Source organism: Gossypium raimondii, chromosome 13, assembly GCF_025698545.1.
Source record: "Gossypium raimondii isolate GPD5lz chromosome 13, ASM2569854v1, whole genome shotgun sequence".
Lineage (NCBI taxonomy): Eukaryota > Viridiplantae > Streptophyta > Magnoliopsida > Malvales > Malvaceae > Gossypium > Gossypium raimondii.
The window spans coordinates 37,244,998-37,317,086 of NC_068577.1; the positions used below are offsets into that span (position 1 = coordinate 37,244,998).

The following is a 72,089-nucleotide window of genomic DNA, read 5'->3' on the forward strand; positions in this document are numbered from 1 at the left end:
AGGAGCACTGGTCTTGAGTGAGATAGCTAATCCTATAAACTCGGATCCAGTCAAGAAATACTTCGTCCAAAGAAGAAGAAAGGACCAAGGTGAAAACCCGCAAAGGGCACTCTGAGTCAGAAAATATGAAAAATGAAAATGAAAACTGAAAAATGGAGAGGCTAAAGGGAAAACCTGCAAAGGGCACCTTAGGCCAAAGGGGATTTGAGTTGAAAACCCGAAAAGGGCGGGTCAAGTATTGATTAAAATGGGGCATGAGGTGATCAGAGCAACTTGAATCTTGATTATATTGGGGCATGTGGTGATCTTGCTATGCCTGAATCAACAGGAGAGGATAAGCGACATCTTGGGGCATCAACAAAGTACTGTAGATCTCCTAAACACATGTCCAACTCAAAACGGTCTTTAGAAAGTTCGTACAGAGAAGTTCAAGCTGGGATATCTGGGGCACCCAATTCTCATGTTATTTGTTGTTCTTGGAATACTTTTTTCTTTTCCAAGATATACATTTCTAATCAATTTCTTTGTCATCCTTCTTTACTATTTTCGATAACTTGTTCTTTCGAGCTATGCTCAAAACCAACTTTATTCTTATCCATTGTGATGACCTTTTTTGCAAACATGTTGCATTGGAATAATGATTAATGGACTAATAAAACTTTCACAAAAGAAGTTTTGCATATTACTCTGAAAAGTTTCTAAATAATATAGGAGCCTGAAATAGGACTATTATTTAGAACACACCAAGTTTAAAGATTGGAAATTTGAGAAGGAATAGTCTAAATTTAGACTTTCTCTTTGGATTTTTGTTGTCAAATGCGTTGATTGACAAGGCGCCATGTTGGTGACAAAGCTTACAAACAAGCAAGCAATGTTCATCAGGCAATAGGAAGAGGTTACCTCGGAGAAGAGAGCCTCCATTTGCGCATAAGTTTTTGGTACGACACCTTGGGAATGGTGTAAAGAAACCAGAACGATTCAGATCATATATCCTTGAATTATGATAAGAGAGGTTTGAGGAAAAGCCACCTATTTCTACCCTTGGATTACAGTGGAGAATGATGTTACGAATTTTGCGCCCCAATGGTTTAAACTTTGAGGTCTATAGAGGGGCGACCTGGCTAAGTGATTCTTTGAAGAAGCCGGTCAAGCGAGAAGGCGTTGTAGCACGTCAGTCACAAAGCCTTAATAAACTTCGAGTAATGACAACCTAAGCTGGATCATTCTCGAAAAAAAATAAAATTCTGCATTCATGCAAACACCATTCACACATGTCTAGTTAGGAGCATTTGATTCATTTTGATCATGCTATCCTAATCATTGGGCATAATTAGGTTCATTATACAGGTCATGTTCCCTAGAGAACAGATCAGTGAATATTGCGGATCTTATCTTCCCCAGGAGTAGGGAAACAGATCTAAGCGGCGAATCTTATTTTCCCCAGGAATAAGGAAATAGATCTAAGCGGCGAATCTTATCTTCCCCAAGAGTAGGGAAACAGATCTAAGCGGCGAATCTTATTTTCCCCAGGAGTAGGGAAACAGATCTAAGCGGGGAATCTTATCTTCCCTAGGAGTAGGGAAACAGATCTAAGCGGCGAATCTTATTTTCCCTAGGAGTAGGGAAATAGATCTAAGCGGCGAATCTTATCTTCCCCAAGAGTAGGGAAACAGATCTAAGCGACGAATCTTATCTTCCCCAGGAGTAGGTAAATAGATCTAAACGGCGAATCTTATTTTCCCCAGGAGTAGGGAAACAGATCTACGCGGCGAATCTTATTCTCCCCAGGAGTAGGGAAACAGATTTAAGCCACAAGTCCTATGTCCCTGACCAAGAGCAGAGTAGTTTGGAAATTACAGATCTCGTCTCCCTAAGCGGTAGCGGAGCAGATCGAAGATGGCAAATCTTATCTTCAAGTGTAAGGAAGCAGGCTTAAGCCACGAGTCTTATCCCCCTGAGGTCCCAGTGGGGCAGACTGAAGAAGCAAATCTTATCTCCCTGAGGTTGCAGTGGAGCAGATTGAAGCCGATAATCCTATCTCCCTGAAGTTGTAGTGGAGCGGATTAAAGTAATAGATCTTATCTCTCTGAAGTTGCAGTAGAGTGGATCACATCAGGTCTTATCTCCCTGAAGTTACAGTGGAGTAGACTAAGTAAGCAGGTCTTATCCCGACTGAAGTTGCAGTGGGGCAGATCGAAGATGACCAATCTTATCTCCCTGAAGTTACAGTGGAGCAGATTGAAGCCGATAATCCTATCTTCCTGAAGTTGTAGTGGAGCAGATTACAGTAATAGATCTTATCTCTCTGAAGTTGCAGTAGAGCATATCGCATCAAGTCTTGCCGACTAGAGATAGCAAATTTTGTTCTTTCAAAGTTACAAATCCTATCTCCCCAATGTTGCGATGGAGTGGATCGAAGCACCAGTTCCTATACCTCTGAAGATGAAGTAGGATGGAATGAGGACACTCGAAGAAGAACTGCAACAAGGTCCAAGCACGACCGGGCAAAATTGGTCATCTTTGGTCTTTGCTCTATTCTCGTTACACGACAATGAGCAAAGAGGGGCAGTTGTAATAGGCCCAATTTGCCCGGGCCCAATACAGATATTAAAAACCAATATAAAAGAAAAAAATGTCCAAAAGTCCAATTACAAAAAAACAAGCCCAAATTCCACTACCCTAATTACAAACCAGCTAACCCTAACCCAAAACCAAATCCAAATGGCCCAACACAGGCCCAAATCAGAAATTACAAGCCCAAAGCTAAGAAAACAAAAACCCTAGGGCATCTGCAAACTCTAGCCGCCGCACGTGGAAACCAATTTCATCTGTGCGCGTGTGCTAGCAGTCACAGTCCCTCCGCACGCACCAGGCGCATCCTCCCTCCAGGCTGGCTGAGCACCGTACACCTGCAACACACATACGAAAACGCAACAAAGAGGCAGAAATAGGGCATAAATTGAGAGAAAATCAGAGAAAAATAGAGAAAATAAGAGGAAAAAAAGAGGGATTCGAGGAGAGATTTTTCTTTTTATTTTCATTTTGTTTTCTGTAAAATCCGGCTGTATAAAAAGCCATTCATTTTGTATTCGAGAGGGGAGAGGCATATTGTATCAAAAAATCAATACACAGAAAAAAAATTTTGAGTTTCGAAAAGGTGATTCTTTGATTTGGTCTGATCTTTGATTTTTATTTTATTTTATTTTTCTATTTCGGTTTCCTTTAATTGGTTCTTACTTTAGAAACGAAAAATAAAAGAATGGAGGAAGAGAAACGAACCTGTTAGCCGGACCTGGCCTTCTCCGTCGTCATCGGAGTATAGGCTGGCTTGAGGAACCATTCGTATGCCTTCGGTGGAATGGCGCAGCCTTCATCTGATTCGCTTTAGGTTTTTAGAAAATGAAAGTATTTAAGGTTTGGCTTCTTAATGCGGAATCACACGACGACGTTTGGAGTCAGTGCAATGACTTCGAAACGACGCCGTTTAAAGTTCCAGACCCGCGTGTGTGACCCGACCAGGGGAGGATCCGCGCATTTTGACTTATGGGTTTATTTGCGCTAGGGGTCCCTTTATGTTTTGTTTAATTTCGATCCAATTTCCTTGTTTCTTTCTTAATCTGCACCACATATTTGTTTTTGTTTACACTTGGATCCCGCTTTAAAACTGCGTTGTTTTATGTGTTAGGTTCTGCCTATTTATTTTTGCGATTAATTGCTAATTTAGTCCCGCAATATTAGGTCAGATTTCAATTTGGTGTATGTTGGTTTTATTTTTATTTTTATTTATTTTTAATATTAGATTTTAAATATATTAAATCCTATTTTGACATATATATATATATATATATATATATAAATTTAGTATTATTTTAACGTTTAGCTTTTGATGTTTTTAAATTTTACTATTATTATTGTTTAAAATAACAAGTTATTATTTTATATCATTGGTTATACTGTTTTAATACATCATGCAATAGCATTTTTTTATATATACGTTTTAGGAAATGTTAATATATTATTATTTAATTTATTATTCATTAATATACATTTTGATAATTTGATATAATTTACATGTATATTTTGATGTTTTATCTTTGTTTTTTAATTTTATCCTTTTAATATATTATATATCAAATATTTACATAATAATATTTTTTTATATACCATTCTTCATATACGCATATATTATTAATCATTTTAAAATATGTGTTAGTACTAAGATATTAGATATTATTAAGATTATGGATTTCAAGAGTTTTAATATGTTTATGTATGTATTTTAAATCGATTTTACTTATATGTAATTCATTTTTCTTTAAAAAGAAAAGAATTTACTTATTTATGAAATATATATACGTATGTGTATGGTATATTTTATGGTTATGTTGTATACTATTTTTGTGAAATTAATAAATGTATATTAGTTGTTACTTAATTGTTTTAAAATATTGTTCTATAATGCTATTATCATTTTTATGTCAAGTTTATTTTAAGTTCATGTATAATATAGGTTTGTTGCCCTTATGTATGTTGCATTGTTTATTTGTATTTTATTGATTCTTTGTATCTCATTAGTATTGATTTTAGTTTGTAAATTAGCTTTTCCCGATGTACAATGTTATTTCGCTATCCATTCAAAAGACTACAAGTGTCAAAGTTATTTCATTCAAAAACTTTCAAAAATGATTGAAGTTTGGAATCCTCGAGAGAATTGAGCCTTAACGTATTGGGTTCTAATTTTCCTCGTCGAATCTAGATAATCTAAATTTTCCAAACATACAAATTTCCAATAAAAACCCATTCTCGAGAATTCGACACGTTGTGTCCTAACGCATTGGATATTACACGTTATTTTCTCGAGACGAGGATTTTAAAATAAAAGGCAATGTTCGATATTTAGGAATTTTGTGAAAACAAACTCTAACTTACTGGGTTTTGATTTTCTCATTTGACCCAGATAATCAAATATCCTTCTCAAAATGCATAGATTTTAAAGACGAGAGATGAATATAATTTTGAGGATTTAAAATGTAGCACTCTAACTTACTGAATGTGACAATTTATTTCTTCGAAATGAATGACCCTTACCATCCAATTCATTTTACTTAAATTTTAACAATCAATTCGGCACCAATTTTGGGCGTCACGAGGGTGCTAATCCTTCCTCGTGTGTAATCGACTCCCAAACCTATTTTCTCAGATTTCGCAGACCAAAATTATTTTCAAGGTGAGTCGATCACACCTCAATAAAGGATCGGTGGCGACTCCCGTTTTCATTTTAAAAGTCGATCCCCGTTTTTTTTAAATTTAAAAATGGTTTCGATAATCTTCGTATATTTCCCCAAAGCAGTCTTCCATATCATTTGAAGACTCCCATTCAAGATAATGAATCTGGCATGTGAAAGAACCAACTTATTTAATTAAATGCACCAACATATACACTTCACACAGTACTTTGCACAAACACGAGTAAAACCAACATTGTCTCTTGCCGCTGCAAACTCAGTAAAACCACAAAATATAAGAAAAAGAAAAATAGCCCAAAATCCAGATACGATCACAAAGAAACATTTCAATAATCTCTTGCCCAAACAGTTGCCGAATATACAAAACCAACATTGTCAGCAAGTCAAAATCTATGACCCAAATATAGACAAGACGCCAACAAGACACATAAAGAACAGAGGGAATCGATTTAACAGATAACTATGGATTAGATATGAAATCATTAATAGTACCTGTCGTTTCTTAGAGCAACCAAACTTGCAACAACATCAGCTGAAAGAGCATATATTGGACCGTAGCTGTGAAGAAAGTACTCCTTGCCTAAGAGAAAGGATAATGGCTCATACCTGCACGTATTTAGTCAAATAATGCAATAAGATAAATCTTGTAAAACATAGTTCACAAAAGAAATCTACGATAAACTTTTCAAAACCTTCAAATTATATCCTCGTCACCCTTTATGTGCGCATACAAGAGACAAAACATAAATGAAAAATCCTACAGATGAATTAGAACATTCTATGCAACACATTTGCTCGCCAACAAAAGAAAACTACGGTTTTGTATGATCCTTACAAATGATCATGCAATTATAACCAATAGACGTTAATGATTTCCTGAGTTTTTCTTAAAATTTGGTGATGTCAGTAGATGTCATTAAACTCTTTCCATTCACCTCCTAAATCAAATTGCCAATATCAACAAAAGACCAAAAAAAGAGAAAAAGAACACTATATTTCTTCCATCAATTTACAGCAGAAGCACTCCTATCAACAAACCAAAAATGCTCACCAAAAATATGAACAGAAAAGGCAGTTAAAACAAATTTCGAAACCATAGATTAATATAGTAAATACTACAACAATACTAACCATGCTTGCCTGCCTTACATCAACTACAACTTAGCTGACATCAAATGACTCGACCAATCTCACAACCCATGCTTGCCTGCCTGCCTGCCTCTTCAAAACATATGGATTTTTTTTCCTTTTTCCCTTTTCCAATTTAGCTTCTTTACTGGTGGCTTGTATTTAAAGCCTATATACTTACAGGTAAGAAGGTTTTTGGATGTTCCTCACCCTCAAAATTCTACTTTTGTTTGGTCAAAAATTGCTGAGCTGATGTATGGTTCATGTAATTACAAAGATGCAAACAAACCATCAACAAAAAAGAAGACCATTTTTTTTATCATCCATCTTCATGAAATGCAAACATTCTTATCTTATATAACCATAACCGTAACCATACTTTGTGCTTAAGTTTTGATTTCTTTACAATAATTAAACATAAAAGAAAAAGAAGCAGTAATTTAATAGTATTACCTTAAAGTCTTGGGCAATTTCACGAACGAGCCTTTAGAAAGGCAGTTTCCTGATGAGGAGTTCTCAGAACTTTGCTGGTACTTCTGGATTTCACTGCATCAATTCGTGTAAACAAGAATAAGAAAACGTGACAGAAAGGGGAAAAGAAAAGTTGAGCAGAAAATGTCTCAACCGAACTTACAATATTTGGGGAGATGAAGATGAAAGAACTTTAACTAAAACGAATCGGGAAAAAAGAGAAAAAGAAAACGTAGGAGATGAAGATGAAGGGCGAATGGATGCTTGATTTGGGGAGGAAAATAAATCTGGAGTGAATTTTGGGAAGAAGAGAGGCAGGCTATTTTGGTCTAAAAACTTAAACGGTAGGGTGGTGAATAGGTATTCAGACCCCAACCCCTGTAGCAATTCCGTGAGCTGAGGGAATGCCCCTGTAATAGCAATTCCGTGGAATCACCTAAACGGTGAACCAAACGGCTGCTTTACTGTAGCGCGCAGAATTAGGGTGGAATGTAATAGCAATTCCATCCAACCAAACGTGGTGTTAGTCCATTGTTAAACATAATGATAAAATATAAGGCTAAACAGATAACAAACTGGAAGCAAAACTACAAAAGTTCTAAAAAGATCATTACTTTTGAGTACTATAATGTTAGAAAAATCCTTCCTTAGAATTTTTGCCCACTTGAATGCTGAGCTAATCTAACATGATGTTTACAACTAGTAATGAATTCCATGCCACTTTAAAGTTCATAAGCAATGAAGAAAAAGGGAGAAAAGAGGAACCTGAGAGGAGTAGAACAAGTAAGGGAGGGAGATGACCAGATTAGGGCAGAAGGGTTAAGTGAGGGAAGATGAATGTCATCTAACAAACCATAATCATAAAAAATCCAAGCATTGGTATTGTTCGAGGAGACTAGGTCCTTCGCACTCGGTTGCCGTCAGGATATCTTTTTTCCCGGCAAGGATTTAGTTATGCCAGACAGAGGAAGATGTTTGATGCAGAAAGTGAAGAAAACAAAACAAAAGAGGAGAGAGAGAGAGAGAGAGAGAGAGAGAGAGAGATTGGAGATATGGAACGAGTAATTTTCGTTTATTTAGGGGAATTTGTGTGGGAAGAATGTCATAGTGAGGAGAGGTGGGGAATACTAATTTGTGAGAAAGTCACTCCTTATTTTTTTCCAAATTTATTTAATTAAAAATTTATTCTCATCTCAGTTTGAATATTTAAGGTGTTATTTAAAACTCATTTGAACTATTATGTAGGATTATCATTAGGAAAGTAACAGAATTCAACGGCAGAGTGACACTTTGTAAGAAAATAAAAAAATAAGTAACTAAAACATAATATTTCAAACATAAATAACTAAAATTTATTATGAAGCAAACAAAATAACTATTTTTATAATTTATTTTATAAAATAAGTTATTATTTATGAATAAATAAATAAGTTAAGTGATAAGCCCATTGGATTAAGCTTAGTTAACGGGCTTTTATATATTAGATGTCAAACGATGGACACTAAGGTTTGATATTTTTAGTGAGACTATTTTATTTAGATTAATATTTTATTTATATTTTTCAGAATATATATTTTTATATTAAAAATTATGTTGAAATGACACATCTTAAATAGTAGTGTCATGTAAAGACTTAACAGGTATTATAATTCCAACACAACCTTTGAAAATACCGCCTTGTTTGGTTAAAAGATAAAAGAATTAGCACAACACCTGATATTTTATCTATCATATGATTGATTTGTAAAAACACGAGTATTAAAAGTTAAGCTCAGTCGAAGTCAGCTAACCTAGATGTTTTACTTTTGATTTTTTTCCCAAGATATTGACTCATTGAGTCTGATCGAAAAGAAATTAGAGAAGTGGATTCCATCCATACTAATACCAAGTTTGTTTTGAATTGCTTTGTAGATGGACTTCGTTAAAATGGGGCTTTCTCATGATCTTGCTTGGCTCTTTAATGTTCATTTTTTTTGCTCCTTTCATGGATGTGTGATGTATTTTTTTAGCTCACTGATCTTTCTAGCTCACTGCCTTCGTGTATTCTTTTCTTGAGCATGTGTGGTGTTGTGACTCATCTACGGTGTTCACATTTCTTGCTCGTTGGTTTGTGTTTTTATTTGAACTTTTGTTTTTAATTTATAATAAAATCATTTGATTGAGCTAGAGGTGATCATGGGCCGGGTTGGGCCAGGCACAGACAAATTTTAGGCCCATTTTCTAGGCCCAGACCCGGCCCGAAATATGGGCCTAAAATTTTATTCAAGCCCGATCCGAAAGAAAATTGCTAAGCCTGAGCCCGACCCGGTCCGGCCCATATTAAATTTTACAACACCAAAATAGCATATTTTAAAAAGAAAATAGCATATTAAATTTTAAAAAAGTATATTTGATTAAAAATAAAAAATATATTTATTTAATAAATAATTCGGGTCGGGCCTGGCCGGGCCGGGCCAAAAAGATTTACTTGAGGCCCGAGACGTTTTTTAAATGGGCCTCGTTTTTTTGCCCAAACCCATATTTCGGGACTATATTTTTATCCGAATCCTCCTATTTTTCGGGCAGGGCCGGATAGCCCTACCCATGATCACCTCTAGATTGAGCAAAAACGAGACTTTTTTTTTTTCAGAATTTACTTTTATTACGGGTAAAATAGATATTTAATAAAATAATACTTACGTTTTATTTGTTTAATACTATAACAAACAAAGTAAAATATTTAATTACATGCCTTTTAATTTATCTACCAAACATTAGACTATTTATTAGTTGTGTTAGTACATTAATAAATATATATTAAAAAGTTTTTCTCGTGTTATTATACCATTAATTAAATGAGAATAATGTTATTTAATACAATTTATGTCAATAGTTATGCTCTAAAAAGACATGATATTTAATGAAAAATATCATGTAATGACGCAATTTGGGGCGATAGTTAACTATTTAAGAAACTTATCATTATAAATAAATTTACTACTTCGAGTGGATATTTTAAAACTTTATTATACCCTAAAAGCATAAAAAAAACTTTAAAATACATGTGTCACACCTCAAAAATTTATTATGAATATTTATCGTAGGTATATGTAATTTTATAACAAGAATCTCACCTAGTGTTCAAATGTGATGAACGGAGATGACAAGGATGAAAGAAACGGGAGAAAGGGGGAGTTTTTCTCTTCCAGATTGTTGCTTCTGATTTTTACAAGGGAAATGGGGAAACTTCTCCTATTTGCATCTCATAATATGATATATAAGCTCCCATTAAAGCCTCCACATCCAATAGCTCATATTTAGTCAATAGTCAAATTATTCAAGGCTATAAATAATTCTTCAAAATTGCAAGACTTCACCTAATTAAGGGTTAAGATTACAAATGAAATTTTAAATCCAATAATCTAGATTAGCTTTTACACCCACTTTCTTGTGAAATTACCACTTTGCCATTAATGAATTTCAAGGGTCGATATTAGAGGTGTTTATGGGCCAGGCAACCCGGCCCGGCCCAATGGCCTGCCCGAAATATGGGAGGGTTCGGGTAAAAATATAGGCCCAAAATATGGGTTTCGGCAAAAAACGAGGCCCGTTTTTAGGCCTCGAGCACCACTATTTTGGCCTGAGCCCGGCCCGAATATAATAAATATATATTTTTATTTTTTATTTTAAAATATTTTTAAAATACCTTTTTTGTTTTTAAAATAAATTTTTAGTGTTTATTAAAAAAATGGGCCGGGCTCAGGCTTAGGAATTTTCCCCGACCGGGCTTGGACAAAATTTCAGGCCCATATTTCGGGCCGGGCAGGTCCCGGGACTAGGACGCGGGCTGAAACTTTTTTTACGCCCGGCCCGGCCCGGCCCATGAACACCTCTAGTCGATATTAAATCACAAGATTTAATCCAAAAACTCTTATCAATTATTATTATCACTTCATAAATCCTTCTACCATCCTTTTCATGGCATAATTACACTTTTAATCCCTATAGTTTTCACTTCTATTCATCTTAACTCATTCCTTAATTTTGAAATTTCAAATACTAATATATCTACTCTATGTCTCGTTTATACAAAACAATAGTTATTAAACCAAAATTTTCTTCTTATAGTAATTTTGCATTCGAACCTCGTGTTTTCTCCAAATCTTAATTTAATTTTTTCGAAATTTTAAATTCATTTATCTTTCTGAACTTTCTTTCCCAAATATCTTATTAATTCCTTAAGAAAATTCATTTAACAAACTTGTTTTGTATTTTCTCAAAAACTCCACTATATACACTCTTAGAAAAAATGTATTGTACTAAAATTTTAGGGTGTTACAAGTATCGTGAATTCTTTTTATCATACAAATATTTGCACAAGCATAGATTGAGTCTATTCATGTTATTTTTTCCCATATCCTCACTAATATTTGGGATATTGTGTAACACCCTAAACCCGGCCTAGACATTATAACCAGATCTGGAGACGTTATCATGATTCTCTTTGAAAACCCAGAAATTATTTAGGCTTGTAGAAATAACGCCAGATTTTAACGAAAACTATTTTGGATTATTTTAAGTGAAAATATCCTTCTTATTTAATTTGTTAATTTTGTTGACTAAATTTATATTTACAAAATGCTCTTGTTTGCCGCGGAAGTCTTAGTTAAAATCAGTTTGAAAAACACGAGTCATATTTTGAAAATCCAATGTTTTGTTGATTGTGAAATTTTGATTTAAAAATGATAAATGGTTTAAAACATCAAATGAAAGTCCAAAACCAAATAGTCCCAAAATGTTCAAAACAGTCCAACAAAACAAAAACAAAGTAAACCAGATTTTAAAATAGCATAGTTAACAAAAGAAAATGTTTAACTGAGCTCTCATTGCACCGATCCGTCCTAAGTTTGGAGGTTACCTGAAAGTAAACAAACAGAGGTGAGCTTTTGAGCTCAGTGTGTAACTTATATAAACAAAAAAAAAAACATAACCACATATTTTAATTTCGAACATGCTTTCAAATATCATTATGACATATTTTATAATAAAGAAAAAATAGAACATATCATATGCAGAATCACAATCTTTCCCCCATTTGCTACACATCATCTCTGTCCATCCCTACACACCATATAGGGTATTAATTACCCATCTAGCCCTACACACCACTTAGTGATTGTATGTCACTTTTCAGAATATTTGCAGTCTAGCTGCCAGATCATTAGGTGTTAATCCACCAGAAATAGATATACGTGTGGTTGAGCCACCAGATATGGCAGATAGATTAAACTGCCCACACTTCCTCCATAACCATATTTCCCATCCCAATGCACATGCATAACTAACATATGTTAGAAATGTATATGACATACATGCATTTATAAAAGATGTAGATCAAACTTATCATAATACATGTCATACTTATCATAACACAGTTCATACTTATCATAATACAGATCATATTGAGCATATCAAATATTAGTCATGCATAAATAAATCGAATTCAACGCAAACAGAACATCAGAAATCATGCATTATCACCTAGTTTGTATCATATGGACACTGCAGGAGGCCCACATTCAATTCATACAACGAATGCAGCTCTAGGGAAAAATTTTAGAATTTGGGACTACACGGCCAAATTGACCTAGACCGTGTGGCATACAAAGACTGTCACACAATTGTGTGTCACATACGGCCTGTCACATAGTCGTCTGGCATCAACAATTCCAAAATTTGGCTTTCATCGTTTTCTTGGGTTTTCATTACACACCTGATCTGATTTTGATGTAAATGCAACCATGAGACTTCCAAAACCTAAAAACGTCATTCAAATGATCAATTTAGCAATGTAAAACTAATTTTCAAGAACTTATTTGGTCATAGATACTAAAATACACATGACTAAACCGAAAATTAACCTTTCGAGTGTTCAATCACTTACCCAAGCGATCTCAACAGTTCTCCAAAACACCCAAATCATTTGTAAGACATCGTTCACCTCAGCAACTTCTCCTACTAGAACACAAAACGATTAACCCAAAGACTCTACTTCGAAATAACCACAATAAGATTCACAAATAACACAAAATCTTACCGAACCACTATGCATATTGAGAATGGTACCCAACACAGGAGTAACCACAAAGAAACCAAAAGAAAGATTGAAGAAAGAACTTGAAAAAGAAAGAACAAAGAAGAAAAAGAACAAAACCTCCTAATTGAAAAAAACGTGAAAAAGCAAAAAGAAAATTTTTGGGGAAAATGAGATAATAGACGATTGAGCGGGTGAGTAATTTGGAGAGGGATTTTCTCAAAAAAATAAAAAAAATGAAAATAAAATAGATTTAAAATAAATAATCCTAACTTAATAGATTTCCTATTACTTATCAATTAACCAAAGTTTGACTTTAATCCAAACACCAACCACATGGGCGACACACAAAGGAACTAGCAAAAATAATTCTATTTTGCTCCTATAAAGGTTTGAACACAAAGCCATAGGGTAGGCTAACACCTTACCACTAAACCAGCAAGCTCATTTTGTCACAAGTTTAATGAAATTAATATTTAAGCCAAATAAATAGATATAGGGCTAGGAGCAAAAATAACAAAATTTTCCAAGAGTGAGATTTGAATCCATGACCTCAAACACCCAATCAAAGCATTTAACCACTAATGTAGATATTTAGTTATGGTAAAATTTAGCAAAACAAAATTTTAAAATTTTGAGGCATTACAACTCTCCACCTAAATGAAATTTCGGCCTCGAAATTTTACCTGATTTAAACAGATGCGAGTATTGTTGTCGAATTGAATCGAATCTCAGTTCCATGATTCTTCTACAGAACCTTAACCGAAGGAATGGAATTCCTCCTTAAGACCTTAACGTCTCAATCCATAATCTAAATCAGTTCCTCCTCGAAGGTAAATTCTGGTATTACCTCAATCTCCTCAACCGATACAATATGAGATAGGTTAGACTGATACCACATCAACATAAAGACATATAACACATCATGAATATAATTTAACTCTGAAGGTAGCTCTAACTGATAAGCGATCGATCCAACACATTTTAGAATCTGATATGGCCCAATGAACCTAGGGTTCAACTTGCCTTTATGTCTGAACCGAAGAACTTTCTTCAATGGAGATATCTTAAGAAAGACTTGGTCACCCACAGAAAAAACTCGATATCTTTCATCTTCATATCTGAATATGACTTATGTCTATCACAAGCTACCTTAAGACGATCCCGAATCAGTCTAAAATTGTCCTTAGTCTTATAACCCAACGCAGGACCCAAAATTTGCCTCCTACCCAACTCAGCCCAACTTAAAAGTGCACGACACTTACAACCATACAAAGCTTCGTAAGGTGCCATCTGAAAATTGGACTGAAAGTTGTTATTATAAGCGAACCTAGCCAGTGGCAAAAACTCTTCCCAGCTATCTCAGAAGTCAATTACACAACTCCGTAACATATCCTCTAGAATCTGAATCTCTTTCAGATTTCCCATCAATTTGAGGATGGAACTAAGTACTAAAGTCCAACCGAGTACCTAGAGCCTCATGAAGTTTCTTGCAAAATCGAGAAGTGAAACAAGGGTCCCTATTAGTGTAATCGAGACTGGAACCCCATGCAGTCAAACGATATCGAAAATGTATAGCTTAGCCAATTTCTGCAGAGAATAGTCAGTCCAAACCCAAAGGAAGTGAGCAGACTTGGTCAAACGATCCACGATGACCCAAACAGAATCCTTTTTAGTGGGTGTTAAGGGCAACCCACTAACGAAGTTCATAGTCACACATTTCTATTTCTAAATGGGAATCTTAACAGATTGAAGCAAACCCAAAGGCAGTTGGTGCTTAGCCTTAACTTGTTGGCACGTCAAACAATGAGAGATGAAGTCAGTTATCTCACGTTTCAAATTGGGCCACTAGTATAACTCATGAATATCCTGATACATCTTATTTTCGTCGGTGTGCATAACATAGGAGCTACTATGCGCTTCCTGCGGAATAGATTACCTCAACTTAGAATCGTTAGGCACACAAACCTGTCATTGGAAACATAGAACCCCATCATTATTCAGCCCAAAATCAGAAGTACTACCTTCCTCAACCTGACAAAATTGAAGAATAAGAGAACCATCCACTAACTGTTTAACCTAAATCTGATCAATCTAAGTCAGTTTAGCTTACAACTCGGCTAATAGGCTTCCGTCGTCAAACAGACTTAGGCGAGCAAATATCGCCCTCAAATCAAACATTGAGCTATGACTAAGAGCATTGGCCACAACATTGGCCTTACCAGGATGATACTCAATAGTGCAGGCATAGTCCTTAAACAACTCAACCCATCTATGTTGCCTAAGATTCAAATCCTTTTGAGTAATGAGGTACTTGAGGCTATTGTGATTAGTGTAAGTGATACACCTCTCACCACATAGATAGTACCTTCAGATTTTTAAAGTGAAGATAACTGCAACCAATTCAAAATCGTAACACAACCCAACTCGAAGTAAGAATCATCACTAGAAACCATAAATTCTTTACCAGATTCAGGCTATATCAGAACAACTACCTAATTCAAAACAGACTTGTGCTTCTCAAAGTATGATTTCTGCTCATTGGTCCACACAAACGGTGTATTTTTATGCAACTTAGTTAGAGGAGTGTGGTAAATGAGAACGCCTCAACAAATCTCTGATAATATCCTGCTAAACAGAGGAAGCTGCAGATCTTAACACATTCCTAAGTTGTTTTCACTCAAGCACAGCCTTAATCTTTTTAAGGTCGACTCGAATTCCCTTGGTAGAAACCACATGTCTTAGAAAAGTTACCTCCTTTAACCAGAACTCAAATTTGCTCAACTTAACATAGAGCTTTCTCTCACGGAGTATCTGCAGAACTACTCTAAGATGTTCATCATGACCATTCTCTGTCTTAGAGTATACCTGAATATCATTGGTGAAAACCACGACAAACTGAGCTAAATACAGTTGGAAAACCTGATTCATAAGGTTAATGAATACAACCAGAGCATTCATCAAACTGAATGGCATGATTAGGAACTTGTAGTGACCATAATGAGTCCTAAAGGTAGTATTATGTACATCAACCTCTTTAACCTATAGTTGATGGTACCAAGAACGAAGATCAATTTTTGAGAATACAGAAGCCCCATAAAATTGATCGAACATGTCGTCAGCCCTCGAAAGTGGGTACTTATTCTTTTCCGTCAATTTATTCAGCTGATGGTAATCTACACACATCCTTATAGTACCATCTTTCTTTTTCATGAACAAAACTGGTGCTCCCCACAGAGACACACTAAGTCTAATGAACCCTTGATCGAGAACTTCCTGAAGTTGTGCTTTCAATTTCATAAGCTCCTTCGGTGCCATGCGGTAGGGAGCAATAGGCATTAGAGATTTGCTCGGTAAAATCTCAATACTGAACTCAACCTCCTTATCCGGATGCAAACCTAACAATTCCTTAGGAAAGACATTCAAGAATTCTCTAACTGTTTGAATATCCCTAAAAAGTGATTCAATGGAACTCAAATTATGCACAAAAGCTAGAAATGCCTCACACCCTTTTCGAACTAACTTTTCAGCTATAAGAGCGGAGATCACAGTAGAGAAGTAATCTTGATGCTCGTCAATCATGATAATCTCCATATCATTCTCAGATCTTAGAGTTACCCTTTTAGTAGTACAGCCTAAGCTGACTCGATGCTCTACGAGCTAGTCAATTCCCAGTACCAAATCAAACTCTCCGAACAGTAACTCCATCAGATTAGCCAGAGGCACAACACCTTTTATCTCTAGCAGACACCTATAAATCTTATTAACTCGTATCGACTGACCCGATGGACTAATTACAAAAACCTTACTAGAAGTAGTCTCGACAACAATTCCAGGTTTTCAGAAATAAAACTAGCTATATATGAGTGTGTTGAGCAAATATTTATCAATGCAATATATGCATCATAATTAATAGATAACATACTGGCTATCACATTAGAAGTGTCTTTATCCTTATAGTGCCTTACTGCATAGACTAAAGCAAGCTGCCTAGCCTCAATCTAATTTGCACCTCTACTCAGTGCTTTCTGACTCTTACCCAAACCATTACCACCTCTGGCCTACCCACGACCTTTAGGAGGCTGTTGAACTCCCATTTAAGGCTAAACCAAACTCAAACCGAACAATCCTTATCACGGTGCTCTATAGACTCATATTGTAAACAAGCTCTCAACCTTTTCCAAGACTCGCTCGGATGGGACCTACCACAATCCTTAACCCGCAGAGGCTCATCAAAGTTGGCATATTTCTTAGCCCATTGAACAGAGCTAGAAGGGCCCGAATCACTCTTTTTCATACTCTGAACCCTCTCTTTCGCTCTCTTTTCACGCTTCACATGCTTTATATCGTTAGTGATGTTAGCATTTTCCACCAGAGTTTCGAAGACTTGCTCCCTCTTAGGAGCCATCAATACCTTAATGTAATAACGTAAGCCCTCCTCAAACCAAATACTCTTATTGTAGTTAGTCACCATCAACCCATGAGCATATCTTTCCAACCTAAAAAATTTGCCCTCATATTCGGCCACAGTCCTATCTCCCTAGGTTAGCCCTATAAACTCACATCTACAGACCTCAACATAACTCATCCCCACGTACTTGTTCTATAAGGTGTTCCAAAAGTAATCTCAAGTAATCCGCTCAAGCTGAATACCCTCCTCAATTGTCAACCACGGAATGATGGAAATGTGCAAGTGTACACAATCGCAATAAGTAATAAAGTGACAAGTAAATGTCGAGTTATCGTACCCACAGGGACTGTGAAAAGAATTATTTATGAATACTATTTAAAACGCTTTGGTGAAGAAATATTTTGTTTGAAGAGGGTGATTAAAAATTAAGATTTTAAACTAAGTAAACTAAATAAATAAATTTCAAATGCATGAATTCAAAATACGATTTTAATCAAGATGACATAATTGTGCTAGATTAATTACATTTCTTAACTTAGAATTATTAAACTCATGTTTATATTGTTGCAAATAAGTTCACGGCAACTCGATAATTTGCTAACTTATGAACATACTTACCTACCAAAATCTATTTATCTCTTGACTATATCCCTATTTCAATTCAACGGATTAAACAAATCTTAATAGGTAAATATGTTATTGCACATACATATTTATTAAATCTAAATAATCTCTTGTACATATCCCTATGTCAATTTAAACAATTAACTCGATTTAATAAGCACATAAAAGACTATGTGAGGTAACACAGTATCCTTACCTTGAAACATTTTAATCACAATAATCTTACAAGTTATGCAAGGCAAATGTATCGTCAGATACGTTGCTAATCTAACCCTCAGCTACCTTAGATGATTAAACATGCACTGATTAAGTACTGTGTCCATTAATTACAATTTCAATCCATTTAAATAATTAATTCATTAGTTACCTAACAATTGTAATGCAAGAATAACTTAGTCATGATTTTACTTAATCAAGCATCTAACCGAGGCCTATAACAACATAAACACAATTTTAATAATTTTAACAAACAAAATGCATCAACCTAACACAAATTAAATTCAAGCTAAATTGATTAAATTAACCATTCCAACAACATAAATATTCATAGATATGTTCAACATATCAACAACAAAAATTAAAAAAAATAGGGAACAAGAATCAAATCTGGTGTTTTTCCGTGGCTTGACTAGTTGTTCCATTCTTCCTTCTCTGTTGTCCTCGTTGACCAAGGCTACTATGAAAACTCAATTGCTGCTCCAAATAGCTGATTAATGCCCCTTTCCTAAAAGGAGAAATCGGCAAGAGAGCAAGGGAATTTTGGAATGGAAAAGAAGAGAGAAAGTGGAGAAAAGAGAGGAAAGATGTGAATGCTTAAGGTGTGTTTTTAAAATGACCAGCCTAAGGGGGTTTTTATAGCTGAGGAGGGCTGCTAAAAATAGCTAAAATTATCAGCCAAAGAGCCCTCCCTTGGCCGGCCACACATGTGGCAAGGTTGATAGTTTCAACTTTGCTAATTTAGGCTTGGGGTAAATCTATAAAGCCACCAACTGTGGAGGGGTTTGAATGCAAGTTGAACAAGTCTTCAAGGGCCTCTTTGTAAGCTTAAATAATCAGCTAATAAGCTGATTTGGGTAGGCTCTTGGGACTATTTTTGGGCTGTCCATTTATTGGTCGGTTCGGTTCACTCGGTTCAGTTCAAGTGGACCACATTTTCATAATTAATTAATAATAATTTATTAACCCAAATTAAATTGCATATAAATTAAAATTAATTATATGATGAATTAATACATATAATTTTGGACCGTCTTAGGCTAAAATTTAGTTTCCCTCGATACTTCAAATTGCTTCTCGATTTTGTGCTTCTAGCAGTGTCTGCCGAGCCATTTTTCGCCTTTTGTGCAAATCTGTCTAAAATAACCAAAATTCATCAAAATTAATTATAAAATTAACTAAAATTCAACATGTTCATATTTTTAGTGTACTTTAATTATTTTGTAAAAATTAATTATTTTTTGACAAGAATTTTAGCGAAACAGTATGATTTTAAGTTAAAAAAAAGGTATGTAAAAATGTGTAAATTTTCGTGCTTCCAAACCACCATTGGTAAACTTTATCGAGAAGTAAGGACAATACATCCTTTAATTTATACTAAAGAGTGCAGTTTATATAATTCATAATCCTTATTGTGGCCACCAACCAATATTCAGCCACGGTCAGGACGACCCCAATGATGCCCCTAAATACCTCTGCTTCATTGGATAATATTTGTTCAATTACCGACCTTCTGCTACCCGATCCAAAAGGGGTCCTAATGACCCTCTCAAGCACTCTCAACATGGCTTGGACAATGTGTCATCCCTAGCTATCTAAGTCTGAGCCATTGTCTCAGCAGTAGGAATACCCTAAGTCTCGCTCATATCCAGATTGCGCATATTGCCCACCGAGGATGAGTTAGTTGGAGCCCCTCTTTGGCACCCGCTGCACCCTCGAGTACCTCTTCTATATGTTCCACGTGTACTCATTGTATATTATCTGCATTACCAGAATATTTATATCAGTTTTGAAGTTTTGTTACTAGATATTTTATGTCCAGAATTTTATTAGAAAATTTCACAGAGTTATAATCTTTAACTATAGTAAAGTACTTCTAATATCATAGTGCTTTTCTAAACTAAAAGTTTAGCTAAGGTAAAAGTACTTACAAGATCAGCGTCGAAGACTCGACATTCTATAAACTTCTTTTTAGATTTTAAACAGAAATTAATTTTTGTTCGAAAAACACTTTTCATGTAACATCCCAGAATCTAAGGTTAGAAATTTTGAGGTTTGTGGTTAGGGTCAGTGAGTGGATTAAACGTTTGGGTTCAGTTTCGCATTTTAATGTCAGAATGGGCTTACTGGTCTGGTGGTTAGTTGTGTGTTAGTGTATCTCTGGGTCTCGTGTTCGAATCCCTACTAGTGTTTTTGATATTTATGTTTTTATGTTATTTCATTTTATTTTAAAAGGAGAAGTTATTTTTTTAAAATAGAAAAATAAAGCTCAAGTTCTTCTTCACTTTTTCTTTTTCTTCCCCATCATTCCTCTTTTTCTGTTCTTTCCAATTTTAATTTCATTTGTTCTTTCTTCTTCTGTTTTACGTAATTTTTTATTTATCGTTTCGCCTAAGGAGATTGCCCTTTGTGTTTCGTGTAATCAAATGTGAGTCAGAGTAGTTTTGTGGAGGTGAAGCTGTTAATCCTTATTGTTTGCAATTTTGATTTAAGGTATGTTTCCAATACTGTTGATTTTAAGTGTTAAGTTATTGATGGATTTCATGATATTCTGCATATTTCAGTATATTTCTGGATTTCCAATGTATGGGATCATTTTGGTGTCAAAAACACGAATTCTAGGTTGTTTCAGTGTGGTTTTGTGACCATACGGGTGGGTACATGAGCTTGTGCCGCACATGGGTGGTCCATGGGCATGTGTACCTACACGGACGTATGAGATCTCCATACGGCTGTGTCTCCTCTACTCTTTATTTTTTGCATTTCTGGACAATGAGTTCTGCAGGCTAGTCACACGATCGTGTAACTTGGTCACACGGGCGTGTGTCTCCTCCACATGGGCGTGTAGGCCTCCACACGGCCTAGACACTTCCACATGGTCGGGGCACACGACCATGTGGCCCTATTTTGTAGAATTTATGTTTTGAGTCATAAACTGTTTGTTTTATGTTTCTGTGTAATCTGACCCTCTAGCAGGCCTCGATAAGTGTGTTTGGGACTCAATTTAGTTTGGTTCGTGTATATATATGTGTTTATGGACTTTAATTTATTTACTCGTTTATGTGATGAATAAGTATGAGTTTGTTATTGTTGTCGTAACTAAATATTAGAATACAAGAGTAATCAAATTTGAATCTATTCAACTGGAAATGTTAGTCTGTTTCTGAATGTTGTCTGTATAATGTATGCATTGTTGCATAGCATAAAAATTTTGGGATCTGGCTATGAAGAGAAGGAAGACAAACTTAGCAGTTTTAACTATGATACTTTTGTATAGCGGTTTACCGCACTATCCTATAAGTATACTAGCTTAGCTATATACAGTTACTCAAATGGCATAGTTGCACGTTGTGGTGTGTAAGGTGGATGAACCTATTATTGTTCAATGTGGTGTGCATGGTGGACGGGCCTACCATATCCCTTAGGTGGTTTGTTGGATGGACAAAGTGGTGTTTGGTTGGCGGGATGGGATTTTGACTTGTGCATTCGTTCGCATCTAAATATACGTTTGTTTGTCAGAACATTCTGGCTGTTTGTGTGAACTTTTGGTTATTGACAATATAGTTAATGTCATGTAAAATGTTCTGATTATTGCGTATGGTTGGATCATCATTTCTGTGGTTCGATATTGTATTTGACATACCAATTGAGACTTTCGTAAGTGATATTTCTATACATATGCTTGTCTAAAGTATTTATGGTGTCATTCCACCTTTTACAATCTATTCCTGTTTTGGATTCACACTGAGCTCGTGTAGCTCATCTCTATAGCGTCTTTCCTTTCAGGTACTTTTCGTGTTTTGGAGTTGGACTCGGCATACCAGAGGTTTCAGAAAGATATGGTTTGCTTCGATTTAAGTAAAATCTCATAAGTTTTATACAGTTAATTTTAAGTGGGTTTGTAAAACGATTATATAAACAGTGGTAAAAGTTTTTATGCTGGACTTTTGTAAGGTGTTATTTGGACTGAACTTTAGAAATTGTAGATTTTATTTCCGAATGTTCGACGATGGTTTAATATTGTTTCAAACATAATAAACAAAAAGGTTTTCTTGGTTTGAATTAAAGTTTTTGTCTCTGCCACTTTTGGTGGCCAATGTAACCTCTAGGATTTTGTCTAAACTTCTAGGCCGAGTTTTAGGGTGTTACATTTCACAAAAATCTGAACAAAAAATCACAGCCTGAGTTTTGAACTTAGGCTCTGATAACACCAAATGTAACACTCCATACTTGGCCTATACGTTATGGCCAGATCTAGAGAAGTTATCATGATTCTCTTTGAAAATCCATAAATTATTTAGGCTTGTAGAAATAACGTTATATTTTATCGACAACTATTCCAGTTTTATTTTAAGTGAAAATATCCTTCTTACTTAATTTGTTAATTCTATCGACTAAATTAATATTTACAAAATGCTTTTGTTTGCAGTGGAACCCTTAATTAAAATCAGTTTGAAAAACACGATTCATATTTTGAAAATCTAATGTTTTGCTGATAGTGAAATTTTGATTTAAGAACGATAAATGGTTTAAAATAGCAAATAAAAGTCCAAAACGAAACAATCCCATTTTCAAAACAGTCAAACAAAATCGAAACAGAGTAAACTATATTTTAAAATAACATAATTAACAAAAAGAAAAGTTTAACCGAGCTCCTGTCACATCGACCCATCCTAAGTCTGGGAGTTACCTGAAAGTAAACAGACAGAGGTGAGCTTTCGAGTTCAGTATGTAACTTATATAAACAAAAAAGAGAACCACATATTTAATTTTAAACATGCTTTCAAATATCATTCATACATATTTAATAACAGAGCAAAAAGAACATTTGGATGCAGATTTACAATCTTACCTCAATACACTACACACTATCTTCAGCTATCCCTACACACCATATAGGGTATTAAATACCCATCCAACCATACACACCACTTAGTGGCTGTATGCCACTTTTCAGAATATTTTTAGTTTAGCTGCCAGATCATTAGGCATTAATCTGCTATAAACGGATAAACGTGTGGCTGAGCCACTAGATACGACAGATAGATTAAACTACCCAGACTTCCTACATAACCATATTTCTCATCCCAATGCACATGCAGAACTAACATGCATATTGAGAATAGTACCCAACAGAGTAGTAACCAAGAAGAAACCAAAAGAAAGATTGAAGAAAGAACTTGAAAAAGAAAGAACAAAGAAAAAACCTCCTAATTGAAATAAAACATGAAAAAGTAAAAAAAGAATTTTGGGGAAAATGGGATAATGGATGGTTGAGTGAGTGAGTAATTTGGGAAGGGAATTTCTCAAAAAAAGAAAATAAAAATCAAAATAATTTCAAATAATCATAACTTAACAGATTTCCTATTACTTATCAACTAACCAAAGTTTGACTTTAATCCAAACACCAACCACATGGGTGGCACACTAAGGAACTAGCAAAACTAATTCTATTTTGCTCACGCAAGGGTTCAAACAAAGAACGATAGGGTAAACTAATAGTTTACCACTGAACCAGCAGAATCATTCTGTTATAAGTTCAACGAAATTAATATTTAAGCCAAATAAAAAGAGATAGGGCTAGGAGAAAAAATAACAAAATTTTCCAAGAGTTAGATTTGAACCCATGACCTAAAACACCCAGTCAAAGCCCTTAATAAGTGAAGAAGATACTTAGTTATGGCAAAATTTAACAAATCAAAATTTTAAAATTTTAGGGTGTTTCGTATTGATATAACAAAAAAAATATCAAGAAGGGTTCAATTTTCATTGAAATTCTTTGTTGGTGTTTGAACTTGAAAAAAAGTCATATATTTTAGTTGTTGCATATGTATACATTGTTATTAGAAACTGTTAGAGTGGTGTGACCCAAATTCTTTTTAATAATAATAAAATACATTGGCAAAATAAGGAAATATGTAGGCGAATACATATAAAAGTACATTTCTTCTATTTAATATTGATTGTACAAGTAGAATACATATAGAACTTCTCTCCATCAATTCAACATTGATTAGAATAAGGTTTTTCAACCTATAAATAGAAGTATTCGAAACTCCTCTTGTATCATTCGAATTCGACATTAGTGAATTTTCTTCTCTTTTGCTTATGGTTTTTTTTCAAAAAGGTTTCCACGTAAAAATTTATGTGTTTTGTTTTGTTTTGTTTTCTTATTCTTTTGCTATCGTTCTATTGCCATTATCAATGTTTAGTTTTTACAAACTAGTATCAAAGCTTTTCGGGTTGCTTACTTCGATCATGGTAATGGCAACACTGAAGGATGATATTCTCCTATTGGATCGTAATACCATATTTGGAGGATGCACTGTTAGGGATAGATAAGATGCCTTCGACATTGAAGAAGGAAAAGAAGAAGTATAAAGATCGAAAGGATTTAACACGATTACATCTGCATCTATCGAATGAAATTCTACAGGATGTGATGAAGGAGAAGACCGTCATTACATTATGGAAAAAGTGGAGCAGTTATGCATGTTGAAAACCCTAACTAGCAAGCTCTATATGAAGCAGTGTCTTTATGCTTATCATTTGGAAGAAGGTGTGTCTCTGCACGAACACTTAATTGCATTTAAAGAAATTCTATTAAACCTAAAGGCCATGAAGTTTCAATATGATAAAGAAGATTTAGGGTTAATTCTACTTTGTTCATTGCCCCCGTCTTATTTAACCTTTAGAGATACAACTTTGTATAGCCACGAATGTCTCGCAGTTAATGAAGTCTATGCTTTCACAACCTCGTATAACAAGATGAAACATCTTTTGGTTGGATCCGACTCTTAGGGTGGGTCTCATGGTTCGTAGGAGACAAGAACAAAATACTGATGATAATCATGAGAGGACACATGGACGAAATCCTCGCAAATCTAAAGGTAGATCGAGATCTTCAAATAGAGGTAAAACCTGTAAATTGTACAAGAAGAAAGTGCAAATTAAGTTTAAGAGCTATAAGTTGTAGAACAAGATCAAAAGGGAGGTTGCAAGTCAGAAGGGAAAACAACCAAAACAAATCGATGAAGTTGATGTTGTAAAAGACAATAGTTATGGTCAAGTCCTAGTTGCTTCTATCGATAACTCTAAAATGAGTGAAAAGTGGATCCTCGATTCTGGTTGAACCTTCCATATGAGTCTCAATTGGGATTGGTTTACAACATATAAAGTAGTGTCTGAAGGTTTTTTTATGGGACATAATGATTCATGTAAAATCACAGGTATTGACACAATCAAAATTAAGATGTTCGATGGAGTCGTTAGAGCACTTAGTGGCGTACGACATGTACCAGGATTGAAGAGGAATTTTATTTTCTTATGTACCCTTGATTCAAAAGGACACAAGTACACAGCTAAAAGTGGGGTTCTAAATATTAGTAAGGGTTCCCTCGTTGTGATGAAAGGGTAGAGAAAGACTGCCAAGTTATATGTTTTGCAAGATTCTACTTTTACTGGTGATGCAGACATGATTTTCCCTTCCTTATCAGATAATGATTTTTACTAGAATTTGTTATATGCATCTAGGGCATATCAGCGAGAACGACATGGCAAAATTGAGCTAAAGAGGACTTCGTGATGGACAAGCTATTAGTAAACTAAAGTTTTGTAAGCATTGAGTTTTTGGGAAGCAAAAGAGCATTCATTTCACCAGAGGAATCCATAACTTGAAGGGAATGCTGGATTATATTCTTTCTAATCTTTGGGGACCATCCAAAATGCCTTCGAGGGGTGGCGCTAATTATATGTTGACGATCATTGATGATTTGTCCTAAAAAGTTTTGGCGTTCTTCCTGAACCAGAAAAGTGATGTGTTTCCCGCATTTAAGGCTTGGAAAACTATGATCGAAAAACAGACAGGAAAATAGGTAAAACACCTCTGCAAAGATAATGGCTTGAAATATTGTTCTGATAAGTTTAATAAATTGTGCAAATCAAAAGGGATTATGAGACACTTGATAGTTTGCCATACTACAAAGTAAAACGGCATTGTAGAATGGATGAATAGAACAATCATAGAAAGGGTTCAACGTATATTGTCAAATGCTTGTTTATCGAAGTCGTTTTACGCTGAAGCAGTCTCTACTGAATATTTTTCTATTAACCTGTCTCCGTCCATTGCCATTGAAAAAAAGGCTCCACAAGTGGTATGGTACTGTAATCCTGCTGATTATTCTTATTTGAAGATTTTTTGATGTCTTGTGTATGCTCATGTTGATAATGCGAAATTAGAACCTAGATCCATTAAATGTGTTTTTCTTGGTTATAAGGATGGTGTTGAAGGGTATACGTTACGGTGTCCTAAAAACTAAAGAAGTTGTGATTAGTAGAGATGTTATTTTTTATGAAACTAATATGCTACCTAACTTATCTCTTAAAGACTCTTCCAATAAAAACCAATAAAAGTAGGTGGGGCTTTAGATTAATCTAGGATCTACAACAGAGTCTACTTTTCAAGTTAGTAAAAAAATTCAGAGTAGAGTTGCTTCGTCATCATAATATTCTATTGCCAATAATAGACCTAAAAGAGAAATTAATCCTCCAAAGAGGTATCCGAGGCTGATCTAGTTGCTTATGCTTTAAATGTGGCTAAAGTTATAAATGCAAATCAAGAACCATTTACTTATTCCGAGGTAGTCAGCTGTGAAGATTCAAGAAACTGGATAATTACCATACAAGAAGAGATGAAATCATTCCATAAGAACAGAACATGGGATCTAGTGAACCTTTCTAAAGGTAGAAAGGTTGTTCTTTGTAAATAGGTGTGCAAAAAGAAAAAAATAGGCTTCCAAGAGTTGAAGAACCCAAATATAAAGTAAGGCTGGCTATAAAAGGTTATAGTCAGGTTCCAAGTGTAGACTTCATAAATGTGTTTTCTCTAGTCGTGAAGCATAGTTCTATTTGAGTCTTGCTTGGTATTGTTTCCATGTATGATTTGGAGCTTGAGTAGTTAGATACAAAAATAGTGTTCTTACATGGAGAACTTGAGGAAGATATTTACATGGAACAACTAGAGGGTTTTATAGTCTCAGAAAAGGAGGACTATGTTTACTTGCTGAAAAAGTCCCTTTATGGCTTGAAACAGTCATCAAGGTGGAGGTACAAGATGTTTGATTCTTTTATGACTACTCATGATTTCAAAAGAAGTAACTTTAACAGTTGTGTTTATTTTAAGAAAAATAGTGATGGTTCTTTTGTGTATCTACTCCTCTATGTTGATGGCATCTTGATAGCAGCCAAAGATAAAGGAGAGATAAGAAAGGTCAAAGCCTAGCTTAGTAAAGAATTTGAGATGCAAGATTTGGGAGCAACAAATAAGATAATTGGGATGGAGATTCTTAGAGATAGAAAAACATGTAAATTGTACCTAAGTTAGAAAAGGTACATTGAAAAAGTTCTTTGCACGTTCAATATGCAGAATGCCAAGTCTGTTAGTACTCCATTAGCAGCCCATTTCAGGCTTTCATCAGCTTTGTCTTCCTAATCAGATGATGAGATTGACTACATGTCACGTGTTCTATATTCTACTGCAGTGGGATATCTCATGTATGGTATGGTTTGCTTATGTCTAGATTTATCATACGTAATTACTACAGTTAGTAGATACAAGTCAAATCCTAGTAAAGAACACTGGAAAGCAATTCAATGGATTTTCAGATGTTTACGAGGTACTATTAATGTTTGCTTACAGTTAGGAAGAACTAGAGATAGAGTTATTGGGTATGTTGGTTCTGATTTTGCTGGAGACCTTAATAAAACAATATCTCTCACAGGGTATGTTTTTCATATTGGGGGTTGTGCAATTAGTTGGAATGTCACTCTGTAAACTACAGTTGCTTTGTCTACTACTAAAGCTGAGTACATGGCGATTACTGAGGATTGTAAAGAGCAATTTGGTTAATGGGACTCTTTGGTGAACCATGTAAAGACCTTCAGTTCAATACAGTGTTTTGTGACAGTCAAAGTGTCATCTTTCTTACAAAGGATTAAATGTTTCATGAGAGAATAAAGCACATTGATGTTCGATATCAGTTTGTGTGTGATATTATAGCTCGTGGTGATATTGTTGTGAGAAAAGTTAGTACTCATGATAATCCTCCAGATATGATGACTAAGTCACTTCTTATAACTAAGTTTGATCATTGCTTGGACTTGGTTGGTGTTTACTGTTAAAGAATACCTCTTAAGGGGTTTCGTGGAAGAGGTGGAGAACTTGTTCGTTTAGAGTTCATAGTGAAGAACCTGCTTGTTGAGAATTTGTGTCAATGTGGAGATTGTTAGAGTGGTGTGACCCAAATTATTGTTTAATAAATAAAATAAAATAAAATACAGTGGCAAAATAGGGGGATCTATGGGGGCGACAGTTGCACAAGTGGAATCCGAATAGAAGTACACTTCTTCTATTTGATATTGATTGTATAAGTAGAATCCATATAGAACTTCTCTCTTTCTATTTGACATTGGTTAGAATAAGGTTTTTCAACCTATAAATAGAAGTAATCAAAACTCCTCTTATATCATTCGAATTCTACATTAGTGAATTTTTTTCTCCACTTCCCATGATTATTTTTCCTGAAACGGTTTCCATGTAAAAATATGTGTGTTTTGTTTCGTAATCCTTTTATTACCATTATCAACATTCATTTTTTACAGAAACTATATTATAAAGAGCCATAAATTTATCCGTTTAGTTTCGTGCACATTTAGTAATAAAGCTTGAGACGATATCTGAAAGATTGGTTGATAATTTGGGTTTGTTCAATACTTCTTGTACGCTTGGACGGTAAATTTTTTTCATCATCCCGCCTTTTGAAAAAAAATAAGAAAATTTGAGTTTTTCCATGTATAAACGAAAAAAATAATATTTATGGTAAACTATATTATTTATCATTTAATTATAAAATTTTTTATTTTAGACACTTAAAATAAAAAACTTGCAATTTAAGTACCCATGTTACATAGTTCGGTCATTTTGGTCACTCTTGTTAAAACAAAAATCGCAAGTTAATTTGATAGTTAAAATATGGTATAACAACAAATTTAGCCCTCAATATTTACATACAATATCGATTTAGTCATAAATTTAAAAATTAACACTCAAAATTTACAAATATTCTCAATTTGATCCCAATTCTAAAAAATCAAAGAAATATATAAAACACATAAATATTTCCAAAAAATATATTAATAAATTTGAATTTTATATTAATTTTAACTAAATATAATTTTATAAATAATAAATAAAATAAAAATTCCCCGCTAGAAAATACGCTTTTTGTTTCTACATTCCTCCTCTTTTGCCACAAAAAGAAAAAAAAATCGTCCACATACAAAAAATAGATACTGTCGGACCATGACCACAAGCCTTACCTCTAGAAATAATATATTGATGCTCTACATCCTTAATTAAAAAAAGTCCTTTAACACATAAAATAAACAAATACGATGATAGTGTATTTCCTTGTCGAAGACCGCATTGAGGTTCAGTAAGTCCCATTTCATCACCACTAAACAAAACTAAGTAGGTAACATCTGTAATTCAAAGTATAATCAAATTTGCCCAAGTAGGATTAAAACACAAAGCAAGCATAATTTCCTTTAAAAAGCACCAATTAATCCTATCATAAGCTTTGTTAATATCAATTTTCATAGCAATTTCACCCGAAGATCTACCCCTCCATCCTTTCATATTATAATTAATTCAAAATCCACTACCACATTTTTTGTAATAAGCCTACCTCATCCAAATTCAAATTGATTCTCAGAAATAACATGCAATAAAACTTTCTTCAATTTATTCACTGAGACTTTTGACATTACCTTATAAAGAACATTGCATAAAGAAATAGGTCACAAATTTTTAAGAAGCGTAAGCTTACTTACTTTTGGAATGTGCATTATAAGAGTATATATGAGAGTATTTGGGAAAGAACCTCTAGTCAAACAACTTTGACAAGTCGGTATCACATCGTCTCCAATAATATTCCAAAAATTTTAAAAGAAAGTTGAATTGAGCCCATCCAGACTTGGTGACTTGTATGAATTCGTCGAAAAAATTGTCACCTTGAACTCAACAACATTTAATGGTTCCATCAATATAACATTGTCCTCATCTAAAATTTTTATCCTACCTGTAACACCCTACACCTGCCCTAGTCAACAAATCCAAATGCAAGACAACACATTCATTGTTGATGCAACTTAGACAATAGTTAAGCATTACATCGAAGCTAAAATCAAGTAAGCATGACATATAGTTAATGAGAAATAAAATTGTTAAAAAAACAAGCAAGAGATGTTAATATGGCCGACATACAAAATTTGGGGTTAAGGTTGATGGAAAATGGGCTCAAGATATGAATCCTTGGTCAAATAATCTGTATGTAGGGAAATGTCTCGAGCAAGGGTATCATGTCTTGAGACATAACCTTATGTCTCGATACACTAGACTAAATATAATTACACAAGTAAATTATAACATAAAACTATGCATATACTATAACGCCCCACACCCGACCTGACCATCGGATCTGAATGTGTGATGTCACATTACATTGCCTAAACAACTCAGGCTATCTTATTATATAACTACAAAATCTAGTTCATAATTATCAATCAAGTCAATTTAAACATCAATCATGCTCACGCATAATATTATGTGGTTATACAAGGTAAAATTTAGAGCTTGGAATCGAATCTAGCAAAATTGTCAAATTTCAACATAGTCTCTCGAGACAAAAACTGTATGTTTCAAGATTGGTCTTATTTTATTTTTGAAAATTTCAAATTTGATGTTAATATGTATCGAGACACTAGTGTCTCAAGATAAGGTCCCTTATATGGGTCTCTAATCTATTGTAATTTGATATGTAAAATTAGGCTTCTATAACATCTCGCTCGGGGAAGTCCTGATTATTTAAGTGTCATTTATAAAAGTTAGGCTTAAGGGTAAGTTTCAAGTGCTTAATGCTAGAACTCAATTAAGTGTAAGGGCTTTTTGAATGCACTAGCAATGCCCTAGTCTGGGGGATTCTGAACGAAAGGAAAGGAACCATGGTGAACTCTGGTATGTATAGTGTATAAGATATTCTGAAAGAACAAAGCTTATGACTAACTATGAAGAAAGGTAAGTATGATGAACCAAAGAGTGCTGATAAGAATACATATAGATGAATATGGCGCATAGTATAAAAAAGTACTATTGTTGAAGTAGTGTTCACCCAAAAGCCCTTTTCAGCTTATAGAATGGGTGGACTCCGACATGAAAATAAATAGACAATGACTCCTTATTAGGTTATAATGATAAGTGAAATAGAAGTGGTAATTACGAAAGGAATGGTTATAAGGTACGAGTCCAAGCCAGTGATATAGTACATCTAGTGACCAATGTGGTCCCATGCTAGCTAAATTGTGAGCAAAGCTGGTTAGGGATTAACCGAATGTGAACTAGAAGGGCTTAAGGCTAAATGAGTAATTGATTAAGTTCCTAGAGGTGGCAGATTGTGATAAGGCCACTCAGTCTTGATGTGACATTTACCAAGTTCCCATAAAGACTTGAGTTAAGTTAAAAGGACTCTCGAGTTAAGTTAAGCGAGAGTTATCTTCCTTCTTGAGAACTAGAGCTAAAAGCTGGTGGAAGCATCTCTCTAAGATGAGTCTGAAACCATAATTTTTGTTAGTGATTTTCCCTCCCAACAAGGTAAGTTTCATGAATCTGCTAGTCAAGGGAACATATATTTCTAAGTATGTTTTAAGAAATAAGGCTTAGTGATACGCCTGGATTTTAAAGTGATGGTAAAAGTTATCCGAATATATTCTAACAAAGTGTCTCTGTTTATCAAGGTAGAAGAGGTTGTAACATCTCGCTAAATGATGGGTCTGGAGCGCAAACTATTGATTTCACAATGAAAGGCTAGATTTAAAGTTTAAATTGCCTTTGAGATTATCAGGTGAGTCCCTAAATTAACTCTTGCATTTGTGTTATGTTTATCTAGAAACTTCTATGATAAGTGGCCAAAGCATGAGATTGAAACAAGTAAATTATAATGTGACCAATCTGATAAGAAATGTAAGACCTATGATTTTGAATGACTATGGTGTGGTTATGTCTGAAGTGAGTCTGATAGGAAGTGAACGTGTGTTTCATAAGCATAAGAATGTTTATCATGAGTGAGTCGATGCATGATGAGTTTCTGTTTGTCTCCGGAGTTGTTAAAGGGGTCCTCGGGACTAAAAACACGAATCTTTGAAAGGACAAGTCCATGAACATGGAACTGAAGAACATATCATGTAAGACCATAACTGGTGGGTTATGTAATCATATGGAAAGAATACCATACTGTGAAAGATCGTAACTGGTGGATTATGGCATCATATGGGACATTTAATGAAGGTTATTACCTAATGTGGTTCTCTATGTATCCTAGGATGCTGAGGGGAAAACTCACTAAATGTGAGTCTAGGCAAATCTTTATCGCCTAAATCACCAGGAGAAGAAAAACTTTTGTGGCAAAACTCTGGATAGGTAAGCCTATGTGGCGAACCGGTTAAAGGACAACCTTTGTGGCAAAACTCTAAAAAGGTAAGCGTATGTGGCGAACCTATTAAAAGACAGGCTTTGTGGCAAAAATCTGGAAGGGTAAGCCTTTGTGGCAAACCTCTTAAAGAACGACTTTATGGAAAATCTGTGAAATGACGTCCTTTATGGTGACCTCTGTCAAAGGAAAGCCTCTGTGGTAAACTATAGGCAGGAAAGCATTTGTGGCAATCTCCATAATGAAAGCCTTCGTGGCTATATCTGAAAAAGAATGCCTTCGTGGTGCAACTTAATGACAAGATGCCTTGGTGGCAATTCTATAAAGGAAAGCCCTTATTGCAAATACGAAGGAAGCCTTTGCGGCTATTTAAATGAAGGAATCCTTCATGGAAATTTTTGAATGAATGGCGTGTAAGGAATTAGGAAAGAATGGCATGAATGGTTCTTTGAAGGCAAAGTAAAGATAGGAATCTAAAGGTATGGTAATTGTAACAGATAGTATTTAAGGATTATCTCACTAAGTTCTTATGAACTTTCTAAAGTTATTTCCTGATTCAGGTTGTAAAGGAGTATGCATCGAGGGACGACGCCAAGTCTACGTCAAGGAGTTGCAAACTGGGCTATTATGCATATAGAGGAAGTTAAATGGCGTGCTTAAGTCTGGGCATAAGTTTATTAAGTAGAATTCCAATATGTATACAGTAGGTTGAGAGATAAAATAGAAATCGATGAAATTTTATTATCACGAATTGTATATATAATCCATACAATGTACATTCACAAGAGACTTTGTCATATTCATAGATAGAACTTATACATAGGAAAAACGTTTAAGTTTCATTTGTTATAGGACGTGACACCCAATACTTGTATTTAGTTCATTGGGTCAGGTAAAGGATGTTATAGCTTCCTCGTTATACTTAAGGAGCTTATTTTCGAGCAAATTATTGTTTTTTCTCTATAGTTTAATGTAGTTTGTAGATTTTCTCTTTAATAATTGTTTAATTTATTTTTGTGCTCATTTTGAGACACAAATTGGCGAAATGCACCATTTGGACCCTAATGATCAATTGAGTGTTATATGAACTCGACAATGGTCAATTTTGAGTGAAAACATCAGCAAAGAGGGAGTATTATGATATCAAAGGTTGGGTATCACAATACCCTGAATAGTCCTGGAATGAAAATAAGAATGAAGATCATCTATAGTGGTATTCTGATATCTTTTTTGGGTATCGCGATACCCAACCTTCAAGGGGAACTACCCATTTTGAAATTGTCATTGATATTGCACGATATCACTGTCGTCAGAGGACAAAAATTAACATCAAGGGTAGTCCTTGTCCAAGCACCAATCAAAAAGACACGTTCAGGAGCATTTTGGTTAAGAAAAATAGGTTAGAATTGTTGCTAAAAAGGCCAAAAATTTGCTAGAGAGAGAGAAGAGACATTAGACACAAGTTTTAGGATAGTTTTCCTTAGAGTTTTTCTTCATCTTCTTTAGGGTTTAGTCTTCTCCATAGTTGTAGCACTTAACTTATGCAATTCCTTTATTTTTATTTTTTACATTTTCTTAAATAGTTAAGTTAGCTATTATTATAGCTTTGGTTTATTTACATGTTTTGTGCCTTAAACTTTGTTCTAATCACATTTTAATCTTTAGTTTAATTCATTGTAGTTTGCTTTCTTTTCATTTATCAAAAATCTTAACTTTAGTGGTCTCGGTTCTTTATTTCATTTTTAGTTGGTTACCTTTACACTTTTCCAAGTAAAAGTAAAAACTTTCATCTTTTCATTGAGTTTTATTTCAATGGCTTTCATGGTTTTTTTCTTGTTGTTTGTTAACTTAGAAATGGTAAATGAGTGGCTAAATATTTAGGGATTGATTGATGAAAATGTTGGGAAATTGATTTTTGGGTTTGGAGACTAAATTACAAAACTGAACTAAATCGAATAGACTTGAAAACCTAAGATTGATGTCACTAAGGGAAAATCAAGATAAGTGAGATTGAGAGGAGATCTTATTGGGAACCAATTTGATAAGTCCTGGGTTAGTCGGTGAGGTCAAGAAGAAAGCGAACTAAGTTGTCGAAATTGGTAAAGGTAAGGTCGAGAGGTGAAACGAAACCAATTTAGGAGTAATAACAATTTAGATCCCTAATTCGAAAGTCAACCAACCACATGGAAACGTTTGAAAAAATCCAATTTGAAAACAATTTTCTTGCAGAACGAAAAATTAAAATTATCAAAACCGACCCATTTTGTAATATATACAACAATAAATATTGAACCGAAATCATACATGTGTTTTCGGATAAGCGAATTCTTAATATTTTCTAGATTTCACCCAAACGATCTTCTTTCCTATTCTTGTACCACGAACTACTTCGAGTGTTGGTTTGAACCAATTGAATTGAAACACAAAACTAGAAAAAGTTCTCTCCTTTTGAGGTGAAAATAAAAATTCCCTCTTCTTAATAGAAATCGATAGAATTTCTATTCTAGAAAAATATATTTAATAGTTGAGAATTAATTCTCTTTATTTTTCAGCAGAATAACAAAATCTCAATGTTGTGTTAATAGCTCTATCAGTGCCATTTATTTATGGAAAGAGAAAGTAGAACCCTTGTTGAGTTGTAGTGGTTTATTTCAAATAGAAAAACAACTTTCTGCTTAGAGTAGGAGAGGGGTGGACGGCGCACCCTAGTATTCCTACTAGGGTTGCCACCCACTTCATGTTACATGAGGGGTTTTGGGCCTCTCTCACATCGGGTCCAATTACGAGTACTTCCTATCCCTTTTTGACGTAGTACTTTGTAATGTGATCCAAACTGATACAATTTTTTTATTTCCCAAAATAAAATTTAATATTTATATATAAAATATTTTTATCCCTATTGTACACCTAGTTAAATTTTGATGATTTTATACTTGGTAAAATTTTAACGATTTTGCCCCTGACAAAATTTTGAAAAAATATGTTCAATATTTCACAACTCAACTTTTCATTATGGCCAAATGATTTATTTTCATTTCCAAGCTTCAAAATAGTCCAATAACAGAAACTTATTCTTCTGATCATTTTTTAAGTAATCCATATAGGATTGCAAATTTCCATTTCCATTCCAATATTTGGAAACCTACATTCATTTCAAAATTATTTTATTTCTTCATTTCAGAGAAAACCATAATCATTCATGAATGTTTCCCATTTCTCTTTCTCTATTCATTCCTATTCAAAACACGCAATTCATTTTTGGTTTCAAAAAGTTAGCAGAGGGACCGATTGGACATATGTAGTTGAGGATCAAATAATTATAATTTAGTTCTGACTTTTCACCTATTAATGATAAAATCATTTACTCATAAATTCATTCCACTTTAGCATCGTGACTGAGCTCTTCGTAGTGACATACAATTACGAAAGTAACTACTCAGTGCTCATCTAATGACCTTGTCATTAGTGTGTTACCCTCATAGGATATCCTTGATCTCTTTGGGATAATATCCGATCTCCCAATATGATTGATAGCACTAGAAAGAGCATAGGTTTTCCTCCTTACTTATTGGTTAAATTGTTCCCATTTAGTTATCCATAGCATATATTTTAGCATTTTCTGTTTAGTAAATTACATATTATAACTCAATAAATCCTAGCCTATTTTCTCCTTAATTTATCTATCTTTTTGCATTAATGTCGCTGCATGAATTAATTCAAGATTGCATCCAGAATTGTTGCTGCACCTAATAGTTATTTGAATAAGAGCTAAAAATGCCTAAGCTGTCCAGCTAGTATAACCAACCTGTACGTCCAAGGATAAAATAATTCCGAGGAAAGAACACCTGTATTGTTGGAGGAGCACATAAAAGGCTGACGTGCGATCAAAAAGGAGAGCTTTTTCTTGACCATCATCATATTCATCCTACTTTAAAGCTTGCTGCTATGGCAGCTTAAGCCTCTCTCGGGTGAGCCAACGTGAAAATTGATGCAAAGTAGCTTCTGACGAGGAGACGTAAGTGCGGGACAAGAGGGAATAGAGAGATTTAGTTGAGTTGTTTAGGAATAGTAGTCTCCACTCAATTTTTCTTATTTCTTTCTAAATGTTGGTGATTACTCTCTGTTTCTTCTTGTATGGAAGTACACATGAATTCTTGGTTAAATGTTATCTTATTCAATCTTGTTTTTATTGTTTAATCTTGGGGTTTGAATGTGTCTAGATACAGAAGTGTTATTGTTGTCATTGACACTGAAAAGTGTAGTGATAGTTTGTGCCAACAAGTATTACAATGGAAGTTGAGTGAAGATTAGATGAATTTTTTCCACTTGTTTTTAATAGTGCCATACTGCCATCATCAAAAGGTGGGGGTTAATGTGCATGTTTAAGTCTCAGATTAAATAGAGGAGTGGTGCTTGGCAAGATATACATTGAAATTTATTGCCTCGACAATCACCTATTCTTTTATACCTTGTGAGCATTTAGTATTCTACTGAAGATTCATGTTGGGGATCCCAGTTTATCATTTTCATATTTTATTTTATTGTTTTCAAATTGTTGCTTCGACAACTATCCTCAGAATTTATCTCGCTTCTATCTAGTTATTGCAATGACATTAATAGACAAAAGACAAGCATCCCTATGGGATCGATATCCGACAGACTCACATCTTTCTACTACTTGCATCGACAGTGTACACTTGCACATCATTGCTGTGACGATAAATAGTAGATCAAGTTTTTCCGCCGTTGTCGGGGATGTAATTTTTTTTATGTTTATTTTTGTTTTTGTGTGTTTTTCCACTGTATTTTCCTTATATAATATTTAGTATTCATTAACTGATTTTTTCTTTGTTGCTATTTCTTAAACTTCGTTTTAGGTGTTTTATGACCCGAAGCAAGTCGAATTTTCTTCCTGATTTTGATCTAGAAATTGTAAGGACTGTTCGAAGTAGACTTTGCGAACAAAGAAATATGGCTTTAATAGGGAACAATGCAACCATACCCCAGATGCAACAGAAAAATGTTAATAACTCATTGTTGCCACAAGATGCTCACATACAAAATAGAACTATATGAGATTTTGTAGTACCTGTCTTGGACGATTTACAACCGGGAGTTGTTAGACTAGCAATCCAAGTTGGGAATTTTGAACTCAAGCCAGTAATGTTTCAAATGTTGAATTCTAATGGAAAATATGTTGGACTGCCACATGAAGATGCGAGAGAACATTTTAAATCTTTTTTATTGATCTATGCTTCCTTTAGTCAACATGGCATTCCTGATGATGCCTTGAAGATGCAATTATTTCTTTATTCCTTACAGGGAAGGGCCCGCACTTGGTTTTTTGGGTTACCTGCCGAATCACTTACTTCTTGGGATGCACTAGCAGCACAGTTTGTTTTGTGTTTAACCTGCCGATATTACTGGTTAGCATCAGCTAGATGATGAAAATCTTCACACCACATGGGAATGTTATAAATCCTTACTTCGACATTGTCCCATGCACGACCTTCAACCAGAAACACAAATTAAGATTTTGTATAATGGGCTAAATTCAATACAAGGAATCTTGTCGACACATCAGCTAATGGACCTCTGTTAGGTTGTAGTTATAATGATGCTGTGAGAATTCTTGAGAGAATTGCTCAGAATGATTGAGTTGCACAAGCAAAAAATACTCCAGGGGTTATTGAGTTCGATGCAATAACTGCACTAAGTGCTCCAGTGTCTTCTCTCACAAACATGATTAAAAATATGCAAGGGACTAGTGGCATTGCATCTATACAAGTCGCTCAGCAAGTTGATGTTCCTATTTTTTTTTGTGAGATTTTTAGTGACAACCATAGCTATGAAGATTGTCCACAACATGCAGAGAATGATTGTTATATTGTTAACATCCACAACAATTCTTATGGTAACTCTAACAAAAACTCTACACGTACCAACCACTTTGGGGAACTCAGAATGCTGGACAAAATGCTGCAACATTCAGATATGAGAATACATCTATTCAGGGTAATTATAATTCAAGATAAGGGAATTATAATCAACAATAGAAAAACTAAAATCAGCACATTCAGATGCATCCACAACAAGGCCAGACACGTCCACACCAAAATTCGATGCAGCCACAACACTTTTCAATACCGAATTAGCATGTTCAACGACATCGATAGCAATCGTACACTCAAGCTTCTACTTCTGACCCATTAGCAACTCTTGAGGTGTTAACGCGGGAGCATATTACTCGCACGGAAGCTATCATACAAGGGAATTCATCTTCTATTCAAGCACTAGACGCACAATTAGGACGATTTGCTTCAAGTATGAATACTCGACCACCAGGCTTATTACCCAGTGACACGGAAAATCCCAGTCTGAGGGGGAAAGAACATTGGAAGGCTATCACTCTTAGGAGTGGTAAACAAACTGGTGAACCATTTATAGACTCTATTGTAGCACCTCAAGATACGGATGGAGTGATCACTGGTGGAAAGGTTGAATCTGAAAAGGTTGCTGATGCATCAGACAAAGAAGTTCCACAATTTGTCACTCATATGCCTAATGTTTGACCTTCATAACTTTCGATGCAATCAAAGGTGTCGGTGCAAGCAGATGTACCTTTACCTTTACCTTTCCAACAAAGATTCTATAAGAATGAGCATGACAAGCAGTATCAGCAGTTCCTAGGTACACTAAGCAACTGCAGATCAATATTCCTTTAGTTGACGCTCTGGTACAAATTTTGAGTTATTGGAAATTTTATGAAAGGCCTTTTCTCCAAGAAGAAGAAACTCACTGATATTGAAATTATTGCACTCACAAAAGGCTTTAGTGCTGTGTTGACAAATAAGTTGCCCCCTAAATTGAAAGATCCTGGGAGCTTTACCATCCCATGATCAGTTGGCAATCATTATTTGGGCAAGGCTTTATGCGACTTGGGAGCTAGCATTAACACTGGCAACTAGTGCCTGAAACACACTAATGACATGACATTTGTATCCTAGCTATTCACTAAGTTCACACGGGCTTTAACTTGTATACTTTAATCTTTTCATGACATTAACCATATAAGAAGGTTAATTTGGTACCAACTCTTCATAGCATAAAATGTTTCAATTCAAACAAATACAAAAGCCATATTTTGTCAAACAAGTCTTTGATCACATTTACAACTACCTTGAACAACCATGTTTATTATACACATACACATATACAAATATATATATACAACAATGATTTCAACAATAATAAGCATAATAACATCTAATACGAACTTACCAAAACACTATAGTTGCCGACACATTGACAACTACTACTCAATGACTTTTCCTTTCCCGCAATTATCAACTGACTGATCCGTTTTTTGTTATGCAAAACAACAAGCTTGGCCAAACCTTTTAAACTTCAATAATGGGGTTTTCATGTTTTTATTTCGGTAAGAAGACCAAATGAAAATTATAGCCTTTTTGTTTTGTTATTTTAACATATTTTATTATTAATTTACTTATATTATAAATTTGTTTTTCACCTAAAATATACATACAACCATCCACTATAAGTCATAATGGTGTAATTTCCATTCCAAGACTTGCAAAAACACTTTTTAGCTCAATTAACCAATATTAATCAATAGCGATTAAGTTTTATGACTTTTACAATTTAGTCCTTTTTCTTTAATTAACTAAAAAATCACTAAAATTTCCAGACCAAACCTCAATACATGTATATAATAACTCCATAAATATTTAATAAAAATCTTTACAGACTCGGTTTACTGAAACAAGGTCCTGATCCTCATTTTCCAAAACCACTTGACTTTAGGGACAAACCACTTGTACTTAACTATTTGCTCAAATAACAAAAATTATCAAATCAAAATTCAATATAATACTATATTTGACTCGTAAATATTAAAAAATAAAATTTATGGTTTCACTCGTCAAATTTGAAACCCTAAAACCATTGTTTCTGACATCGCTAAAAACGGGCTATTACATCTTATCTCTAGACAAGCCTCATTTGTTGTTAGGTATTTTTTTGTTTCGATGTCAACATGTCTCGAGGCAAGGTCCTTTATGTCTCAAGACTGGGTCTCAAAACCAACCTCCTTATTTTCTTATTTTAACTTTGATGTTTGGTTGTGTCGAGATAAGGGGTTCTTGTCTCAATACCTGGAGCAAGGCAAGATTAATTTAGCTTCAAAGTTTATTTTTGTCAAGACAAAGGTCGTTTGTCTCGAGATTTTAATAGGATTGTCTCTAGACAAACATCCAAAGCCTCGAGACACTAAGCATGTAGGTCTAAATACAAGGCAAAATTTATTCTTATGGTATCAAAACATGATCATATTATCACGAGACACAATGGTAAAATTACCCTAAATGCACATTTTCAACAATCCAAACTAAACCAAATGGCACCTTAAATGTACCTAAACTTTACATTAAAGTGACACCATCAATGTAACACATCTAAACACAATCAAACATTATAAAATTATAACCACCAAGGCATCAACATTTAAGTATCTATTTCTCATAATCAAACTTATATAAATTAGCATTGTTATCTACTATTTAAAATTCAACGTATAAAACTTCATAGGCCAAATATCAATATACCAAATTGACATTTTAAACAACATGACCAATGTAATAACCTATTTTTCCCAGCCCATAACCAAATTAATAAAAATCAAAATAATAAATTAAATGTCCAGTCCAGATACAATTTACACTGGCCCAAATCCTGATTGAAGCCCATATGTACGAAAAACATATACAGTAGCCTAATTTTTGACCCGTATGGCCTAATACCCAATTACATACCCAAACCCAAATACATCAAGCCTAAACAGCCCAGGATTTTTTACATTTTCAGAAACCCTAAGGGTTTCCAATCTCAGCCGCCGCATGAAGAAACCCAACCCTTCCGCGCGTGTGTGCCAGCAGTCACTGAGCTTCCGCGCAAGTCGTACCTCCACGCTAGCTGTACCTGCAACAAACACAAGTGACAAGCAGCACGCAACTAGGATAGCAGAAAAAATGGGATAACAGACGAGATTTTTGGGGGATTAATTTTCTTTTATTTTGTATTTTCGACTAGAAAAAGAGCCGACTGATTCTTGTAAAGGAGAGGACGAATCAAATAAAAAAAACAGAGAACAAATTGAGATCAAGCAGAGATTTTAGATTTAAGCCAGACATTTGCTTCTTCTTTTTTTTTCCTTTTTTGTTTCAATTTATTTTTTTTACATAAAACAGTAGATAATAAGTGAAAGAAAAGGAGGGCCTACTTGTTTGCTTTGCGATGCCTAGCCTTCAGATCAGCTCGAAAAAGGGCTAAAATCGCAACTTCGATCACCGTTCACGGTGGAACCACTGGGGAGGCGCGGTGGATTGGTGGCGGCTAAAGCAAGGTACGAAACCCTAGCAGAGGAAAAGGGGCAGTAACCTTTTTTAAAAAAAACTTTAAGGTGCAAATGTTTTTTTTAAATAAATTTTTGTTTAAATAATGATACAATACGGCGCCATTTTGACCTAAGGCCCTTAATGCCAAAACGACGCCGTTTGGAAGCCATACCCGATGACCCGACCCAGAGGCGGCTAGATTTGCATGTGTTGGTCATGGTAGGGATATTTGCGTCACTAGTCCCTCTGTTTTAGTTCATATTTCTAATTCTGTTTTCTTTTTTTTTTAAATTTACCCATTTTGTTTCGGATTCTTTCGTTTTGGTCCATTTTGCAATGCAACATTTAGGCAGGCAGGGAATATTTCCCTTTTGGTCCCGTTGTTATTCGCACATTTTGCTTCGGCCCTTTTTTTATTTTATTTTTGTTTTTTCTTTTAATTCCGTTTTGAGTTCAATTTAATCCCTACTAATTTAATGTGCTTGATTTTCTTTAAATTTTATAATTCTGTTTTGATTTTCTTTAATGATTAAGCGTAATATTTTTTATCTTATATTATTATTTTACGTTTTATATGTATGGTTTTAAGTATTTCTTTTCACAAATTTTGTGTATTATTATTACTTAAATTTATCATATTTTCTATTTTTTAATGTAAATTTGATATGATTTTGTATATATTCTTTGATGTTTTATTTTGTAATAATTTTAAAATTCACTTTATATATTTCTATATTTTAAAGATTTATGTGAAAATATTTTTATATAATAATTTTTATAAATACATATATGATTTATATTAAATTATATTACTCTATATATATATATTATTGATCTCATATTATCATAATCATTAATTTTAAGTTTTCTTTCAGATGTGTTTATATATGTTTTTATTATATACTTTGTTTACCTCAACTTTTTATATATATTATTATATGCATACATTATTATTTATATTAGGTTTTCATGAATTATTTATTTAGATTGATATATGTATATTATTTTAAGTATTCGATTTTTCTTCTTGTATAATATCTACTTTAAAATTTATTTAGATGCTATTATTTTATGAAGTATTTATTTTAACGCTATTTTTATTTATTTCAAGCTTTCATATATGTATTTTAAATTTATTTTAATGTATAATTTATCAATTATAATTTTTTTCTTTCATGGTATTCATTTTTTATTTATGTTATTGTGCTTGGTATTTCTTTTAAAATCGACTATTAATTCATTTAGCTTTCGAATGTTGATGTTGATATTTGCATAATGTGTGATATGAGATTATGGCTCTCACGTGTATTGTATTGCTTACTCGTTTATTGTTTCTTTATCGTTCATTAGGGTGCATTTTAGTTTACGAATCATCATTTCGCGTTGTACATTATTATTCCATCGTTTTTTATTCGTTCAAAAGATTACGTTTAATATAAGTATCAAAATTATTTTACGCAAAAGTTTCTAAAAATAATGCGATACTTGAAATTTGGGGTCCTCAAGAAGATTGTACCCTAACTCACTGGGTTTTAATTTTTCTTGTTGGATTTAAGAAACCGAGTATCCCTTTTTAAATCAGAACGTAAAATTTCAAATAAAAGCCTATTCTTAGGGATTCAATTTGTTGTTTGCTAACTCATTGGATATGATATTTTGTTATCTCGAGATAAGGATCCTTTCTTTTTTAAATAAAAGCAAACTCATGTGTCGTCTTTGGAACTTCGAAGAATCGTGCTCTAACGTACGGGGTTTCAATTTCCTCATTGAACCAAGATGGCAAAACATTTTTTGTTTTTAGATACACAAAGTTTCAATAAAGGGTTTTAAAGGTTAGCTTATGCTCGAAAATTCAAATGTTGCATCCTAACATACGGGATACGACATTTCGTTGCCTCGGGATGAGAAGGTCTTTCTACATATGTTCAAATTTATACAAATATTTAAAAATATATCATTAATAAAAGGGGGATCGTTTTTAATAATTTTGAATTTTCGACGTTCGACTTTAAGACATTAAATAATCAATTCGGTACCAATTTTGGGCGTTACGAGGGTGCTAATCCTTCCTCGTATGTAACTGACTCCCAAACTTGATTTTTTTTCTGAAACTCGTAGACCAAAATCATTTTTAAGGTGATCCGATCACACCTCAATAAAAGATCGATGGCGACTCAAATTTTCATTTTTTAAGTCGACACTATTTTTGTCTTGTAAAAAAGTGGTTTCGACAGCTTGGCGACTCCGCTGGGGACTGGTTAGAGAGTCGAGCCGTAAATTGATTAATTTTTGTCTTTTGGTTGAGAAATCAATTTTTTTTTAAAATCATGACTCCCCCTTATGTATTATTTTCATGATTTTGATTATAATATGTTTGTTTGGTTGGTCCAAATATGTTAATCTGCATTTGCATTTTGCAATTCATAGGTTGGTCAATTTTACCCCTCTAAGTAAGAGTGAGAAACTAGTCCTTCGTGAGGTTTTCACCTCCGTGCAGGATAGTGTATTGCTTTCGGGATACATTCGTACCTATGTCTTCGTGAGATTTTCATCTCCGTACAGCCATAGGTTAATGTATTCCCCTGAATTGAACTCAGTCCATATGAGCCTATAATGGGTGAGGATTGAGGAATTTGCTAGCTCAGGTACCTTTGCCCTAGAAGCCAAACCTCATATAGTGAACTTTAGGAACTAGCCCTAGATAGAACTATGCCAAACCCCTAGAGGTTACTCGAGTAGGTACTCTATTTATTCCCTTGTTTGCTTTTACTTTGTACTAACTTGTTTTTGTTTTGTTCTTATTATGATTGCATTTCATTGTCATCTGAGAAAAGAGGTGTTGATTCAAGTTTGATTACTAAATTAGAGAGCTTATCATGCAAAGTGAATTTCTTAATAAAGTGGAAGATAATACGATTGCCTGAATATATTCCGAAAAACACAAGAAGGGTGATAGAGGAATACATGACTTTACTTCGTAGCTCGAGGATTCAAGCTGATTATTCAAGAGTTTTTGATAATCCAATTTCCTTAAAGAAGCTAATGAGCATTACAAGGATAGGCGAACAATGGATCTCAACCAGGATCAAGCAAATAGAGATAGAGGAGACACCCCTTTTGAAGAATTCGCAAGGTTTATCTTAGCATCCGGATGAAGAAAGAGAAGATGTCTTTGCCTGGAGTATGAGGGCAAAGCCGTATATATATCCGCTGTATGTAAAGAAATTTTTCTTCTAGTAAAGTTCTCTAAATGTAATTGGTTCTCTAAATGTAATTGAATCAGAATCAACGTCTCTTTAGGCATTCATTTCATACATTTGCATTACATAACATCATATGCATTAAAATCCATTGAAAGATTCTAATTAGGTAAAATTATTTCAGTTAATTTGGAAAACCAATACCCTTACGGTATCCAAGAAAAGACTAGAGAAATGGAACAAATGTTGGAGAAATTAGAGTGAATGCAAATACGGATGCAGGAGCAACTGACCAAATTTCAACAGGATATGAGAGGTATGGTGATAGAATTACAGAGGACTGTGACGAGCCAGTTTCTAGCTGGAGAGTTAGAAAAAGGGAAAGACTTGGTGGTCCACTGTGGGATTGATAATAACAATCTTTCCTATTCCCTAGGTTGTACTTCGATAAGTATACAGGTTCAGTCAGATGCACGTCCACAAGGGGCACTCTTTACTATTAGACCCCAACAAAATTAGACTGGTACATCGACGCTGACGAATTACTCGATAGGCTCAGGTTCTAATCTAAAAGGCAATCTAACCAATCTTGTTGCCCTTGATGATCCAGCAGAAACAAAACAGGCGAGAATAGAGCACCCAGATACTGTAAAAGCCCTAAAGAAGAAGGGGAATAAGGTGGATAATGCAAGTAGGTACAACAAGGGCTACTCAGAGCTTTTTAAAGGGAGAATCTTACATGAAGACAAGTACAAAAAGGCCCCAGTTCACGCCTATATCGATGTCATATAGCGTGCTATATCAGATCCTATTTAATGCGCATGTGGTGTCCCCTTTCTACTTAAAACCCATGCAGCCCCCATTTCCTAAGGGATACGATGCAAACACCCAGTGTGAATACCATGCAGAATTGCGGGGCACTCGATAGAAAATTGCATCGCATTCAAAAAGATAGTTGAAAGACTCATCAATATAGGCGTTGTCAAATTTGATAAGGCCACCAGTGCAAAAAAACCGCTACCCAATCACATTGATAAAGAGATGAATACGATATATGAAAAAGAGTTGGAAAGCGTTTATATCAATGCCATATATGAAGACACACTTGAAAAGGGACCTTGTCAGATATCCACCCTTATAAACTGGGGAGCGTTTAAATAATCGGATTGTAGAAGAAATCTCTGTAGCATCTAGGGTTTACTTAGAGTAATGTTCAGAACACACTTGTTGCTTTTAGCCTAGAGGCAATAATAATTCCTTTATGAAACAGGCTCATGTATGAACATCGTTATTCTAATAAAATACATCTTTGCATTTATTTTTGAGCCAATATTCTTTTATTCTTTTCGAATAATTATTTTGGATTTCCTTCCACATCATTCTTTTATTCGTTCATAATCATATTGTACAAATAATTATTCATAAATTCATACATTCTTTTGTATATTCTTTGGTACTTACTATAGGTCCCCAAATATCAATTACATGAGTGACGCTGCTACAGACTCAAAATTTCCTTTTGAGCGAGGCATGTGTTTAGGGGGATCTCATGACTTTTAAAATGACATAGATTGTAGCCTATCTCCGGACTTGTTGAGGATGGTAGAGGAGGAAGGAAATTTTACCTCCTAAGGAAACAATGGAGATTGTGACATTAAGGGAACATGCATAACCGAAGAAGCAAAGCAAGACCTTGTTAAGTTACTTCAAGAGTTCAAGGATGCCTTCGCATGGTCATAATAGGATATGCCCGGGTTAAACACTGATATTGTAATCTGAACAACATTACGGTATGAAAAATTGCAGTATGTTCAAGATTAACATCATGAACGATGCAGTGAAATTTCTTTGCCGGGACAACGCCTTTCTCTTTGACTTTTATAGCTTTGCCCATTGAAGTCGAGTTGCCATCTCTCCGCTTTCTTTGTTGGATTTTACCCTAATTGAAGAGGAAGATCTAAAGTTTTCCATCATAGTCAAATGCACCAAAAGCAAATCTCGCCCAGAAAGCTCTATGAAAGAAGCTTGACACCAAATAAGATCATTCGCATACAAAATGGAAGTGGATGTGAAGGATCTTGTATGAAAGATTTTATTTGGAAAAGCATTGATTCTGATCGAAAGGGATAGCAAGGACTTTCCTAATCATATGAGTTTTAAAAAAAATAAAAAAATCAAAAAAATGAAAATGATGGAAAAAGAAAAGGAAAGGAAAAGGAGAGGCCAAGGCGAAAACCCGCAAAGGGCACTTTGTGACCAAAGGTGGATTTGAGTTGAAAACCCGGAAAGAGCGACTAAAATTTTGAGCAAAATGGGGCCTAGACGTCATCATCATCGAAGGTTTCTAATGGGAATTCCTTTATTTTTTAGATCATTAATTGCTTCATTAAATGGATAGAGGCTGATTTATACGTCAATATCATTATATTCTAGAGAAGATGGTATCAAAAAATGCATTGAACTTGAATGACAACGCGGTAGCTGAGGTTTGTAATCAATTCAAAACCAGACCCTATGATTCATCACTGTATTGCCTAGAAATGAATAGTAAGAACATTGCGAAAAAATGACTTAGACTTACAATAACTGGCATGAGAAATTACCATTTGCCCTCCTTACTTGTCGAACATCTATCAAGACTTTAACTGGGGTAACACTTCTCTATCTGGTTTACGGGATGGAGGTAATTTTACCCATTGAAGTTAAAATCCTTTCTCTCCAGGTGTTAGATGAGCTAAGGTTGGATGAAGCAGAACAGATCCAATCGCGATGTGACCAATTGAACCTAATTGAAGAAAAAAGGCTAAAAGCTATTCATCACGGTCAGATGTACCAGAAATGAATGATACGAGCCTATAACAAACAGGGTCGGCCCTGAGAATTCCACGAGGGAGACCCAATGTTGAAAAAGATCCTTCCTACACAAAAGGATTTTAGAGGAAAATGGATGCCAAATTGGGAAAGCCCTTACGTTGTAAAAAATGCCTTTTCCGGAGGAGCTTTAATCTTGAATAAGATGGATGGCCAGATTTAGTCAAGAAGTACTTCACCTGAAGAAGGAGAATGGACCAGGGTGAAAACCCGCAAAGGGCGCTTTAGGTCCAAAAAAAACCAAGGCGAAAACCTGCAAAGGGCGCCTTGAGTCCAAAATATAAAAATAATAAATAATAAAGAAAAAGAAAAATGGAGAGGCTAAGGTGAAAACCCGCAAAGGGTGCCTTGAAACCAAAGGGGATTTAAGTTGAAAACCCAAAAAGGGCAGCTCAAATATTGATCAGAATGGGCATGCAGTGGTCTTGCTATACTTGAATCAGTAGGAAAGGGTATGCGACATCTTAAGGCATCGACAAAGTACTGTAGATCTTCTAAACACATGTTAAACTCAGAACGATCTTCAGAAAGTTTGTATAGAGAAGTTCAAGCTGCGATATCTGGGGCACCTAGTCTCCATAATATTTATATTGAATTTTTTGTTCTTAGATATGTGTTCCTAACTAATTTCTTTGATAATTTCGGAGCCATGCTCTAAATCAATTCTATTCTTACCCAATGTTACGATCTCTTGCAAGCATGTTGCACTAGAATAATGATTAATGGACTAACAAAACTTTCACAAGGGAAGTTTTGCATATTACTCTAAAAGTTTCTAAATAATACGGGAATCTGAAACAAGACTATTGTTTAGCACGCACCAAGCTTAAAGGTTGGAAATCTAAGAAGGAAGAGTCTAAATTAAGACTTTCTCTTTGGATTTTGTTGTCAAAAATATTGATTGAACAAAATGGCAAGATGTCAAGTTGGTGACAAAGCTTAAATGAACAAGCAAGCAATAATCACCAAGCAATAAGAAGAGGTTTCCTTAGAGAAGAAAATTTATTTGTGCATTAGCATTTGGTATGAAACCCTAGAAATGGTGTAAGGGAACAAAGAGTTTCACATTCTGTATCCTTGAATTGTGATAGCAGAGGATTGAGAAAAGACCAGATCTTTTTACCCTTGGGTTACAACGGGAGAAAGATGGTACAAATTTTGCATCCCAGCGGATCGAACTTGGAGGTTGACAGTGGGGGAAATATGATTAAGTGTTTCTTTGGCGATGCCAGCAGAGCAAGAAGGCATTGCAACATGTCAGTGATAAAGCCTTAATACACTTTGAGCAACAACAACCTAAGCGATAAAGAAAGATCATTCTCAAAAAATGACATTCTGTATTCATACAAACATCATTCATACGCGTCTAGTTAGGAGCATTTGATTCATTTTTGTCATGACATCCTAACCACTAGGCATAATTAGGTTCATAAAATGAATTATACAAGTCATGTTCCCCAGAGAACAGATCGGTGAAACCATAAAGCCTTGTCTCCCTGAGCAGCAGTGGAGTAGGTTAAAAAAATAGCAGATCATGTCTTCCTGTATTGGCAGTGAAGTAGATTGAAGATAGCAGATCTTGTCTTCCTGTATTGGCAGCGAAGTAGATCAAAGATAACAGATCTTGTCTTCTTATATTGGTAGCGGAGTAGATCGAAGACATCAGATCTTGTCTTCTATATTGGCAGCGATGTAGATCAAAGATAGCAGATCTTGTTTTCCTGTACTGCCAGCGAAGTAGATTGAAGATAACAGATCTTGTCTTCCTATATTGCCAGCGAAGTAGATCAAAGATAACAGTTCTTGTCTTCCTGTATTGGCAGCGAAGTAGATTGAAGATAGCAGATCTTGTCTTCCTGTATTGGCAGCGAAGTAGATCGAAGAGAATAGATCTTGTCTTCCTGTATTTGCAGCAAAGTAGATTGAAGATAACAGATCTTGTCTTCCTGTATTGGCAGCGAAGTAGATCGAAGATAACAGATCTTGTCTTCCTGTATTTGCAGCGAAGTAGATCGAAGGTAACAGATCTTGTCTTCCTGTATTGGCAGCTAAGTAGATCGAAGATAACAGATCTTATCCTTCTGTATTGGCAGTGAAGTAATCGAAGATAGCAGATCTTGTCTTTCTATATTGGCAGCGAAGTAGATCGAAGATAGCAGATCTTGTATTCCTATATTTGCAGCGAAGTAGATCGAAGATAACAGATCTTGTTTTCCTGTATTGGCAGCGAAGTAGATCGAAGATAGCAAGCCTTATCTCCCTGAGCAACAGTGGAGTAGGTTTAAAGTAGGAGATCTTGTCTTCCTGTATTGACACCGAAGTAGATGGAAGACCCAAGCCTTATCTCCCTAAGCAGTAGTAGAGCAAATCAAAGACTGTAAATCTTATCTTCCCAAGGTAGTAGGAAAATAGATTTAAGCCATCAGTCCTGTCTCCTTGAACAGCAGTGGAGTAGGTTGAAGATTATGGATCCTGTCTCCCTAAGCAGTACTGGAGCAGATCAAAGACGGTGAATCTTATCTTCCCAAGGTAGTAGGGAAGCAGGTTTAAGCCATCAGTCCTGTCTCCCTGAGCAGCAGTGGAGTAGGTTGAGGATTGTACATCTTGTCTCCTTAAGCAGTAGTGGAGCAGATCAAAGACGGTGAATCTTATCTTTCCAAGGTAGTAGGGAAGCAGATTTAAGCCACCAATCCTATCTCCCTAAGCAGCAGTGGAGTAGATTGAAGAATGTAGATCCCGTCTCCCTAAGCAGTAGTGGAGCAGATAAAAAATGGTGAATCTTATATTTCCAAGGTAGTAGAGAAGCAGATTTAAAACACCAGTCCTATATCTTTGGCATTACAATGAAACAGATTGAAGCTACAACAGCGAATCTTACTTCCTGGGCAGTGTAGTGGAACATATTGAAGCTACAACAATGAATCTTGTTTCCCAGACATTACAGTTAAATAGATTGAAGTTACAACAACGAATCTTACTTTCCTAGCGTTGCAGTGGAACAAGTTGAAGATACAAGTCTTATCTCCTTGAAGTTGCAGTGGAGCAGGCTGAAGATAGCGAATCTTTTGTCCCAGAAGTTACGTGGAGCAGAGTGAAGATTGCAAGTCTTATCCCCTTGAAGTTGCAGTGGGGCAGAACGAAGATGACGAATCCTATCCCCCTGACGTGGCAGTGGAGTGGATCGAAGCACCAATTCCTATACTCCCGAAGATGCAGTAGGATGGAATCAGGCTACTTGAAGAAGAAGAACACAAAGGTCCAGTACGATCGGGCAAAATTTGTCATTTTTAAAGTCTTTGCTTCTCTCCCGTTTCACGACAACGAGCAAAGAGGGGCAGCTGTAATAACCCATTTTGCCTGGCCCATAACCAAATTAATAAAAACCAAAATAATAAATTAAATGTCCAGTCCAAATACAATTTACACTGGCCCAAATTCTGATTGAAGCCCAAATGTAAGAAAAAATCTACAATAGCCTAATCTTTGACCCGTATGGCCCAATACCCGATTACATACCCAAAACCAAATACATCAAGCCCAAACAGCCCAGGTTTTTTTTACATTTTCAGAAACCCTAAGGGTTTCCAACCTTAGCCGTCGCATGAAGAAACCCGACCCTTTCACGCGTGTGTGCCAGCAGTCACCGAGCTTCCGCGCAAGTCACACCTCCACGTATACGTACACGCCAGCTGTACCTACAACAAACACAAGTGGCAAGCAACACGCAACTAGGATAGCAGAAAAAATGGGATAACAGACGAGATTTTTGGGGGATTTATTTTCTTTTATTTTGTATTTTCGGCTATAAAAAGAGCCGACTGATTCATTGTAAAGGAGAGGACAAATCAAATAAAAAAACAGAGAAGAAATTGGGATCAAGCAGAGATTTTAGATTTAAGGTAGATATTTGCTTCTTCTTTTTTTCCTCTTTTTGTTTCAATTTATTTATTTTTACATAAAACAGTAGATAATAAACGAAAGAAAAGGAGGGCCTACCTGTTTGCTTTGCGACTCCTAGCCTTCAGATCTGCTCGAAAAAGGCCTAAAATCACAACTCCGATTGCCATTCACGGTGGAACCACGGTGGAGGCACGGTGGATTGGTGGCGGCTAAAGCAGGGTACGAAACCTTAGCAGAGAAAAAGGGGCAACAACCTTTTTTTTTTAATTATAAGCTGCAAATGTTTTGTTTTAAATGAATTTTTGTTTGAATAATGATACAATACGACGCCGTTTTGAGCTGAGGCCCTTAAAGCCAAAACGACTCCGTTTGGAAGCCATACCCGATTACCTGACCCAGAGGCGGCTAGATTCGAGTGTTTTGGTCATGGTAGGGATATTTGCGCCACTGGTCCCTCTGTTTTAGTTCATATTTCTAATTCTATTTTTTTAAAAATTTACCCATTTTGTTTCTGATTCTTTCGTTTTGGTCCATTTTGCAACGTAGCGTTTAGGTGGGGAGGGAATATTTCCCTTTTGGTCCCATTGTTATTCGCGCATTTTGCCTTGGCTCTTTTTTTATATTATTTTTGTTTTTTTCTTTTAATTCCGTTTTGAGTTCAATTTAATCCCTACTAATTTAATGTGCTTAATATTTTCTTTAATGATTAAGCTTAATCCGTTTTGATTTTCTTTAATGATTAAGCTTAATATTTTTTTATCTTATATTATTATTTTACATTTTATATGTATTATGGTTTTAAGTATTTCTTTTTCTCAAATTTTGTGTATTATTATTACTTAAATTTATCATATTTTCTATTTTTTATGTAAATTTGGTATGATTTTGTATGTACTCTTTGATGTTTTATTTTGTAATAATTTTTAAAATTCACTTTATATATTTCTATATTTTAAAGATTTATGTGAAAATGTTTTATATAATACTTTTTATATATACATATATGATTTATATTAAATTATTTTACTCTATATATATATATATATTATTGATCTCATATTATCATAATCATTAATTTTAAGTTTTCTTTTAGATGTGTTTATATATGTTTTATTATATACTTTGTTTACCTCAACTTTTTATATATATTATTATATGCATACATTAATATTTATATTAGGTTTTCATGAATTATTTATTTAGATTAATATATGTATATTATTTTATGTATTTTGATTTTTCTTCTTGTATAATATTTACTTTAAAATTTATTTAGATGCTATTATTTTATGAAGTATTTATTTTTAACGCTATTTTTGATTTATTTCAAACTTTCATATATGTATTTTAAATTTGTTTTAATGTATAATTTATCAATTATAATTTTGCTTCTTTCATGGTATTCATTTTTTATTTATGTTATTGTGCTTGGTATTTCTTTTAAAATCGACTATTGATTCATTTAGCTTTCGAATGTTGATGTTGATATTTGCATAATGTGAGATATGAGATTATGGCTCTCACGTGTATTGTATTGCTTACTCGTTTATTGTTTCTTTGTCGTTCACTAGCGTGCATTTTAGTTTACGAATCATCATTTCGCGTTGTACATTATTATTCCATTGTTTTTTATTCGTTCAAAAGATTACGTTTAATATAAGTATCAAAATTATTTTACGTAAAAGTTTTCAAAAATAATGTGATACTCGAAATTTGGGGTCCTCAAGAAGATTGTACCCTAACTCATTGGGTTTCAATTTTTCTTGTTGGATTGAAGAAATCGAGTATCCCTTTTTAAATCAGAACGTAAAATTTCAAATAAAAGCCTATTCTTAGGGATTCAATTTGTTGTTTCCTAACTCATTGGATATGATATTTTGTTATCTCGAGATAAGGATCCTTTCTTTTTTTAAATAAAAGCAAACTCATGTGCCGTCTTTGGAACTTCGAAGAATCGTGCTCGAACTTACGGGGTTTCAATTTCCTCATTGAACCAAGATGGCCAAATATTTTATGTTTTTAGATACACAAAGTTTCAATAAAGGGTTTTAAAGGTTAGCTTATGCTTGAAAATTCAAATGTTGTATCCTAACTTACGGGATACGACATTTCGTTGCCTCGAGATGAGAAGGCCTTTCTACATATGTTCAAATTTATACAAATATTTAAAAATATATCATTAATAAAAGGGGGATCTTTTTTAACATTTTTGAATTTTCAACATTCGACTTTAAGACATTAAATAATCAATTCGGTACCAAATTTGGGCGTTACGAGGGTGCTAATCCTTCCTCGTACGTAACTGACTCCCGAACACAATTTTTTTCTCTGAAACTCGTAGACCAAAATCATTTTTAAGGTGATCCGATCACACCTCAATAAAAGATCGGTGGCGACTCCAGTTTTCATTTTTTAAGTCGACTCTATTTTCTCTTGTAAAAAGTGGTTTCGACAACCAAAACAACCTAAGTGTAACATCTAGATACCTAACCCCATCACCGGGTCCGAGCTACAAGGAGCCACATTTGTTGCCGGAGCAACTACTTTCAACAAAATTCAACCTAACATCTTTATACATTTAAATATAAATGATTCGCGGATATGATACAATATGTTATTAGCTTTGATCTTATATGAGTATACGAAAGCTCTTTTTCTTGCTCGAGATAAAAAATGGACCAACTCATAAAGAATGCAAAGTTTTGAGTTGACATCGCGACTTTAGGGTTTTCTCGTCTTGATGTGAATCCATGGCTAGGCTGGTCATGACCTTGAAGTAACGACGTCGCCACAAGAATCTTGCGTTGTTCCTCGTCATGACGCCAATGTTTGTCATCGCGACGTGACAACCTATTACATCTAAATTCGTCCTGTTGCAAGTTAAAACAACCTAGAAATACTAATAAAATATTTTCATGCTATCCTACCAAGGATGCCAAGTAAAGATGTCCTTAAAAATGATTATCTCCGAAATAAAACTATCAAACCAAATTTCAACCATTGTACTTTCAAAGTAAACCAACCAAAACACATACAAATGCATAATTGCCAACTTAAAGACTCCAAATAAAATTTAGAAGCATATTCAAACATGATTTCTAGCATTTACATAAGGTCACAACTTAAATAACCTAACCATTTGAAAAATTAAACCAAAATACCCCTTGGTACATGCCAAAAGATCAAAATGAAACAATTTATACAAACTTTGTTGCGCCGAAAAGGGTAGTTTGGATGCTGACTACAATTCAACAAGTTTCAGAAACCACTTGAACCTACACATGAAGAAAAAAAATCGTACGCTAAGCAATAAGTTTTAGTGGTACATTTATACTTCAAGACTTAAATATATAATCTAACATTAACATAAGCTTTAGCAAAAATCATGCATTTATCTTCTCAATACGTAACCAAATCTTATACCAAATTGTCAATCATATTTCATTATCAATCTACATGTATAAGCATATCAACATGTTAACAACCAACCTACATGTATAAGCAAACCAACATATTAAGAATTAAACACATGCATTTATATAACCATGCCATTCAATTCAGTTCTGGAGTCTACTGACTCATTCATATATGCTACGACCTCTAAGCTCGTTTTCGATTATTTTGTGGAATAAGATACATACTTTATTGATTTCAATTCATATATGAATTTATTCATATCCATTCCTAGAAAACTCTCGGCTTAACTTCTTGTAATGGCTCAATTTAAGAAATTTGCCTCAAAATTGAATTTTTTGACATCGATCGAAAATAGGACTTTAGACCACCAATCTAATAGTTAGAGCATGTATAGCCACATCATCTCTTTTCAAAAAATCTGAAAAATATTTCTCTTCTACTTTACACAAGTCGACCTTTCCCTCACTAATGCACCATTTATGGCTTCCAATAACTCTATAGGGTTATTTCTTTTTCCAAGCGCTGGAATAAGCATAGAAATATTTGAATTTGAATCACAGCTTTCAACCAAAAAGCTTTCACCATTTTTTTAAAATTTTCCCTCTCCGTTATCAAGGACCATATTCAAATCAAGCTTGAACCTCCTAAACTTCTTCTAATACGAGACCAAATCAGCATCATTATCCCGTATTTTCTCAAGCTTGGTACAAATATAATTTCTACAATTGAACTTCCTTATCAGTGTTACATCTCCAACTACTTAATTTACTACAACAATTTGCTTTCTATATCACATTTGCTCACCCCATCTCTCCCCAACTACCCTTAACCACCTCTTCAAGGTCATTATTAGAAGGCCATTTTTTTTCCAACTTAAATTTATGTCAACGCCATTATTCAAAAGCAAGTTGAGAAAATCTTTGTTTACCATCCATAGAAGATTATTATTAGTAGCTATCAAATTTAAAATCTCACAACACTTTCATCTTCGCCTCCTCTTCAAGAGTCACTAATTTTATTGTTATTTAGGCCCTTAATCAACACATTAATTAAGTTTTGGGGAAATTTTTCAATTTCAACATCCTCCTTGTAGTCCCACAGAACCACCAATCCTCCCCTTCCAAGTTAGTCTACCAATTTTTTTTTCAAATTTTAGTATGATATGAACATCTTTCATCCTGTCTATCTAAACTAATGTTTCAATAATAAAAAAGGTCTAACCTTAGCTTGAATTAAAGTACAATTTCTTGTTGTGCAAGAACTTCCTAGTGGTTGTCGAGACCTCCACAGTTCCAACTTAAAATTTTTATTACCGATGATCGACCACATCAAAAAGACCTGTTTGATATAGATTTGTGATAAGCCTTAGAGTGCTTACATTTTATCTCCACTGAATCCATGGAAGAAACATTAGAAGCAAAATTCGGCTAAATCTGAGCTCTATTCTTCCTTTCCACCAAGCCTATTGGGTTATCTTCTTTATCAAGGTAAAATTCTGTCTTGAAATGGTCACAAGATTTCTCCAATTTATCGATCCCATCCAGCCCTCTATTAACCCCTATTACAATCCCTAAATTACTTTAAACTTGTTGCACAAATTTTACTTATTTTTCCAATATCGTTATTACTTTTATGAATTTATAATATTCATATTTAATAATACCCACACTCGGTCGGCACAAGGCCCAACAAATTTTACGAAATGGGCCACACACCCGTGTGGCCCAGACGACCTAACACACAACCAACCACACGTCCGTGTGGCTCACACAGCCCAACACATGGCCAGTCACAAAATTGTGTGACTCACACGGCCGTGTGGCATTGTCTACTAGTTTCAAATTTTCATCAAATTTCCAGATTTTTGTCACCTTTCTCAGTATCTACAGTTTAGAACACACACCTTAATGCACTTGGAATGTTGGCACTGTAGTAGCAATCCAAGTTCCTGTACACGACATCTAGGGCCAACCCAATTAGCAACAAATATCGAAACCAACACTTGAATTTGGTATTTACCACTTAATAAAACCGGCCCCTAAACTAGCATTTGGTCACTTACCTAGAAAAGAATTGGTTTCACTAAAATCAGCTTGTCGGAGGAGTAATCATTGCAGGATTCATACTGAAAGAACAAAAAAAGGATCAAAATCGAATATTAAAGAATAACTAAAACCCCTATCCATCATAAAAAAATTAATTAATTAACCTTACCATCGAAGAATGCACTTACAAGACTTACACTAGGACAAAAATACGAATTCCTCGCTCAAAAGACGACACCATAGTGATAATACGCCAGAAAATAATAACAGACAAATGGTAAAAGAGGAATAAAGTTAGAAATTGCAATTATGAAAACCAAACAAAAAAGAAAGGAAATGAACAGGGGGAAAACGACAGAGAGAGTTTACAAAATTTTTAAAGAGAAAGGAAATGAACATGGGAAATGAACAAGTTTACAATTATATAGAGTTTTTCAAGACTTGCTAACATAATGAAGATTTATATCAATTCTTACTAAAAAATAACTAAACTAGTTGAATATAATAGAATAATAATAAACAAGGTAAGCGAAGACTGTTGGAAGCTAAGTCTTCAACATTCTAATCCAATCTAACTTTCTAAATCCAAGGGATTAGATATACTAAAATCAATCTGATTTGATTCTCCAAATATGTTTCCCTAAATGATACAATCTTAATTGATGGGCTTGATACAATCCACAATATCAACACAACCCAAAAATTCAATTTAGTAAATTATCAATCACTTAAATATGAATATTGTTCAGTCTGTCATAGTGCTTCAAGAGGTGGGTACTTCTTTAAGCACATCTCAGTCATTCCATATTTTTAACAACACAACCCTATAAAAGGGTATCCAAAACAATGGAAATATGCAACTGTATACGACCGCAACAAGTAATAAAGTGACAAGTCAAAGTCTAGTTATCGTACTCACGTGGACTGTGTAAGAAAATATTTATGAAATGCAATTAAAAACACTTTGGTGAAAGAAAATCTTTTGTTTTGAAAGAAAAGGGTTTATTAAAACTAGATTTTAACTAAGAAAATTAATTATGAAAATTAAAAGATAAAAATTAAAAAGCACAATTTCAAAAGATGGTTTTAATCATTATGACATAATTGTGTTAGATCAATTACATTTCCTAACCTAATATTACCAAAACAATGTTCATGTTGTTACGAACAAATTTACGACAACTTGGTAATTTGTTAATTATAGCACATACTGAGACTTACTAAATTAACTAATCTCTTGATATGCCAATTCAAACAATTAGTCAATTATTATAAGCAAGTAAAAGATTAAGTGAAGTAACAATATACTCCTACATTGAAATAGTTTAATCACAATAATCTTGCAAGTTTTGCAAGGCTAATGTACCGCTTAATACCGTCCCTAATTTAACCTTTCAGCTACCTTAGTAGATTAAACATGTCTTGATTAAGTATTGTGTCAATTAATTACAATTTCAATACGATTAATAATTAATTCATTAGTGACCTTAAAATTATAATGCAAGTAAAAATCACCATAAATTATGGAAATCAAATTAGAGGATGAAAAAATTGAATTAAAGCTTATTAAGTTTAGTTTCTCATAGACTAAACGGTGTAAGTAATGGAATTGTAAATCATGAGATATAATAAATTTTGTGAGACAAGGTCAGAATGAATTCGGGTTCCCTATTCGACTTTCGAAAATCATAAAAATTGAATAAAAATAATTAGAGGCTTAAATTTATATTTTTAAAATAATTAATGAATCTATTTTCAATAGAAACAAACGATAACATTAATCAAATTCTGTACAAAGAGATAATTAATTTTAGTGAAAAGGGTCAAAACTATTAAATAGTGAAATAGGGAAACTTTAAAGAATAAACTGTACTTATTGGCTAAACTAAAATTCTAAAAATTTTATGGTAAGAAAATATGTGAGTCTAGCTTTAGATAAAATTTATGGATCTCAATTCGGAGTTCTATAGCTTAAGATATAATTAATTTAGTGACTATGACTCAAGTGATTAGCTTGTTATGAGTAAACAAGTAAATAGTGGTATTATGTATATATCAAGGATGTGGAATGGAGTGGAGGAGGAGGAAAATATATGTGAATATTCAGCTAATATGAGTTTATTTTAGAATAGCTAATTTAAATGTTTTAGGTTCGGGGACTAAATTGAATAAAAGTAAAATTTTAAGGGTAATTTTGTAAATGTTAAAATGACCAAATTGCATGAAATGAATTGTTTTATTATTTAAATTAATAAATTGAATGAAATATTAATTTAGATCAAGATTGGGTGGATATTCGAGGAAAATGGAAAATTACCAAAATATCCCTAAATTTTGGTATTTTCGCAATTTAGCCCAGTGAGTTCGTGTAACTTGAATTATATTCTTAAATGCTTGAAATGTATGTTATTGATGTGAATATGATTTGAATGTTCATTGTATGAAAATTGATGAAACATTGATATATTTGATAAAAATGGAAGAAATCCCAGTTGAATGAAAGGAAAATTCGATGGATCTCTGAAAAGGAATTGGCTGTAAAAAGGATCTAGCTCAGACGGGTGATCTTATCCTGATATAGCCCTCCCGAAGAATATGTAGAAAATGGATTTAGCCCGAACGGGTAATCCGAATTAGGGTCTGAATTTAGCCTGGACTGCTAATTCAGATCCAAGTTCATTAGACTAATTGTCATTACAGGGGATTTAGCCTGGACTGGTAATCCCGACAATACTCTATGAGTTTATATTATAGGGGATTTAGCCTGGACTGGTAATCCCGCTGTAAGGATAAGGTTCGCGGGAGTGTGCTCTCTGAAATGGAAATGTGCGCACATGAATATGAATTGACGGACCCGGATTTGTACACTAAAAGTGTACCTCTGAAAATCCATCGAATTTCCAAGAAATTCAACGGGATAAATATGGAAAATAATAAGGGTAACATGGAATTGAATTATTATTGGAATTATATTATCGAATTTAATACCCAGTTTTGATTGAATGCTGGATTGAGTACAATCGTTTTGTGCCAAAGGATGAATTGATGGATAAGACCATAACTGGGTTATGGCATTACAAATGTAAAGAATGAATTGACGGAAAATTACCCAAGTAAATCGAGGTTCAGCATTTGTTGCAGACTTTCGTGTTTACTATATGTTTAGCTCTCATGAGCTTAAGTTCAACCTTTGGGCTTCTGAAAACGATGTACTCATATCTGTAAGTTGTTCTTTGAAAGGTAAAATGTCGGGAGTTGTCTTGAATGGTAATATAATTATTTATATGATGCATTAAATTGGTAAGTATTTAAGTAAAAATATGCTACTGCTCATGAAAAAGTATTAAGGTTTAAATTAAGCAATTTTCTTATGAAATGACTTATCATGTGGTCAGTTCGGGAAAGGCTTTAGGTAAATGCACTAGCTTGTGACCATGGTTGAATGATATGTTTATGACTTGTGTGACTTGCATATGGAACAAGCATGGAAAGTAAAGAAATGCAAATGAAAATAAACAAATTATCAAGAGTTAAAGTTATATAAAATCCTACTAAGCTTGGGATAATATGTTTAAGTGATACTGTGGATTTATTCACCTTGTAAGTTGTTGAATATAACTTCATGGGTATTGTGGTATCAATATTGGGTTATCCTTGATATTTGTAGATTTCATATTTTAAAAGAACTAATATGATTAAATACTACACAAGCTTACTAAGCATTCATTGCTTACGTATTTGTTTTTTTTATTTACCCTACAGATTATCTGAAGCTCGATTGGGTTGGAAACTTGTCGGAGATATATCACACTACCATTGGTTTTATCAGAAATTTTGGATGACTTGATTCTAGTTATAATGGCATGTATAAGTTAATTTAGCCAACGTTGGCTCATTAATATTTTAATTTTGGTTGGTTTCAAATATGAATGCTAGATAAAATGAAATGTTTGAAAATTAATTTATAAATTTCGGTAATTCTCCATAACCCTATTTCAGCGACAGATTCGGGTTAGGGGTGTAACATTTATTAATTACTTACGAGACTTACACTAGGACGAAAATGTGAATTCCTCGCTCAAAGGATGACACCACAACAATAATACACTAGGAAACAATAGTAGAGAAACGACAAAAAAGGAATAAAGTTTGAAATTGCAATTATGAAAACCAAACAAAAGAGAATGCGAATGAAAAGGGGACAAATGACAGAGGGACTTTACAGAATTTTTAAAGAGAAAGGAAATGAACAAGTTTACAAATATATAGAGTTTATCAAGACTTGCTAACATAATGAAGACCTATATCAATCCATATTAAAAGTAGCTAAACTAGTTGAATACAATAGAATAATAATAAACAAGGTAAAGGAAGACTATTGGAAGCTAAGTCTTCAACATTCCAATTCAAACCAACTTTCTAAATCTAAGGGATTAGATATGCTCAAATCAATCTTATTTGATTCTCCAAATTTGTTAATTGTGTGCCTTTGATTTTGGCTTTTGGATTTGTTGTCCTTCTATTACTATTACAAATAAGTCAACTAATTATTTCCAGTTTATTGTAGGAATCGTATTTCATATTATTAAGAAAAAACTTTATTAATTAATACATTCTAAAGGTTGCATTAAAATGGATAAATTTCCTTTTTAATGGAAAATTCTGTGGTAATTTAAATGAATTTTCTTTGTGAATGCCCTTTGAGATTTGTTAATTGATTGCGTTTGATTTTGGCTTATGGATTTGCTGTCACTATAGAGAGGTAAGTATGTACTGACGAATAACTACTATTACTAAAAGATTGTACAAAGATAAACCTATAGCAATGACTTCATTTGCGAGGGTATCCAATTTAATCGTTGGTATAGGTTTTTATGGCCTATAGAGATTTTTTTATGATTTTAGTGACTATTTTGCATCCGTCAATATATGATTTTCTTAGGGGCTATTTGATTCTACTTTTACGTGTTCTAGAGACTATGTGCTGTCCTATTTTTTTAATTAAACTTATAATATGATTATTAATTGTTTAATGGAATTGTTTTTACTTTTCTTTCTATAAAAATAATCTTTCAAAATTATTAGATCGATTAATGTATATTTATTCTTTAGACATTTTAAAATTATAAATGCATTATCATCAAGCGTTTGCCATTTAGACAAAAAAAAAAAACCAAGGTAGCATACGGAGGCCTGTTGAACAAATGGTTTTGGTTTCTAAAGTCTTTTGTTTGTATACAGTAATATTACTCTACTGGGAGCTTTAATATTTCAGATTTTTGCAAAGTTTGGAATGCAAGACTTGTAATCATGGTTTGGATTTGTTAGTTGTTTGCATAAATAAGTTATTTCCATGTTTTAGCTATTTAAAAAATTTCTTCGGGCAAAAGACAGCCATGAGATAAAAGAGATATTGCCATAAATTTTATTTAATTAGTCATGCATTACTTTACTATAAATAATACATGAACTTAGGCTTTTCCAGCAATACCATTCCTTATTTATTTATTGCCCTTTTCACTTGAATGCAGACCAGCAAAGTATCCCTTAGGGTTGCTCTCGAATGCGCCCCTCGATATAATGGCCGCACCTCCACTCCCCGGAGCTACCATCACTCCCGAAGCCCCACCTCCGCCTTTGGATGTGCTTCCTCCTCCAACATTTCCAGAGCCACCACCGCTGCCTCCGCAACCACCTTTGCTGCCACCGCCACTTCCACCTTTGCCACCACCCATTTGAATGCACAAGTTATAACAATGAATGAAATCTCAAAAACTGCGATATGATGAGCCAAGGAAGTGTGAATCGTTTCAATATTTATACCAGTAGTAGTGGAGTATAATTCACCTTAGTTATTATCTTCTTATATTAATTAAGCATGCTGTTTGCATAGATTAATGTAGCTTCATTTATTGATAATTTGGTGATTTTGACCAACTTTGGAACTACAATTTAATATTATAATCAAAAGTAAATACATTCATCAGCATTGAATTTATTTGATATTTTCCATTCAATTAAATAAGATTTTATCAACTTTAAATTAGTAATTTTTATTTTAAACAATTCAATCCACCAAGTTTTAGCATCAGGATTGATGATATTAGTATGTAAGCAGAGCGTTGATCCTCAAGTTCATCTCTTTAGCATTCATTAATTTTACTTTTCTTAATTTCTTCAATGGTTTATTGTAAGCATTCATATTCATGCTTTAATGCACACTCTACAAGCTTGACTTTAAAACCGAGGTAATTAGTAGAAAATTCTGTAAAATTAATGAAATATACATTGAATCTCCAAATTCTTATTATACCCTATGTTTGTTACTTTATTATATTCGGTTCAATCACCTACTTAACATTATAGTAATCATATTTTGTTTGGGTCAATTTTGGATTAATATCTATTTAAATTTAAATATTATAATTTTTAGTGTAAATTATTCCATAATGTTTGCTAGCCTGATTTATTATTTGTTATGATTATTATTTTAATTATTGTGATATAGTACTAAACAAAAACAAAAAAAAGGAGAAAGAAAATTCACAAAATGCTATTTATATATGTGTTTGCAGTTATATATATACAAATATTACATACTGGCCAGAAGTGAGCCAGCAGAAACCAAATCACCTTGGGGTGTCGGCGGTAGCAACAGAGGCAATCCGATGACCAGAAAATGAGACTCTATCAGAGAATTTGATTTCAGATTATTTATTCAAAAATAATATTCTTTTAATAGACTTAATATTAAAGTGATTATTTTAATATTTAATTTAATTTAATGTTTATCTTGTAGATAAATATTCTATTAATTTATTAAGATTTAATATTTATCAAGATAAATATTAGATTAAATTTAATATTAAAGTGATTAAGTTTAATCATAATTGAACTCTCTAAACTCTCCCTATATAAAGAGAGTCTTGGGTCATTATTTTTCACACACTTGAATTCGAGAGAAAGTTGTAGAGACAAAATTCCCTGAAGAAATTATTTTAGAAAATTTTAAAGATATTTTTCTAATTTACAACTTGGCCCAAACGTTTAGAGAAATTGTGAAATTACCCCACTGATAATTTTGTGTGAAATATTCTGATTCGAAGCGAGCCCACACTCAACAAACATGAGCTTGAAGATATCGAAGAAGACTATTTGGTCGAAGCGTTCATCCTAGACGAATCGAAAAGGTACAATTTTGATTAAATGTTTATTACTTTAGATTATCATAACCAATTTCTTATTCTTGAAAAATAATTTAAAACTCTAGTTCTTCCCTAAATTTATTTGATGTTACGTTTTCCAAACCCGATTGTCCAACAAAGACAACATGTGTAGCGCCCCACACTCGACTCGTTTGTCGAATCCAAATGCATTATGTCACATTCATTGCCGAATCAAATTTAGCTATCCCATTACATAATCATAAAATTTAAATCTTAATTATCATTCAAATCAGTTTAGCCATCAATCATGCTCATACATATGCATTTGTAATGTTTAGATTTCAAATTCTCCATGTCACGGGGTCATGTAAGGTTAAATTTTTTAGTTAGGATTCAAATTCGAACTCAAGTATCAAATTTCAATGTTGTGTCTCGAGGAAAAGGACTTCTTGTGTAACACCCTATACCCGGTCCAGTTGTCCAACCCGAGCTATAAGGTATTACAACTATAAAACTTTAACATCATTCACAAAATTAAGAGAAATAACCAAATAATTCATTTTTTGTTGTTATTTTTGCTATTTTATTATTGAAATTAATTAATTTAATATTATTGTTACTATTGTTATTTTCCTTATTTATTTATTTACTTGTTATTATTACTATATTATTAAATTAATTAGTTTTTCGTTTTTTTTATTATCTTGTTTGTTTTATTTATTTTATTCTATTTTCGTTTTTTATTGTCATTCATATTAACACATTTATTATTATTTTGTTATACATATTAACACCGTAATTTATTTTTACATTTTACTATCAATTCGTGTTATATTAATCTTTACCGATACATAAATTTTTTAAATAATAAGCAATATTTTTGTATTTCGAATTTGAAAGGTTGTTCCCTAACTTACAGGGTTTCGATTTTCTTGATAAATCAAAATACACGAACCCCTTTTTTAAGCATAAGTTTTTAAAAATCTCGGGAATTAAGAAAAGATCGTGTTCTAACTTACGGAATATGATTACTTTTCTAAAATCAAAATAATCAAATATCTTTTAAAATAATAAAACCTTTGGTGTTTATTCTCGTTCCAGGGATTTAATATGTTGTGTCCTAACTTACGGGATATAATTCTTTTTCTCGATTAACGTGAAATACGCCCTTTTCTAAAAAAATTCAATTAAGCGATAGTTTAATAAAGGATTTTATTTTCAATCTCTTCAAAGTTCTCAATTTTCGACACTAATACATTAATTAATCAGCTAGGAACCAATTTTAGGCATTACGAGGGTGCTAATCCTTCCTCGTATGTAACCGACTCCCGAACCCGTCTTTTTGAATTTCGTGGACCAAAATTGTTGTTTTGATAAATTAAATCATTTATTAAAAACAACCACTCTTCGAGGTGACCCGATCACACCTCATCAAAAAGGATTGGTGGCGACTCCCATGTTCGTTTTCGTTTTCAAAATTAAAGTCAACCCCTTTTCCAAAAAAATGGTTTCGACAACTTGGCGATTCCGCTGGGGACAAAATAACAGAGTCAAGCCATGAGTTGATTATTTCTTGTCTTTTTTTCGAAAGTTGATAATTTGGCTTAAATTTACGATCCTTTCGTTGTATTTCATTTTTATAGTTTGCGTCATTTTGCTATATTTGTTTTATTTGTTCAAGTCACTCGACATATTTTTGCATATTGCATTTGCATAATCGTTCGGTTATACCCTTTTAAGTGGGAGTGAGAAACTATTCCTTCGTGAGGTTTTCACCTCTGTGCAGGATAGTGGATCACTTTCAGGATACATCTGTACCTATGTCTTCATGAGATTTTCATCTCCATGCAACCATAGGGAAATGTATTCCCCTGAACTGAACTCGATCCATATGAGCCTATAATGTATGAGGATCGAAGAATCTGCTGGTTCAGGTACATTTACTTTAGAATCGAACCGCATATAGTGAGCCCTAAGAGCCTACCCTAGGTAGAACCATGCCAAACCCTTAGTGGTCATCCAAATAGGTGCTCTTTTTGTTATTTATGTTTTTGTACTGACGTTTTTTCTTTTGCTTTGGTTATGATTGCATTGCATTTTCATCATAGAAAAAAAGTGTTGATTCACGTTCAGTTGTTAAATAGAGAGCTTGTCATGGAAAATAGGCTTATTGATAAAGCGGAAGACAACATAGCCACATAAATATGGTCCAAGAAAAAGCAACAAGAGAAAGATGACAGCCTATGAGAGGGGCAGGTCAGAGATATGGACCACGCTTTGGCCCGAATAGGAGAAGTGGCTGACCACTTGCAGACCCCAGCCGTTCAAGCCTGAAATATTAATCGGAGTCAGATTAGGGCCGAGAATTAGCTTAGTTTCTTGGGAAAGTTAAAGTTTTGAGTGTGAAGGCGAGGCCGTATATGCATCCGCTTTATGTAAAGAAACTTGTTTTCTAGGAAATTTGTTCTAATGGAATTGAACTAGAATCAACGCCTTTTTGCATGCATCTTTTCCTTTCATTAATATTACGTTTCATTGCATACAATAAATTTCCTAAAATCCAAAAGTGCATCGAGTTCAGAACTCTAGTACAGAGCTTGATGGATGATAAAGAATTGGAATTCTCTGAACATATCGATGGTTCGAAAGGGAAAGATGTTTGTGCCTTTGAAGAAGGGACTAAAAAACAAAACAAAAAAAACCTATCAGGAATTTGTTCTTACATCCCTAGAAGCGTTCTGAACAACTGGACTGTGGAGGAGATTCTTGTAGTTTTTAGGACCATTTCAGAGTAATATTAAGAACACTCTTATTGCTCTAAGCCTGGGAGCAATAGAAATCCTTTTGTGAAAAAGGCACATATCCATTTTTTTTATTTCAATGAAATGCATCTTTGTGTCTCGTTTTGGGAAACATTCTTTTGTTCCTTCCATTCATTCATACTCATACCACATAGATAATTATCCTTGGATTCATTGGTTCTTTGAGTCTTCTTTCGTTCCTATAATAGGTCTCTAGATATTAATGATATGAGTGACACTTCTATTGACTCAGAACCTCCTTTTGAGCAAGATAGGTGTCTAGAGGAACCTTAGGACTTTGATGATGACCGAGACTGTAGCTTATCTCCTGATTTGTTAAGGATGGTAGAACAGTATGAGAAACAGATCCTATCTTACAAAGAATCAATGGAATCTATGGCTCTTCTCTATATGGGGCATGGATTTCATTGGGCCAATCTCGCCAAAAGCTTCTGGCAATCATCGATTCATCTTTTTGGCCGCTGATTACTTCACTAAGTGGGTGGAAGCTGCTTCATATGCCAATGTCACAAAGTCGACAGTCAGTAAATTCTTGAAAAAATAAATCATATATCAGTATGAAATGCCAGAAAAGATTATATCAAACAATGCATTGAATTTGAACAACAGCACAATATTAAAAGTTTGCAATCTGTTCAAGATTAACACCTTATCACCCCAAAGTGAATGGCAGTAGAGGCAAAAAAATTTTACCAGGGCAATGCCTTTTTCTTTGGCTTATCACGGTTTTTCCCATTGAAGTCAAGATTCCTTTTCTCCAAGTTATTTTGGATCCAATCCCAATTGAAGATAAAGGTTCAAAGTTATTCGTTATGGTCAAATGTACCAAAAGCGAATGATGCAAGCTTACAACAAAAAGGTTTGTCCCAGAGATTTCCATGATGGGGACTTTGTACTGAAGAAGATCCTTCCCATACAAAAAGACTTTAGAGGAAAGTGGATGCCAAACTGGGAAGGACCTTTTGTGGTAAAGAAGGTCTTTTCTGGAGGAGCGTTGATATTGATGTTAGAGTATGCCCAAAGATCAATCATGGGATGGTTGTAATAACATACTTGATTTATCATGTTTATTAATATAAGGCGTTACCATTATTATTTCAGTTTCTTTTCTGTGTGTATAAATAAATTGTTTTATAATAATGTCCTGAGAATAATATGATTATTCTTAAAAGGTCCGTAGTCAAGTATTATTGTTGGCTAGGACAACAATAATGCATTAAGACTAACATGTAGTTGATTGATGACAAAGAGTTGTCATTGATATGGAATGTCAAAATCGATGCATGAATATGTGTGTTAGAGAACAACATACTGGACTAACCCGTTATGAGTATGTTTCTTGGATTATTATGTAATTGTCACAACATTACTCATAGTGATTAATATGTATATGATCCTCAAACTTGAGATCATCATAATCCCAACATCGTGAGTTGTATATTTTGATACAATCAAACATACACCATAACTGGTTGTCTATAAAGGATGATGTTGGATATACCACTATCTGTGTAGAGGGATATGGTTGATCGATATAGGATAAGTCCCTTCTACATGATGGGAGTAATATCTTAGGCCACTTGATTGAGTGAGACTAGAAGTGCATGGTCATGCTCAACTAAGCTGATATGAGATGTCATACTTATTTGTATATCATAGTCTACTTAAGATATCAAGGAACATGGAATGAACTATGCAAGTGTGACTATTCCATGACTTGTGTCCAATCCAGAGATAAAGGACTTAAGGATTATTGCATGAAAGGTTAATCATAAAAAGGTTATGTTGAATCATGATTTCTTGTGACTTAGGTAGCAATGATGCTTTGCTAGGTGTCACTCATTGTTTGTAACATTGGAATCATTCTAGTATTACTACTAACATTACAAGAACCTACAGGGTCACACCCTATAGTTGAAATGAACGGAATAAAACATAGTTGGTATTGTATTTGGTTGTGGCTTGAATTAAATTAATTATAGAATTAATTTAATTGGGTAATCAAATATCGAATACATTATATGTACAAGGTTGTTGTACACATAATGAGAACATGAATTTGGTTCGTATATAACTTCAAATAAATATATAGTTTACCGAAATCATTATTAGAATTAATGTAATTATAATTTTCGGTTTAAAAACATTGTTATATTTATTTAATTTTGAGAAACCCTAAAAATAGATATAAAATCTCATTTTTTTCTTTGCTTGGTGGGTCTAGCAGCCGTCAATGCAAAGTCTTTTCCAAAAAAGTTTGGGGAATCCTTCCGTTCATTGTCAACTAGGTGGATTACGTAGAGGCTGGAGCCACGATAGATTGTGGCTTGGTTTGATAGTAGATCAGATTACTCATTGCCGAGGCATCGCTGTCTACTCAGAATAAAGATTCGATAATTTTGAAACCTTTGTTTCACCCCGATTTGTTTCTCACACATGGATCCATGGTTAGGATCACCGAATGTTTTATTTTTCCGCTGCGCTGTAGGGGTGCCGGTGTTCCAACAATTGACTGAAATGGATGCCAGGAACCTGCCTAATCCTGTGAATTTAGATTCAGTTAAGAAGTACTTCACCTAAAAAAAAGGATGGAGAGGCCAAGGTGAAAACTCGTAAAGGGTGTCTTGAGACCAAAGGGGTTTTGAGTTAAAAACCTAGAAAAGGGCAATTCAAATTTTGATTGAAAGGGGGCTATATAGAAATCCTGCCCTATCAAAAGTAACAAGAGAGAGGGATGCTACATCTGGGGCATCAACAAAGCATTCTGAATCTTAGAAACACATATCAAGTTAAAAAGGGTCCTCAAGAGGTTTGTGCGGAGAAGCTCATGCTTTTAATCCCTCCCTGTTATTCGCATGTTCAGATTAGTCCTTCCCTTTTTACTTATTTCTGATTTTCCCCCGAATTTTGTTTTAAAGTTCAATTTAATCCTTTTTGTTATTTTTGCTATGTTTTTATTAAATTAATTAATTAATTTATTATTATTATCATTATTTTTTTCCTTTTATTTATTTACTTATTATTACTATATTATTATATTAATTAGTTTTTCATTATTATATTTATTTATTTATTTATCTAAATATTTTAAATACATTTATTTTATTATGTCATTTTATTTATTTATATTCTTATATATAATCTTTAAACTTTAGATTTCTATTATTATTATTATCATCATTATTATTAATATTATTCTTAAATTGTTTTATAGAATATTTATTTATTTATTTCTATAATATTAAAACTTTAACTTTAAATTTTTAGTTCGTTATCCTTATTATTTGTTTTGTTATTATTTTTAGCTTGTTTATTTTATTTTATTCTTTATATTGTCATTCACATAAATGCATTTATTATTATTCCGTTATGCATATTAACACCGTACTTTATTTCTACCAATTCGTGTTACATTAATTTTACTCGATACATAAATTATGACTTTAAAATAAGTAAAACTTCGTATTTTGATATTCGAAAAGGTCGTACCCTAACTTACGGGATTTTGATTTTCTCGATAAATCTGAATACATGAACCTTTTTTAAAACATTTTTTAAATAATCTCAGGAATTAAAAAAAGATTGCGTTCTAACTTACGAAATATGGTCTTTTCTAAAACCAAGATAGTCGAATATCTTTCAAATAACTAAATTTTCCAGCGTTTATTCTCGTATTAGGAATTTGAGACATTGTGTCCTAACTTACGGGACATAATTTTATTTCTCAATTAACGTGAAGTATGCCCCTTTCTCGAAAATTTTTAATATTTTAATAAAGGATCGTATTTTAAATCTCCTCAAAGTTTTCAATTTTTGACACTGAGACAGTAATTAATCAACTAGGTACCAATTTTGGGCATTACGAGGGTCTTAATCCTTCCTCGTACGAAACCGACTCCCGAACTCATTTTTTCTGAATTTCGCAGACCAAAATCGTTGTTTTAATAATTCCAAACCGTTTATTGAAAACAACCATTTTACGAGGTGACCCGATCACACCTCATCAAAAAAGATTGGTGGCGACTCCCATATTCATTTTCGTTTTCAAAATTAAAGACATGTGTAGCGCCCTAGACTCGGGTCATTTTTCGAATCCAAATGCATTATGTCACATTCATTGCCGAAGCAAATTTAGCTATCCCATTACATAATCATAAAATTTAAATCTAAATTATAATTCAAACCAGTTTAGTCATCAATCATGCTCATACATATGCATTTGTAATGTTTAGATTTCAAATTCTTCATGTCACAGGGTTATGTAAGGTTAAATTTTTGAGTTAGGATTCAAATTCAAACTCAACTTTCAAATTTTAATATTGTGTCTCGAGGAAAAGGACTTCTTGTGTAACACCCTATACCCGTTCCGGTTTCTGACCCGAGCTATAAGGTATTACAACTATAAAACTTTAACATCATTTACAAAATTAATAGAAGTAACCAGATAATTCATTTTACAATTATTTTCAGTGTTATCCAATAAAAACGAGACTTAAATCGAGCTTACACAACATTTAAAATAAACAGGGAACCATTACTAATTAAA

The 72,089-nt window shown here is 33.9% G+C and overlaps 1 protein-coding gene and 1 long non-coding RNA gene across 2 annotated transcripts; both read right to left on the reverse strand.

Moving 5' to 3' along the window:
- Positions 1 to 5,399: 5,399 nt before the first annotated feature.
- LOC105783984 (uncharacterized) lies at positions 5,400 to 7,940 on the reverse strand. The gene is made up of 3 exons (XR_001130308.2): positions 7,611 to 7,940; positions 6,828 to 6,920; positions 5,400 to 5,852 (listed from the first exon to the last, which is right to left on the reverse strand). It is a non-coding gene; the product is annotated as an uncharacterized LOC105783984 (long non-coding RNA).
- Positions 7,941 to 62,952: 55,012 nt separating this feature from the next.
- Positions 62,953 to 63,336, reverse strand: LOC128035992 (uncharacterized). Its single transcript, XM_052626299.1, has one exon. It carries the CDS (start codon positions 63,288 to 63,290, stop codon positions 63,057 to 63,059), a length of 234 nt encoding a protein of 77 aa, XP_052482259.1. The 5' UTR covers positions 63,291 to 63,336; the 3' UTR covers positions 62,953 to 63,056.
- Between the last annotated feature and the right edge of the window lie 8,753 nt (positions 63,337 to 72,089).

Coding starts and splice junctions, on each gene's coding strand:
- LOC128035992 (XM_052626299.1), bottom strand. CDS start 63,290: ATGGGTGGTGGCAAAGGTGGAAGTGGCGGTGGCAGCAAAGGTGGTTGC.